The 70,292-nt window shown below is 48.3% G+C and overlaps 3 protein-coding genes across 4 annotated transcripts in view; all 3 read right to left on the reverse strand.

Annotated features, from left to right (window-relative positions):
- dnaaf9 (dynein axonemal assembly factor 9) overlaps nt 1-14,478 on the reverse strand; it is a 21,580-nt gene extending 7,102 nt beyond the window's left edge. For both annotated transcript variants that reach the window (XM_047018309.1, XM_047018310.1), the window contains exons 1-28: nt 14,312-14,478; nt 13,799-13,878; nt 13,550-13,675; nt 13,337-13,461; nt 13,100-13,196; nt 12,688-12,794; nt 11,866-11,943; nt 11,513-11,614; nt 11,142-11,197; nt 10,387-10,522; nt 10,214-10,295; nt 10,077-10,113; nt 9,849-9,933; nt 9,246-9,322; nt 6,839-6,883; nt 6,667-6,712; nt 6,371-6,482; nt 5,992-6,062; nt 5,787-5,834; nt 5,549-5,639; nt 5,311-5,414; nt 5,043-5,186; nt 4,164-4,249; nt 3,438-3,539; nt 3,206-3,323; nt 2,005-2,093; nt 1,360-1,494; nt 973-1,098 (exon numbers count right to left, since the gene is read on the reverse strand). In XM_047018309.1, the coding sequence (XP_046874265.1) occupies nt 973-1,098; nt 1,360-1,494; nt 2,005-2,093; nt 3,206-3,323; nt 3,438-3,539; nt 4,164-4,249; nt 5,043-5,186; nt 5,311-5,414; nt 5,549-5,639; nt 5,787-5,834; nt 5,992-6,062; nt 6,371-6,482; nt 6,667-6,712; nt 6,839-6,883; nt 9,246-9,322; nt 9,849-9,933; nt 10,077-10,113; nt 10,214-10,295; nt 10,387-10,522; nt 11,142-11,197; nt 11,513-11,614; nt 11,866-11,943; nt 12,688-12,794; nt 13,100-13,196; nt 13,337-13,461; nt 13,550-13,675; nt 13,799-13,878; nt 14,312-14,367 (2,561 nt within the window). In that variant the 5' untranslated portion in view covers nt 14,368-14,478. The remainder of the gene's footprint in view (nt 1-972; nt 1,099-1,359; nt 1,495-2,004; nt 2,094-3,205; nt 3,324-3,437; nt 3,540-4,163; nt 4,250-5,042; nt 5,187-5,310; nt 5,415-5,548; nt 5,640-5,786; nt 5,835-5,991; nt 6,063-6,370; nt 6,483-6,666; nt 6,713-6,838; nt 6,884-9,245; nt 9,323-9,848; nt 9,934-10,076; nt 10,114-10,213; nt 10,296-10,386; nt 10,523-11,141; nt 11,198-11,512; nt 11,615-11,865; nt 11,944-12,687; nt 12,795-13,099; nt 13,197-13,336; nt 13,462-13,549; nt 13,676-13,798; nt 13,879-14,311) is intronic.
- Nucleotides 14,479-19,018: 4,540 nt separating this feature from the next.
- cfd (complement factor D (adipsin)) lies at nt 19,019-21,034 on the reverse strand. Its single transcript, XM_047015279.1, has 5 exons — nt 20,927-21,034; nt 20,569-20,725; nt 19,949-20,090; nt 19,470-19,730; nt 19,019-19,241 (listed from the first exon to the last, which is right to left on the reverse strand). Exons 1-5 carry the CDS (start codon nt 20,982-20,984, stop codon nt 19,092-19,094), a joined length of 768 nt encoding a protein of 255 aa, XP_046871235.1. The 5' UTR covers nt 20,985-21,034; the 3' UTR covers nt 19,019-19,091.
- Nucleotides 21,035-38,135: 17,101 nt separating this feature from the next.
- On the reverse strand, nt 38,136-40,809 carry foxi2 (forkhead box I2). The gene is made up of 2 exons (XM_047016553.1): nt 40,153-40,809; nt 38,136-39,566 (listed from the first exon to the last, which is right to left on the reverse strand). The coding sequence occupies exons 1-2, from the start codon at nt 40,736-40,738 to the stop codon at nt 39,031-39,033; spliced, it is 1,122 nt and encodes a 373-aa protein (XP_046872509.1). The 5' UTR covers nt 40,739-40,809; the 3' UTR covers nt 38,136-39,030.
- Nucleotides 40,810-70,292: the final 29,483 nt, after the last annotated feature.

Raw genomic sequence — 70,292 nt, forward strand, 5'->3', positions numbered from 1 at the left:
GATCACGTTCATATTATTTCTGGTCTAGCTAAAACTTTACGGAATGTTTTCCTTCTCCAGAGGAGAGACGCTGTCTAAATCGAATGCAAAGGTTTTCGCTATGTAGCCTAACCTAAACCAACTAACTCGACTTCGCACTACGTTACCCATGATTTTTCGTATTCCAAGACAACAGCTCTTGGATCTCATAAAAATAGCAAGTGAAAGCAGAGACGCAGGCTCAGTGACAACATCTGATGCACCTTATTATTTTTTGATGGTTTTTTTGCACACCGTAAACGCACACCTTAAAACTATGAAATGAACTGAACGAGCTCAGAATTTAAATAGTGAACTATGAAAGTCGTGAACAATTCATGTTTGATTGTATGAACTGAACTTTGAACGATTTCATGAGAGGTATGAACGTGCACAACACTGTCCACAGCAGACGGGCGCACAGAGGCCAGACGACTGGGGGCACAAACCTCCGTGCTTTCATGATTCTTGGCCAGCACCACACCACCATCCATCATCCTTCTCTGGGACTTCCTCCAAACCACCCAGGTCACCTAATCATTTGATCATTGTTGATGATATGGCTGTTTTCTAGCGCCAGGGAACCCTGACTCATCTTAGGTGAGGAAGCAGGTGGAGGAGAGAAGAGGAGAGAGAGAGAAGAGAGATGGACAAAGGAGGCAGGTGGAAGAGAGAGAGAAAAGAGGGCAGACGAGGCAGGTGGATGAGAGGAGGAGAGACAGAAAAGAGGAAGACAGACGAGGCAGGTGGATGAGAGGAGGAGAGACAGAAAAGAGGAAGACAGACGAGGCAGGTGGAGGAGAGGAGAGACAGAAAAGAGGAAGACAGACGAGGCAGGTGGAGGAGAGAGAGAGAAGAGAGGAGGACAGAGGAGGCAGGTGGAGGAGAGAGAGAGAAGAGAGGAGGACAGAGGAGGCAGGTGGAGGACAGTACAAGGAGAGAAAGGAGGCTCACCTGTGCTCCATGAAGGAACTGAGGGGGTCAACGCAGGCTGTAACCGCCCCGATGGAGAAGCATGCCCGGACCACGGGGTCGGGATGAGAGAGAACGGCCTGGACCACCTCCAAAACATCTGTGTATCTGGAGAGACAGCAGGACAGGGACCATCATCTCCATGGCACCATGTTAGCTAGAGACACAGCATCCAACAGGCTAACACTGCTAGTTAGACACAGCATCCAACAGGCTAACACTGCTAGTTAGACAGAGCATCCAACAGGCTAACACCGCTAGTTAGACAGAGCATCCAACAGGCTAACACCGCTAGTTAGACAGAGCATCCTACTGCCTGCTAGAGACAGAGCTGCTGGTTTGTATGATAAGGTGGGGGGGTGGTCTTACCCCGGGGTGAGCAGCAGTAGGCGGGGCTTGCCCCCAGACCCTCTCTGGCTCTGCAGGAGGTTGGACAGGAAGCTGTGGAGGTGCGGAGCGGAGAAGGACTCACTGCTGTCTGGGCCTGGTTGGTACAACACCCACCTGGTGACACAACACACCAGCCGTCACAACCCGTTACTGCTGCTGCACTATGCCAGGTAACTGAGATGGGTTACTGATAACTGTAGCTGAGATGGGTTACTGATAACTGTAGCTGAGATGGGTTACTGATAACTGTAGCTGAGATGGGTTACTGATAACTGTAGCTGAGATGGGTTACTGATAACTGTAGCTGAAATGGGTTACTGATAACTGTAGCTGAAATGGGTTACTGATAACTGTAGCTGAGATGGGTTACTGATAACTGTAGCTGAAATGGGTTACTGATAACTGTAGCTGAGATGGGTTTCTTTTGCACTGCGTCACAAATACAGATCATTCCTTGACTGAAACCACCAAAATTGTTATTGAAAAATTCAGTGTATTATATATTATTATAACTTTTTTTTTACTATTTCTATTTTGCAATAAAAGCGTGTGCTACATGACTTAAGTGTTGGTGTGGTGTAGTGTTCCCTGCAGGAGCTGTGGAACAGGCAGGGGGCCTCCTACCTCCCACACTCCTGGCTCAGGTGGACCAGGTAGTTGCTCAGACGGTTCTTGTGGCTGCCTGGGAGTCCAGTTAGAATGGTTATGACCACCTAGGGACAGAGACCCCCACTGGTCAGACATGGATTCCTTTCCCAGCCCTAGTTTAGACTGGTCAGACTCCAGTCATGTTTAAACAGGTCAGACTCCAGTCATGTTTAAACTAGTCAGACTCCAGTCATTTTTAAACTGGTCAGACTCCAGTCATGTTTAAACTGGTCAGACTCCAGTCATGTTTAAACTGGTCAGACTCCAGTCATGTTTAAACTGGTCAAACTCCAGTCATGTTAAGACTGGTCAGACTCCAGTCATGTTAAGACTAGGGCTGGGAATCGATTTAAAAAAATTAACAAATTAATCGCACAATATGCTGTGATTATTCGCAATTAATCACATTTTCCCCAAGCTTGTTATCATCATGTAAAACACTAAATTAAATAAATTAACACAATTAAGTATACTTTAAATAAAACATTTTATGACATCTCGTGAACTGTAAATAGTCTCTCCTGGGAACTACAGAATAGTCATTCCCATCAAAAATATGCAGCAACTTTATAAACAACAAAGTGTTTAAGTGCACATTGAATATTTCAAGTTTAAACCCTGAAGGTTATCAAAAATACTGGATCAGCTTAGAACTTCAGGCAATGGTCCAAAAGAAGTAACGTAGATTGGCAAGGCCGTGCTGCAGCCTTGCTAGTAACGTCAATAATGTCCAGGTGTTTTGCTTTTATATGATAAACTAAAGACAAATTGCTTCTATGGTGTGTGAATTCGGCTTTGCAAATTGTACACACCACTTTACTTTTGTCCAAATTGCCATCCGGATACTTTTTAAATGTAAACTTTCCTCCTAAAACTCCACCGTTGTGTTTCTCCATCATGCAGGGTGACTTGGCTCCGGCACTCACAACAGCCACCATGACAGGAAGTGGTTAAAACTGAGGCGTATAGTGTTTGTAATAGACGCAAAAAAGGTATTTTGTTAATAGCGCTAAATAGTTTTTAATGCGTTAAACATTTTAAATTAATTGCTAAGATTAACGCGTTAACTTTCCCAGCCCTAGTTTAAACTGGTCAGACTCCAGTCATGTTTAAACTGGTCAGACTCCAGTTCAGTCTTGCATGGTTGTTTCTAGAAGGGAGGCTGGTGTGAGCTCACCTTGTCCCCCTGGCCAGTGAGTGAGTTCCGGGGCTCAGCCGTGGGGAACAGCGCCCCCAGATGGTCATTCTGTATGGGCTCCTGACCGACACTGCTCAGGGCAAAGTGCTGAAGGAACCTGAAGGGCAACGCAGGTCAGTCTACATTACCCACAACCAGCTAGGATCTGTAGTTTATTATGGAATCACCACTGATATCCTGTGAAAACAACCAGGTATGAATGGGTCCTCACATGTCCTGCTCTGGGGCTTCAGAGTGTGAGGTCTTGAGGCTTCCTCTGCGCTTGGCTACCGGGGGGGCGTGAGAGTTATGGAGCCTCTGCAGTCTGGAGTGCCTGCAACATGTGTGACCATAATTACACATGGCATTATGGAACTCTACTGGCACAGAATGTGTGTGTGTATCACACTGACAGAGTGTGTGTGTGTGTCAGACAGTGTGTGTGTGTCAGACAGTGTGTGTGTGTGAGATAGAGTGTGTGTGTGCGTGTGTCAGACAGTGTGTGTGTGTCAGACAGTGTGTGTGTGTCAGACAGTGTGTGTGTTTGTCAGACAGTGTGTGTGTGTGTGTGTCAGACAGTGTGTGTGTGCGTGTGTGTGTGTCAGACGGTGTGTGTGTGTCAGACAGTGTGTGTGTGTGTCAGACGGTGTGTGTGTGTCAGACAGTGTGTGTGTGTGTGTGTGTGTCAGACAGTGTGTGTGTGTGTGTCAGACAGTGTGTGTGTGTGTGTGTCAGACAGTGTGTGTGTGTGTCAGACGGTGTGTGTGTGTGTCAGACGGTGTGTGTGTGTGTGTGTGTGTCAGACAGTGTGTGTGTGTGTGTGTCAGACGGTGTGTGTGTGTGTCAGACAGTGTGTGTGTGTGTGTGTCAGACAGTGTGTGTGTGTGTGTGTGTGTGTGTGTGTCAGACGGTGTGTGTGTGTCAGACGGTGTGTGTGTGTGTCGGCCGGTCCTCTCACATGTTCCTCTCCTCACAGGTGAGCTGATCTCTCTCCACCTGCAGCAGCTTCAGAGCAGCGTCACAGCCCTGCCACACTGACAGCACCTGCAGCACAACACATCCGCTCAGACACCACCACATGTTTACAATGACTGGCTCACCTCCACACCTACGCTTCCATAGCGTCTACTCATTTTCTCCACACCCGAGCATGCTAACTAAGCTCCGATGTGTTACCTGTGTACATTTTATGACCACTAGCCCCCGCTTCAAAACAATGCGAGCATGATGTTAGAGAAACACTTGCCTTAAATTTGTGTTCATAGGTATGATGGATTTGTTTATGGAATTTTGAGACAAATATTGTTTCTAACAAAACATATTGTTTCAAAGCTGTTTCTGCTGCCAATTCACTTATGTGCTAAGCTAGTTAGCTGGCTAGTGCTGTAGCATGAAACTGCCGGACCTGAAATGTGCCAAAACACAAGAATTCAAGTGGACTAACCAACGTTTAGGCTAGGGTTGAAAGGGTTGTCGTTTCTAATATTTATAGTATGTTAAAAGCAAGTTTAACAAGGCATATCAATTCAGCACCTTAATGTACAACAGGGCCCAGTTTGAAGCAGAAGGTGAAGCACTGAGAAGCAGCCCAGCAGGGCACTTTGAGCTGGGCATGGACTCAGATGATAGTGAACATGAACATGCAAAACACTGGCTTTAGAATGTGCCAGAAGCCCCCACATTTGGGCTTGTACGGACAAACTTTTTCTCCAGGGTGGCATGTCCCTGCATCCCCCTGGCTGGCTAGTTTCCCATTGGCTGCATATCCCTGAGGAAAGCCCTCCTCCAGCCCATACATGTAGGGGACCCAGACAGGAGGCCTGACAGCGGCCCTCACCTTGGAGTAGAAGTCCTTGTGGCCCTTGGTCCTGGGCTCCAGGGAGAGCACCAGACAGCAGTCGTCACTGTGCAGAGGGAAGGGAAGGTGAGGCAGCAGAGCGCTCTCGTACTCCACAAAGAGAGAGGCCACCGTGCTCGAGTCCTGCAACACACACACACACACACAGCAGCATTACACACACAACACCATTACACACACACATCACAAACATTAAAGACACACCATGGTAGAAAAGACCACGTTCCAGCATGACAGCAAAGCGTACCACATGGTAGAACTTGATGGTGCTGATGAAGGTCTTGGCCAGGGTGATGCTGCCGTACTGAGGATGGACGAAGAGAAGGCCCTCAGAGAAGAAGCTGATCTTTCCTACAAACAAAACATTGTCCACACACAGCTGAATAACATGTATATAACATAACTGGTGCCTTCCTCAGGGCTGGACAGCTGGCTGATATTAAAGTAGTATAACATGTATAACACAAGTATAACATGACTGGTACCTTCCTCAGGGCTGGACAGCTGGCTGCAGGAGAACACATATGCTGGATCTGCTCCGGTTAGACGACTACCCAGACAGGTGCTCTCCTCTCCCTGGGTCACAAACACGCACGCACACACACACGCACACACACACACAAATATTAAGAGACACAACATTCGGGAATAACATCCACACACAGCCAGACCCCCCCATGCTGGGTAGCCATAACACATGCACGGTGCCAGAGCAGAGCAGACCTGCAGCAGGAGCTGGGCTTGTTCAGAGTGCTTCACATCCGACTCCACCTGAGGACCACAACAACACTGTCAAACACGGGGTGTGCACACACCATTATACATGATTGGACATCATTCAATATGAATCAGGCAATAATTAGACAAGTGCAAAGGGGTTTACAGTCAGCTTAGTTCTTTTATATTTGCAACACATTAAGCCTCTCACCAGCCAGCAGTTGTAGCGAGGCACCGTGGTCGTCAGGATGCTGTAGCAGCTGTCTGAGCACACACTGCCATCTACAGAAGAACACAATAATTACTGCTATCTACAGGAGAACACAAGGATTATCTACACAAGAGTAACAGGACACTAGAGTAACAGGACACTAGAGTAACAGGACACTAGAGTAACAGGACACTGGAGTAACAGGACACTAGAGTAACAAGACACTGGAGTAACAGGACACTAGAGTAACAGGACACTAGAGTAACAGGACACTAGAGTAACAGAACACTAGAGTACCAGGACAATGGAGTAACAGGACACTAGAGAAACAGGACACTGAAGCTATGACCAGGGTTACAGGGAGAGAGGGATGTCTTGCCTTTCTCCTGGATGTTGATGCGAGAGTCCAGGAAGGACTCAGAGAAGACTACAGATCCCAGGTTTCCTCCGCCGCATTGCAGGTCTGGGATGTCGTACACCGTCATGGAAGCCTGGCAGGAGACAGCATGGGGTCACTGGGATCTCTCAGAACTCTCACGCGTTTCAAAAATGGACCCATACCCAAATGTACCTCAATACCAACCCCCTGATTCACGTTCAACACAGTGTTCAACACACTGCTCCACAGTCAGTACGCTCAGACAGTACGGATGCAGTCCGATCTAAAGAACTTACAGTTTTGATCAGGAACCGGCTTTCTCCGTCACTCAGAGGGACAGGTCTGAAAGGAGAAGACGTGACCTTCAGTACTCGTGGCTGGACATCCAGTACCTGCGGTCAGTCTAAACACACCACGACACTTCCATGCAGTCCAGACGGCTGGGCTCAGGCATGAGCCAGGACTCACCTGCCTTCGTTGTTCACAGCCTGGATGCTAAACACCCTTCTGGATCTGAGGAAGTCAAACAAGACATCCAGTTATCTCTTAGGAAATCAGGGATTTCTCATGAGCTTATGTTCATCACAATCAGTAGATCAGCTATTCTATTTATACCTGCTTATGTGTTGCATGTGAAGAGGTCTGTCCTTAACCACAGATCAGTTAACAATAATTAAAGATAATAATGACTTTATTACTTTTTATACAGTTTGAAATGTTCTGAATATGATAAACAATGTTTGATCTATACCTTGCTATATTAAGCTCATGAGCACACAACCCTTGGTTATGTCCAGGAGACAAATATGCCCATATATTAATGATGTTTCTTGAATTATTAATAAACTGTCATTATGCTGGTTTCTTATGCCTGCATAGCCATAAGTTAGTTATTTGTAAGATGTGACTAGGAAAGGCCTGTGTCACTAACGTAAGTCAGAGGTCACAACATTACCAAAGTGTATAATGCCATGCAACTTTGAATGAGGAAAATAGAAGGAACGTCAAGGGCATTTCTAGGAGCCCTTTATCTAAAGACTTCAACAAAAGCTATCAAGCACACATTGTTGTTTTTCAGTGCCTGAAAAGGCTATGCTAATCGTGTTGTATCCTCCCACATTGTGATACCATTTAACTCCCTTGATTTCCTGAATTCATTGTCCAGTCTTCTGTGATACTCAACTTGAGTGTATCAGACACCTGCACCTTACATATGTAATAAATACGTTGATTTTGTCGTTGAACTTGTCTTAACTATTCCCTTCAGTGACTTGGTACTTTCAGAGCAATTGGTTATTATCTAATATGTCTTTATATGCAATTAATCATTCACATATAGAGGTTTTCACGTGATGAGGCTGTGTTGTCTGAGAGACAGAGAGGTGATGAGGCTGTGTTGCCTGAGAGACAGAGAGGGGATGAGGCTGTGTTGTCTGAGAGACAGAGAGAGGTGATGAGGCTGTGTTGTCTGAGAGACAGAGAGGTGATGAGGCTGTGTTGTCTGAGAGACAGAGAGGTGATGAGGCTGTGTTGTCTGAGAGACAGAGAGAGGTGATGAGGCTGTGTTGTCTGAGAGACAGAGAGGTGATGAGGCTGTGTTGTCTGAGAGACAGTGAGGTGATGAGGCTGTGTTGTCTGAGAGACAGAGAGGTGATGAGGCTGTGTTGCCTGAGAGACAGAGAGGGGATGAGGCTGTGTTGTCTGAGAGACAGAGAGGTGATTAGGCTGTGTTGTCTGAGAGACAGTGAGGTGATGAGGCTGTGTTGCCTGAGAGACAGTGAGGTGATGAGGCTGTGTTGTCTGAGAGACAGAGGTGATGAGGCTGTGTTGTCTGAGAGACAGTGAGGTGATGAGGCTGTGTTGTCTGAGAGACAGAGAGGTGATGAGGCTGTGTTGTCTGAGAGACAGAGAGGTGATGAGGCTGTGTTGTCTGAGAGACAGTGAGGTGATGAGGCTGTGTTGTCTGAGAGACAGAGAGGTGATGAGGCTGTGTTGTCTGAGAGACAGTGAGGTGATGAGGCTGTGTTGTCTGAGAGACAGTGAGGTGATGAGGCTGTGTTGTCTGAGAGACAGAGAGGTGATGAGGCTGTGTTGTCTGAGAGACAGAGAGGTGATGAGGCTGTGTTGTCTGAGAGACAGAGAGGTGATGAGGCTGTGTTGTCTGAGAGACAGAGAGGTGATGAGGCTGTGTTGTCTGAGAGACAGTGAGGTGATGAGGCTGTGTTGCCTGAGAGACAGTGAGGTGATGAGGCTGTGTTGTCTGAGAGACAGAGGTGATGAGGCTGTGTTGTCTGAGAGACAGTGAGGTGATGAGGCTGTGTTGTCTGAGAGACAGAGAGGTGATGAGGCTGTGTTGTCTGAGAGACAGAGAGGTGATGAGGCTGTGTTGTCTGAGAGACAGTGAGGTGATGAGGCTGTGTTGTCTGAGAGACAGTGAGGTGATGAGGATGTGTTGTCTGAGAGACAGTGAGGTGATGAGGATGTGTTGTCTGAGAGACAGAGAGGTGATGAGGCTGTGTTGTCTGAGAGACAGAGAGGTGATGAGGCTGTGTTGTCTGAGAGACAGTGAGGTGATGAGGATGTGTTGTCTGAGAGACAGTGAGGTGATGAGGATGTGTTGTCTGAGAGACAGTGAGGTGATGAGGATGTGTTGTCTGAGAGACAGTGAGGTGATGAGGATGTGTTGTCTGAGAGACAGAGAGGTGATGAGGCTATGTTGTCTGAGAGACAGAGAGGTGATGAGGCTGTGTTGTCTGAGAGACAGTGAGGTGATGAGGATGTGTTGTCTGAGAGACAGTGAGGTGATGAGGATGTGTTGTCTGAGAGACAGTGAGGTGATGAGGATGTGTTGTCTGAGAGACAGCAAGGAGGAGACCTGAGAGAGCTTCTGTACTGGGGTATGTTCAGGGAGTCCAGGGCCTGGAGGAAGGCTTGCTCTGCCACAACCTGCGCCTGGAAACAACACGTGTGTTTCAGTTAGCACGCTAACGGCAACAGTGACTGTACCAGCAAACATGTATTGTATTTAAGATCCCATTGTTCTACCCACAATATGTGTTTATTGCACTTAAGATCAGAAGTTTTTACTGCACTAAATGAAGACATGTTATTGTTGCCCTGTGGATGAAATGTCATTATTGTTTCAGTGTACCTGGTAGAGGATGTATGGTTACTTTGTACTGTGTCTGGGAAATCCTATGCACTTCTGGTCCTTGATTGCTGTGCTTTTCTATATGCTCTATGCGTGTGCTGGTCTCGATACATTTTACATTTAGTGACTTACAGTAAGTACAGGGACATTCTCCCCGAGGCAAGTAGGGTGAAGTGCCTTGCCCAAGGACACGACCTCATTTGGCACGGCCGGGGAATAAAACCAACAACCTTCTGACTAATAGCCCGACTCCCTAACCGCTCAGCCATCTGACCCCCAGAGAGACGCATGTGCTCAGTGAATTACAGTGTGAGTGTGTGTGGCCACCTTGTCAGTGCTGGAGGAGCAGCAGTACGTCCTGATGGCGGCCAGGACGGCGCGGACCGCGGCACAGTAGATCTGGGACAGAAGCCTGGAGCAAACAAACACATCACATCTGCTGCACGTGCAGCACCAAACAATGCATTTCAAATCCACCTGGCTCTGCCGTGGCAGACCGGATCCTAGGGGGGCTCTCCTCGGCCTCCACGGCCCTCCCACAGATGGAGTACTTACAGCAGCTCCGCCTTGGGCTGCTGCGTGCCGTCCTTCCCTGCAGGAGACGGCACGTTAACACAGGGAGGCCCGGAAGCGCACTGTTTGCACGAACGCAATTGTGAGAGAAAAAAAATGGCAAGCAAAAGAGGGTTTACCCAGGTATGGCGTGTGTGTGGAGCCAAAGAAGTAGGTGCGTGAGCAGGCGAGGGGGGCCCTGGGAGCCACGCACTGCAGGACCTGGGGGGGGGGGGACAGAGAGGGGTAAACCAGACAGCCTCAGAGTGAGCGTGGGTTGGCCAGGCCGCTGGCGGGATGGCGTGCTGCTCACCATGTGGCGCGCCGTGGAGCCCGCGGGGCCCGTGTTGCGGACCTGGTGGCCGTCTGACGGGAAGCTGAAGCAGTAGCTCTCCAGACTCTCCCTGGAGGAGTGGCCTCCGAACAACACCAGGGGCTGCCGGCTGTGGCTGGAACACACACACACAGGCATAACACCATGATATACACAGGCATTACACCATGATACACACAGGCATAACACCATGACATACACACAGGCATAACACCATGATATACACAGGCATTACACCATGATACACACAGGCATAACACCATGACATACACACAGGCATAACCCCATGACATACACACAGGCATAACACCATGACATACACACAGGCATAACACCATGACATACACACAGGCATAACACCATGACATACACACAGGCATAACCCCATGACATACACACAGGCATAACACCATGATATACACAGGCATAACACCATGATATACACACAGGCATAACACCATGACATACACACAGGCATAACACCATGACATACACACAGGCATAACACCATGATATACACACAGGCATAACACCATGATATACACACAGGCATAACACCATGATATACACACAGGCATAACACCATGACATACACACAGGCATAACACCATGATATACACACAGGCATAACACCATGAAATACACACAGGCATAACACCATGATATACACACAGGCATAACACCATGAGGAGAACAGCATGTCTGCTATGTTGCTGGAGATAGAGGAGCCCTACCTGGTGTCTGCTATGTTGCTGGAGATCAGGCCATGGGAGAAGTAGCTGCGGAACGCCTGGGGATCAGAGAGGAGACATTGTGAGTGTTCTGGAAGTTGTGGGTCTGTCACATTAACACTCCCCTGCCCCCAACAAACTCCCTTCCCCCACAGGTACTCAGAGTTGTCACATGACCCCTCTGGTCCACAGGCACACTGTAGAGTTGTCCCATAACCCCTCTCGTCCACAGGTACTCTGTAGTGGTCACATGACCCCTCGCGTCCACAGGTACACTGTAGAGTTGTCACATGACCCCTCCACTCCCACAAGTACTCTGGGGTCACATGTCATCCTCAGGGTGGACCTGGTGTGGGTGTGTGGAGGTGTGGTACCTCCCCGGCCTGGGACTCAGACAGCTCCAGGATGGACAGGTGGCTCTCCACATCCAAGCTGGAGAAGAAGCTGCTCCACTGTTTCTCAAAGTTGACCAGGTCCTGCCAAAACACAGAGCACACGCTATCTTATTTCTGGCCACATCCTATCTCAACCTAAACCAAAAAAAAGTGTCGGCAATCTTCAAAGTGCACTAGGACTCAAAAACGTTATGTTTTTTAAAAAAATGTTATAACGTCACAGTAACAGAACTGAAACTGAAACGTTTCAAATGCGTGAATTACTGACTTTGGTGTTTGTTTGTACTCGTTTCCTCGCAAGAGAAACCCGAGAGAAGTGTGTGTGGTGTCACCTCTGTCAGGAGGGTCTCCAGGGAGACTGCATCCAGCCTGGTGTAGATCTGCCACAATTTCTCACTCATGTCCATGAGCTGGGTGACAGGAGAATCCACAGACACAGTCAGCTGAAACTGCAAGCACAGAAACCTCCAGGACCATGCACTACTTCTAGCTGTCTACAGGGGGGGCTCTTTCTAACCGAGACGCACGAGTCAGGAGATAATGTACCACTCTACGACAGAGCTATGCCCATCCCCATGCTCTACCACTAAACTACAGTAATGGCTGGACGATGGAGAAATGAACATGATTGAGACACTGACTGTCTCTCCACCTTCAACAAAAGGCTCAAGACGCACTTGTTCCGGGAGTACAACGGTACTTAGGAATGGTTTGCTTGACCCAATGTTAGTTTCCTCAAGGATCACAATAACTCTTGCTTAGAGACTTGTTGCTCTTGTGGTTAGTGGTAACTGAGTTAAATTGTTGTACTCGCTGTGATATATAGTTTTTATTGTTGCTTGTTTTTCAACAGGTACACTTGCACTTATAGCGGTTCATGTTGTTTAATTGTAACTTGTTTAACTGCATGCTCTTATGGTTCTTCCCTTTGGCACTTATTTTGGTTGTTCACAATATGTGCTTCATGTTTTGGGCTACTCGCAATTTTGGGACTATCTTTTTGTTATTATCAGTGACCCATGCACTTTGTAAAGCTCTCTCTTGGATGTCGCTTTGGATAAAAGCGTCTGCTAAATGAATAAATGTCATGTAAATGTCATGATTGGTCCACAACCCGGACCACTGCTACCCCTGTCTCTGTGTACACCCTGTACCTTATATTTCATGGTGAAAAAGCTTCCGCCTCCAATCCCATCCAGAGCAAAGGCCTGTATGATGGGCCACTTCTCCATCATGAACATGTCAAACTTCTGGATGTGTCCTGCAACAAAACCAGGGCCAAGTCAGCTACCAGGCAGTTGTCACGGTAATGACACTGTAAATACAGTTCAGGGGTCAATCAGAATGAACATAACCAAAAGTAAAAACACCAGTAATAATTATAACACCAGGTATGGTAATAACACCAGTTGTACAGTTGGCGAATAAACACCAATTCTGATTCTGATTCTGTAGCTTTAACACCAGGAAGTTATAAAACAGGTATGAACAGTCATGGCACCAGTAATAACACCAGTAATAACACCAGTAATAACACCAGTAATAACACCAGTAACTCCAGCCTACCCCGGGAACTGTACGGCACTCCGATCCGGCTGCAGTCCTGCACCATGCTCACAAAGCTGGAGATCTTGAACTCCTCAGCGGCCTCCTCATCCTCATACTGCACAGGGAGGGGGGGGGGGGGGGGGGGGTCAGGTCAGACTCCACACCACACAACACCCAATGCACTGCTAACTATTAACACTATATACATTTGTGTATTGGCGTGTAAGAGTGCCAGGAAGTGAGAGGGTTGGTGACCTCTGCCTCCGTCATGCAGTAGAGATGGAGGTTCCTCCAGTGGGAGATGTAGGCCAGCAGGTAGCTGTAGTTCACAGGGTTGCAGTACAGGTGAACACTGTCAGCCTTGATCAGTACTATCACGTCTGGGAACCAAGCACAGATTCAATTACCTTGTGTACAAGTTAACTGATTTCAATGTATACAAAAATGTCAAAAGGCTTAGCAACGCACCATCGAGAATTTCTTCTGGAAACTCTTCCAGAATATTTTCCATGTTTAGGTGGTTCTTCTTATATAGTCCGTAGAATAGATAGTTGGCCAGTTCACTACACCCTCCATTATACCTGCTATCAATACCTGCAAAACGAAGAACATTGTCATTGCAATAGGATAATCACGGGTCTTTTACATGTGAGACCCTACCACTTCTGCTGGTCTAAGCCTGACCAGCAGTATGTCAAGTTAGTTAACGTTGTTTACCCAAAGAGCACAGGATACCGTCTGGCGTGACATTACTTCCATCACTAAGAAGAGCCTGCACTTGCCGAAGACGAGAGCAGCTGGGGACAGGGAAAACACATTACACTGTATCCAGCTGTACCGAGTTAGCTGTCGCTACCTGATTCCACCAACCCTCGGTGATTTGCTTATTGTAGAGTACAATCCGCATTGAAATGATTCTTGTAGAACGAATTTGAATAATTCCCAACCGTTTTTTAATCGGTCGTTTTAACCAGATATTGATACAAAAATATCTGCATTGAAGATAGCTAAAATTAAACGTACAGTGGTCCAGCTCTTTCTGTGTAGCTCGTACAAGCTCATTGCTAGCCAGTAGCTAGGCTTGGTCAACAACCATCAACACAGACCGCATCATCAAACTGAACAATTGCACTAGCTTAGCTCTACTAGTCTGCTAGCACGTTAGCTACTGTAGCTAGCTAAGGTTAATACTGCATCGTATTCTTTTACAGTACAATACATCGATGTTACCTAACAGCAGGGCTCATGGATGGATATTTTCCGTTTATCCTTCGTATACCAGACATTTTAATTGTCGTCGGGAGGTAAGGAAATGTTTTTTTCGAATCTATTTGTATTTTTCAGGCCGTTAACATTTTCCCTATCATTCTTCAGCTGCACGGTCAGCCTGGGAATTTAGTAACACAGCATAGCAACCGACCAGCCCATTCCATATTTAGGTGGTTTAAATATTGCCATAGTTACATGTTAAGAAGAATCTGATATAAATTAGCAGTTATTCAAATTATTAAAATATATATGAAGTTATGTGTATATCAACGTTTAATGGGAAGACTCATTTTTTGAATCAAGAACATACAACATCCATTACAATACAGGAACCTCCTTTCTTTCTAATAGTAGCACAGTCTAATGTTTGGCTCTCTTGACAGCTGTAAAGCAGCGGTACATGGTGCAATCCCAAGCAATTCATCAGCCAGCACTGCTTGGTTGAATGCGTCGCACTTGTTTTATTGGCGTATTCGAATACTAATATGCAAATCAAGTTCAAAAACGTAAACTAACATGTTGAAAAATAATGTACGATATTATTTAGATTAATAATAACCATTGTACCATCGTCTGTAATAGGGCGCACTGTTCATTGGTGAAGTCAGTCAAGAATGTTTACAGTTAGCTACTACTGCACACCACGATATGCAACATTGACCAACAACAGTTTTTAAGACAGGATGTCAAATTGACCCTTTGATTTAGAGTGACTACTGGAATCTATTACTACATGACATGTTTAGGATATTGAGAGTTGTTATGGGTTCAGGGGAGCCCCTGCGCGTGCGCGTACACACACGCACATTAAGAACCCACCGGAGTCTGCTTAGTAATTGTTTCTTCGTGTGGAGCATTTTCAGAACTTATTGATTAACTAAATGGCCAGTCTTTGGGGAGGAGAAGTACAGAGAGAATGATTATAAACCATGCCCTGCTAAACCTCAGCTAGGAAAAGGTCATAGATGTATTCCCTACGTTTGGAATGCACCTCCTTGACAATAAGTGGGTTAGTGTACCATGCTACGCGTGCACAAAAGGCTTTAAAAGCAATGTGTGTAACTCCTCCTGATTTACAAGTCAGAGTCAAACCCTGTGTGGAGTTAATGTCAACATTCTTGCTCGCTACAAGCAACAGGGGGCAGTAAATGTGTCTTTCTCTCCATCTCTTTTTTCTCTCTATCTCTCTCAGTCCATCTCTATCTCTCCATAATTTCTCTCTCCATTTCTATTTCTCCATCTTTTTCTCTCCATCTCTATTCATGACTCTCCACTTCTCACTTTCTTTTTAATTCTCTCTGTCTCTCCATATCTCTTTCTCTATCTTTCTCTCTTCATCTCTCTCTCCAGATCTTTTATTTTCTCTGTACGTCTCTCCATCTTTCTCTCCATTTTCTCTCTTCATATAAACTGTTTCTTTTCCCAATGTGTCCAAACTTTTGACTGGTACTGTATGCATGTATGTACACCGTATATTACATACTTATGCATAGATTACAGTGGGTTTATATGGTCAGGCAATCTATTCTCTATTTCACAGTTATTGAGTTGGTCTTTCAAGTAATCTTGTGTTGCCTTCTCCCATGTGGAGTCAACAAACAACTTCAAATGACGTTGTTCATGGTAATGGAGGAGTGAAATACAGGAGGGAAGCAGCTGAAGAGAGACTATGAAGTCGGCACAGAAAGTTGTGACGAGGCTATGACAAGCCTCAAAGCAATGTTGCATATTCAAATGAATTATGTGAACTGTTAACACAAACGATCCCTCAACTCCCACCCACCACTAGAGGGAGTTACTGATTCTCTTTTCAGTGTTGAGCATGCATCACTGTAACACCTATTGGCCGGGTTTGAGAGGCAGCTAAATCTTTTTTTGCGTTTTGGACGTCCATATGGACGTCCATAGACTGACGGCGATGGCTGCTGATCTTTGCATGGATGGACGGACGGCGATGCTGTTCAGAGTGCCGTCCATAGAGGGAGCATATATTTTGGACGGCGTCATAGCCGTCCATATGGACGGCGATGCTGTTCAGAGTGCCGTCCATAGAGGAAGCAGATATTTTGGACGGCGATGGATTAGCAGGGACGTCCCTCGTGCCGTCCATAGAGGGAGCAGATATTTTGGACGGCATCATAGCCGTCCATATGGACGGCGATGCTGTTCAGAGTGCCGTCCATAGAGGGAGCATATATTTTGGACGGCGATGGATTGAATGTTTAGCAGGCTGTTGAGCTAACAGAACTGCCGAAGGCTACCATAGCATGTAGCTAGCTACATTAACTTTGGATGACTCAATCTTTTGTCAAGTTAATTTGTATGAATTGCATGTTAGTGCAATATTTACGCCTTTATTCTGTTTTTTTTTACATAATCAGCAGTATGATCTCATGACAATATAGACTTGAAAAACAATATGTTATGGTTTGGGTTTGCCTATAGGCTACATATATTTTAATTATTTCGAGAATTGTTAATAAAGACTCATTTAAAATTTTAAAATTTGGAGTGTTAGGCCCATAGGCTATTACGTTTTGCATTTGTCTCCGCTCAAAGTGGTTCGTGCGCAACATTGGAGCTACTGACTAGTGGCTCCAAATCCACCCATAAAACACTTTAAACTGACGGCTTCAAAGACCTAAAGGGCAATGTATTTCATAGGGTCATAACACAATGTTAAAATCTTAATTGAGTCTTTATTAACAATTCTCGAAATATTTAAAATATATGTAGCCTATATCTAGGCAAACCCTAACCATAACATATTGTTTTTCAAGTCTGTATTGTCATGAGATTATATTGTTGATTGGCCTACTTTTGTATGTTAAAAATAAAATAAAGGCGTAAATATATAGCCTTCACTTAAATGCAATTAATACAAAATAACGTGACAAAACTTATTGAGTCATCCACGGTTGCTGTAGCTACATTCATGGTAGCCTTTGACGGCTTTGGTTTGGCTCAACACATCGTATTGTGTTTTGCATTGGTCTCCGCTCCAAGCGAGTGTTTGTTGTTTTGCGTTTGTCTCCGTGCGCAAAGTTCGTGCGCAAGATTGGAGCTACTGACTGGTGGCTTCAAATCCACCCATAAAACACTTTAAACTGACGGTTTAAAAGACCTAAATGGCAATGTATTTCATAGGGTCATAACACAATGTTAACATTTTAAATGAGTCTTTATTAACAATTCTCGAAATAATTAAAATAAATGTAGCCTATAGGCAAACCCAAACCATAACATATTGTTTTTCAAGTCTATATTGTCATGAGATCATACTGCTGATTATGTAAAAAAAAACAGAATAAAGGCGTAAATATTGCACTAACATGCAATTCATACAAATTAACTTGACAAAAGATTGAGTCATCCAAAGTTAATGTAGCTAGCTACATGCTATGGTAGCCTTCGGCAGTTCTGTTAGCTCAACAGCCTGCTAAACATTCAATCCATCGCCGTCCAAAATATATGCTCCCTCTATGGACAGCACTCTGAACAGCATCGCCGTCCATATGGACGGCTATGATGCCGTCCAAAATATCTGCTCCCTCTATGGACGGCACGAGGGACGTCCCTGCTAATCCATCGCCGTCCAAAATATCTGCTCCCTCTATGGACGGCACTCTGAACAGCATCGCCGTCCATATGGACGGCTATGACGCCGTCCAAAATATATGCTCCCTCTATGGACGGCACTCTGAACAGCATCGCCGTCCGTCCATCCATGCAAAGATCAGCAGCCATCGCCGTCAGTCTATGGACGTCCATATGGACGTCCAAAACGCAAAAAAAGATTTAGCTCCTACTGCCGGGTTTCCCAGATTCGTTAAGAAGCTCTTAACGCCAAGAGCGTCTTAAGAACGTTCTAAGAGCGCTCTAGAACGCTCTTAGAACGTTCTTAAGAAGATCTTAGCATTAAGAGCTTCTTAACGAATCTGGGAAACCCGGCCATTGTCTTTTAGTAATAGTGCAAGACACCGAAACTCTTACATTTTAGAGAAAGTAATAGTAAGAGGGCCCAATTTCTGGAGAAATTGTGAGGTGTGCTTGCATGCGTTGCAGATGTTTTTTTTGCTGAGAATTTACAACTACTGCTTCTGTAAATTCTGTATATCAGATCTGTTAAGAAGTCATGTTTTAAGGATCATCAGCCTAACTGCATCCATAAACCAACTTGGCCGGTACGCAGCGGTTGTCTTTATCCATTTTGAACACTGCGATGCACCAGCAAAATATCTAAAATACAGGGGCTGAAGGACAGAGAAAACCAGTGGGGGAAAACTAGACTTGTTTAGCGCCCTTTGTGTTTATACTCTAGGCCTATTCTAACAGAGATGGAAGGGAAAAAAAGCCATTCAATTTGTCTTTCTCCCTCCAAGAGTATGGTTTTAAATGACATGTTTATTAAGAGAGTTTATGTAACTCCCTTATCTTCCATTCACCTCTCCCACGATGCCCCGGGCAGAAACAACAGACTAACTGCATTGCATCACAAGATGATTGATCGCTTGTTTAAAGGCAGGCAGGGCAGGTCATGTTGTTGAGAATCACTTTTTGTCATATTTGCTGAAATAAACTTCGCATCCTGATCGCAACCAATAAATCAAAAAGTTTGGCAGTAAAATGAAACCATGCACAGACCACAAACCAGACTTCTCAGACTTATTTGAATGCAAAAGTGTGATTTATTGTTGTACTAGTGTTCCCCAGACTTGGCCGTGGGGGCTATCCCCTGGGCTCACTGGGCCATACTGGAGTCGATCCACTCTGTGTAGCGGGAGATGATGGTGTAGAGGCCTGGCTTCTTAAGGCCTCCACACTTCCTCCCTCCGTTAGAGGTGATGCCCACCACCACGCCCTGGAACAGCAGAGGACCTCCCGAGTCCCCCTGCAAAACACACACACACAGATCAGTTGAAGATCAGGTCTCTGTCTCGCAGCTCGTGTCTGTCACAACCCGTATACGAGTGGAGAGTCACTTATGATGCAGGCTCCTGCTGAATACAACAAGGAAACATACAACCATCGTCTCTCAGTATACCTTTAATCAGTCATTATGTTTGTGACATAATAGACGTGTGAATTCTACATTGGAGTGAGTCTTGAGCAGTCTTACTTTACAGGAGTCCTTATGGGACCCGGCAGCACACATCATGTTTTCAGTGAAATCATCTCCATAGCGATCGTTTTTGAAACAGATGGACCGTGCGATGATCTTGATGTCCACCTCCATGAGCTTGTCAGGGTACGATCCAAAGTTGCCGAGCGCCCCCCAGCCGGCCGTGCTCACATCGTCGTTGGTGTCGGGGTTGGACCCGCCCGCACGAAGGTACTTCACCGTCTTCACCGCTTCTGTTTGCTCGACAGCACGGTCCAACTGGAAACCAGACCACAAAGATCACAGAGCTCAGAGTCTAACATGAACAGTCAGACTGTCTGCATGGTCAGGAACTTGTTCTCATACACTAGATACAGTACAGGGTCTGAAAATCCCACTAGAAATATGTTTGTCTTAACCCTGATTAAGAAATGCGTTAGAGTGAAGACCACAGAGTGGAAAGTCATCGGTGGAAAGAGCTGTGCCTAGAAACCGACCTTGATCAGAGTGATGTCGTTATCGTAGTTGACAGAGTTGTAATTTGGATGACTATAAAGGTTCTGAATCTCAAATCGTTGCTTGGTGTTCTCGTCGGCAGTCTTGGAATGTGCCCCGAGGATGACGATCATGCCTGCAGTTCTGTGGATGAGACCCATGTTATAGACCACAACCTCACTTTGTCCTGTCGTACCCAGAAACTGGCAGGAAGTTTTTGATGGAGACCAGCAGAGCTGTACAGATAACAGTAGCTCTTCAGAGACCAGCAGAGCTGTTTTAGAGATTAACACAGCGGTACAGAGACCAGCAGCTGTATAGAGAGACCAGAAGAACTAGAAACCAGCAGAGCTGTTAATCAGATAACTTTAAGACCCCTGGTTGTAAAATTACAACGTTAGTTTTAGCTTAATTTAAGACCACATTTATCCATGGCATTGCAAGGCAAGACAATAGGACCCATTGGCTATGTAAATGTAGTCTTTCAAAAAAAAAAAAAAGATCAAATTATTTTTTTGGAGAGCTAAAAGTGACGTTGTAATTTTACAACCGGATCTTACAGGGTTAAGCTATATAGAAACCAGCAGCCCTATAGTGACTAGAGGAGCTGGTGTGAACTGACCCAGATGTGAAGCAGTGAGCTGCAGTCATCACCCATTGGTCCGCTACCAAAAACCCTCCACACAAATGAGCAAATCCACCGTCCTTTGGCTCCTGAATAGACGCCATGTAGGGACGGGAGTGTGGGCTCGCCTCCCGCCCATCGAGGATGCCCTCACCTGGGAAGAGGAACACACAGGGACAACACGCTAGACACAACATATCCGCAATATGAACCCACAAAGATGTCAATACAAACACACAAACGTCAATATAAACACACAAACATGTCAAGGCAAACACATCACGAACATGTCAGTTCAACACGTCGACACATTTGTTGGAGTGACAGAGATGCAGGGAGCACAGCAGGAACTCACTGTGTGTTGCGAGGGTGAGCAGAGCAGCAGCTAGCTGCACCATCCTTCTGGCTTCCATGTCTGGGTCTGGGGAGCGGGAGAGGAGGACAGCTTTATAGTTTTGGAAGGAAAAGCAGTCCCTGATTGTGCAAGACAAGAGGCCACTCACTTTCTCCACCCCCAAATTCCAAACCATTTGGGGAGTTTACAGACTGTACTTTCTTTCACTTTCCTGACTAGTTGTTACTTTATTGCTCAATAAGTGCTTTCTGTGGGCAGGGACACAGCTGCTACTAAACTCAGCTGGCTTCTGATACCAGAACACCACAAGATGTTGTGTAAGACAAGGAGATTCCAGAAATTTCAGAGCAAAAAAAACAGGTTGTTTTTAAAAGCATCAATAACCAAGTAAACAGTACATTTGGTTGGTTGTTCAGTGGATTGTGAGCCCCAACCACAGTATCCAGAGCACACACAGACCCCTAACCCTGAACTCTGGAAGTAGTATTCACACAGACTCCCAGCCTTAATCTCTGTTCCATACTGTGTGCTCGCTCTGAGTGACATGAAGATCAGAGGTAGACCTGGTGACCTGGTACAGGGTGTTTGAAGAGGGGAGAGGGGACATGGGATAGCCCTCAGTGAGAGAGGAGGGGGGGATATCTGGAAGATCTGAAGAATGACATCACCTTTTACCTCTGCTCTGTTCTACCATCTGGTGGGCTTTCAGCAGCACTGTGTGTGTATGTGTGTGTGTGTGTGTATGTGTTTGTACTGGCTACTATACATCCTGCAATGGGCCAAAAATCCCCTCAAGAATAGTAAACTAAAGAAAAATGGCACTTTGCTGGACAAAAACTAAAATTGAACAAAGTTGCCAATTTTCTTGGTCCAAGTTCAACTGTTATTTGTAAGGGAGCTTTGGAGGTTTAGTGTTAGGGGTTTGTAGACAACTAGAAGGGGAGGGGCGAACCATCTGGTGCTGTGCAATGTTGGAGCAAGCAGCCGTCAAGAATCTGCAGCCTGATTCTAAGTTCTGATTCTCGATCTAAACTCTTGCGTGTGTACCTCTACAAATAAGACACAAAGACCTAAACAGATCCATGTTTGCCTCAGCTGAGCTCTCCTCAGTGAAAGCAGTTCTCCTGGGTGGCTGGGCGGAAGGCTTGAAGAGATATCCAATCCCAAAGTATTTTCTCACAACTACTTTGTTAGGCCCATTATCTCTACTGAGTGGATGAGCATAATAGTGTTGGACGTTCTGTCAGGCTTGGCTTGGCACCTGTGGTAGTCGCAGCCTGTGGTGGTCCCAGCCCGGAGCCCAGCGTCAATACCCCTTTGTGTATCTCCTCGGTGAGGGCTATTTGCTCACTGTATGAACCATGACTTGGTGCTTGATGGGACAGAATTGGACATATGTTGCATGCAGAACATGTCCAACTTAGATGTGTAAAACAACACATTAATACCATCTAAGGAGTCCACACCAACAACTACAAACGTTTAGCAGTTGTAAACTAAGAGATTATCGGAATGAATGAATGAGTGCCAGCTAACAGAAAGGCCGTCCTAATTACTGTGAATAATTAGCTTCTCCATCCCCAACCTGGCCAGGGCCAGTCGTGACTATGACCCAGCATGGCCCTGTTGTAAAGGGTCAGGGGGCCCACCACCCCTCCGGACTAATTGAGGGTGTATCCTGAACCAGCCTGTTCCTGTAACGGTCTGTTCTCTGTCAGGTTTGGCCCTCCCCCTGCCCTAGTGGGAGGGTGGGGGGAAGCGGGAGGTGGGTGTGTGTGTGGGGGGGGGAGGGGAAGTTATTTTGAAAATGTATTCCACATCTCGAACAACGTTAGGCTTTGAACCACCAAGGCAGAGTGGCTGTGTTGCTGGTCCTCTACAGGCCTGTACTGCCTCCTGCTGGCGCTGCACATCCACTGCAGACACACACAGATCACAAAGACAACATCATCAAGAAAGAATAATACAAATGATAATAAAGATTCATATAGCAGCCGCTTTTATCCCAAACAACATACAGGGAGAGATAGAGAGAGCGTGTCTGTGTCTGCTTGTATATGTGACAGTGTGTCTGTGTGTGTGTTTTTGAAGCGAGAGAGAGAGAGAGAGAGAAAGAGAGAGAGAGTTTGTGTGCGCGCGTGTGTGTGTGTGTGTGAGAGAGAGAGTGTGTGTGTGTGCTTGAAGCCAAGCCCACCCAGGAACACTCCCAGGTGTACGAGTCGCTGTGTGGTCGAGCCAAGGTGGCGTAACACTTCATGGCAACAAAAAAAGGACATACATTAGTGTCAGAACTTTCTTACTCTCCACTTTTCCCTCAAATGAACCTTTGCTTCTGTCCCTTATGGACACCTATTCATAGCTTAACCAGACAAAATCTCCCTCGGTCATGTTTATATCCACAATGATCACATCACAAATAAAGTCATTTAGCTGACGCTCTTATCCAGACTAATGTTTACAAACATTTGGTTGATATAACTTCCCTCGTCGTCAGTGAATATTATAGACCAGGTCCTCAGACACCCACTATGTTCTGCGTTCAAATGAAATGTTTCATACTTGTCTTTGCATCAGTCGTCTGTCTAAAGTAGCAACTGTCTGCCTCCTCCCCCTCTTTCTCTCTCTTTCTCTCTCACACCCCCTCTCACTCTCTCTCGCTTTCCGTCTTTACCTGACTATCTGTCTCGCACTCTTATACAATTTTTATCTCACACAAACCTTCTCTCCCTCCTCCCTCTCCCTTCCTCCCCCATCCTGTCCCTGTCGTGGTGTAGAGGTCCAGTGTTGAGTGCTGGAAAGGATCCAGTCAGAGGATTACCGTTAAACTCATCTAATCTCTGTTGTTTCCCTTCCCCAGTCTGGCTGTGTGATGGGAGGTGGAGTCCAGCATGATGGCTCTCCCACAGACACAACCACCAGCGTGACTACCCAACACAGCATGGAAATGTTAAACACTCATTGATGCCTTTCAGATGATCCTGCTCATCAGATTTCTCTGTTTAGAGTGGTGTTAGAACAGTTTAACTTATCAAGGGAATGGTACAGTCATAGAGAGTGTGTTCCCCGCTGGCCTCCTCCTTCCCAGAATGCCTTTCTGTGCTTCCTTGTGTGCCCTGTTCTCACAGTCCAGTGTTTACACACCGCTGCGCTCCCAGGAGACTGGGGATCCTGTCTAAGTCTGGCATTGTCAGCTTCTCAGCCTGGCAGTCTGGGAGCATGGAGGGGGATTCCACCGTTCCCAGATCAACACCTGCCCAACCCAGCACCTCCTCACCACAACCCAGCACCTCCTCAACACAACTCAGCACCTCCTCACCACAACTCAGCACCTCCTCAACACAACCCAGCACCTCCTCACCACAACCCAGCTCCTCCTCACCACAACCCAGCTCCTCCTCAACACAACCCAGCACCTCCTCAACACAACTCAGCACCTCCTCACCACAACTCAGCACCTCCTCAACACAACCCAGCACCTCCTCACCACAACCCAGCTCCTCCTCACCACAACCCAGCTCCTCCTCAACACAACCCAGCACCTCCTCAACACAACTCAGCACCTCCTCACCACAACTCAGCACCTCCTCACCACAACTCAGAACCTCCTCAACACAACCCAGCACCTCCTCACCACTCACAAGCCTGTCTGTCCTGGTGTGCTGGCAAATTGGCTATGAGTGCATGTGTGTGCGCGAGGCTGTAAGTGTGTGTGAGGCTACGTGTGTTTGTAAGGCTGTGAGTGTGTGTGTGTGTGAGAAACACACACAAAAGAGTCAGACAGAGCCTTCACCCAGCCTGGCTCTGAGGGGTGGAGTCATCTCACCTGACTGAGACTGTTTGATCTTGGGGCTGGGGGGGGGGGTAGTTGGGGATGGGAGGGGGGATAGGGGGTTAATAGGAGGGTGTGAGTGGGTGAGGGGGAGTGTGAGGGGCTTCAGGGTGAATGAGGACAGGTGAGGGGATGAGGGGATGAGGGGGTGAGGAGAGAGGCCCTCCCTCTGTCGGCATCCAGAGGACCAGGGGAAAGCTGGGCAGCACTCAAGCCCTCATCTTTATCTCTGTCTCAGCCTGAGGAGAGAACACCCTGATCTCTGATCCTGCCTCACTATACACACACATACACACACACACACACATCACAGTGATTGGGCCTATAATCTTGGGTGTAAAAATGGCGTATGAAGAATAGGAGACAGACGTCACTCGCATTCAGAATCAGAGCAATGAAAACAGACCATGAATATGAAGGATTTCTCCTGTCAGTCAGGCCAAAGACGCTCTTTCATGTCAACAAGCGTAAACACCTGAGGTTTCTCTGACTAATTTGTTGAACATAGTTACAGTTGTTAGGGTGAAAGCCATGCTGTGTGCTGTGTCTCGACTGCAGTGTTTGGGTTGGACGGGAGGCTTCCTGTGCCCTGGGCCTGTTATGGCTGGGCCAGGCCGCCTGTCAATAACTGTCACCCGTGGAAGAGACAGGTCTGCCTGGGCCTGCTGTGTCGTTAACAAACGTGAGTGTGTGTATGTGTTCTGAGGTAGACTGAGATGGAACGCAAAGATTCCGAGATGGGCACCTACCTCTGCCAAGCACACACGCTCACACAAACACACACGCACAAACAGACGCACACAAAGCATCGCGTGCCCAGAGACCACAGCTATGGGTGGCGCAGAACATAATCACCTTTCTGACTGATGAAGTATGCAAATGACTCACACAAAGACAAAGGAACCATTACTGGCTAATTGAAGAGAGCCCTCCTGAGGAGGTGTGTGTGTGTGTGTGTGAGCTGTGTGTGTGTGTGTGAGCTGTGTGTGTGTGAGCTGTGTGTTTCAGAGGAGGCACCTGCTCCCTGGGGCTGCCCTGGCGGAAGGCCTCACTCTCTCCACACTGCTGACAGATATACCGAGATAACAGAGCATACAGCCTCATCATGCTCCTCAGCCCTCTGCTTGATACAACAATTGCTCCATTGTGTGGCGAACCCAACTGTGTTTTCCTCTGTGGTGGAGCTAGCAGCCCAGAGATACAAAGCCTTCTGAGTGGCTTCCCTCTCGATCTGTCAGGATAAGGCCTCGTCAGGCTTGGATTTAAGAGGGTTTGGAAAGAGCAGGAACCAGGCTCGGCACCATCCGACTCCGGTCCATCCCAGGACCGGTCCAGCCGGACAGTATGAAGCTTGCCGACTCCCCCCAGGTCCTCCATGTGTTCAGGGGTCGCTTCAGGCTGCCTGACTGGGACCTGCTGGCCCACCCCACGATTCCAGGCTGCATCAAGGAGAATGAACTTGAACCAATGAATGAATGAACACGAACGAATGACACAACACAGCCCAGGCTGCTTACCAACTGAATCCCAGACCAGCTACATTTGAGGATAGGATGCAATGTTTTCACTTTTCGTCAGGAAACTGGGGTGTTGGGAAAGATATAGACGTTTTCTTAATGTCATGATTTGCTATGAGTTTGAATCAGTGTGGGCCGCTGGCCTCACACTCCTGAACAGTAGGTGGAGGTAATGCATCTCTTACACTCATGTTGGTTCCAATCTGCCATCAAAACAGAAAGCAGAAGAAGATAGGAGGAGATGATGTTGCCACAAACTCACTGACTCATTTAACCAGAGCAAACGACATTAATATGCTAATTAAGAGGTAGCATAGCAGAGCACTGGGATTTCTAGCAGTTGGCTTCATTCAGTTTACATGAATAAAGAGGTAATAGATTGCGACAAAAATGTCATCAGTGAATGTGTGCACAGTCCCCTGATAAAACCATAAAGTTTCTAAGCTTTAATGTCAGTAGCCCAGCCTGCTACAATACTAGTATCCCAGCCTGCTAATAGACCAGCCTGCTTCTAAGGTGTTTTAGTGGCTCCAGGGTTGCTTCTCCCGATAAATAAGCACAGGAACCACACACACACACACACAATTGCTCCCACACACTTCTTACCCGCCTCCTTTGGCCACCCACCTCTTCTCTGCTCTCTTTGCCTACACCTCCTCTCTGCCCCCCCCCCCCCCCCCCCCCCCCCACCACCTGATCACCCCCCCCCTCCCCCCTCCCCCTATGATTTATAGCCTCCTGGCTGCAGTGGCAGGTTATTTCCATTACAACACTGTACCTATCAGTGGGATCAGATCCAAGAGCTGAAGCACACCGTCTGTCTTGTCCCAAAATAGTAGGAGTATTTGTTCAGGTGAATTCATACCATTTTATTTATTTTTTAAATCATTTAATGTCCTTCAAATGTAATGTAACAACAGCTTTGCTCCAGACGACTCCGAGCTGATCTGAATATATGTTTGATAACTGTTTTCTTTTTTTTGTCGCTACAAACTTGCTTTTGGCGTCAGGAGAGCCAAAGAGTCTTCCTCTCCAACTGTCGTGCGTGTCTTTCAGCGCGGTAGCGCGGCTATGTCTGAGCCCTTGAAGTCGGCTCTGTTGTTTTCGAGCCGTCGGCTCGGGGTTTCATCACTTCCCCCTTCCCGAAACACTCAGACAAAAGTGTCACTGAGGTGTCATTATCGCTGCGCGAGCGAAAGAGTGAAGTTGCTTGATTGTTTAAAAACATATTATCCTTCAGACGCTGCCTGAAAGAATACACGCTCATTTATATCAAATCATCTGGCTTATGATGCATTAAGAGGTGGGGTTTTATGGTAAAACATTATTAAACTAACGCTTCTGAAGCTGTAGTAGGCTAATTTGAAATGACCAGTAAATCAGAAATCAACCCATGACACCAGCACTCATCGTGCAGTTGATAAAATCCAGACAACATAAACCGTGAATATTTAGAGGTGTAAGGTGAATTGACAGGTGTTTGGCCATGGCAACCAGCCCAACACGTTCAGTTCCTAAAGTTATTGAGAAGCACATGCGTCAAACTATTTGCCTGCGACCGCAAGCAACAATGAATCAGAACGCGCATTAATTAGGGGTATGTTTTGATGGAGGGCTAAAGAGAGATAAAGTATCTTTGGAATCTGGGCATTGACAGATTTATCTGTTGTTGTAATGCGGTGGTGAAACTGCTGCCATGTACGCAGTACTCATATGCTAATCATGGGTAACCATATAGCCTACTTTCATATGTTTACATGTTAAGTATGTTGGTGTATGTTAATTCGTTGTTTTGTGGTAGACATGTTTATTCCTCAACAAATAAAATGGCAAGGTGGGTCAGGCTGGCCACAGTGTGCTTGTGTGTGTGTGTGTGTTCTCGTGGGTGTGGGTTGGCCCTGTGTTGTGTAACCCACTCTGTGGTTCAGCAGACAGCTTCATGGTGTAGAAGTGGGGGAACAACAGAACCAGAATTATTGCAATTAATTTACAGGAGGACAAGCTTTAAGAACAACATGAAATCGATTTTATTGTTATCAACAGACAAATGAATCTTTGGAAAATGTTGATGTTGATGATCCCATTCTCTTATAAAGATGAATAACAAACTACCAATAGAAATATGATTACATAGATTTTCAGATACAGACAGAAAGACAGACCAAAAGACAGACAGACAAACAGACTGACAAAAACACATAAACACACACACATACACACAAGTTGTGTGAGGGGAGGGAGACAGGGGGTAATTTAAAGCTGCATTAGGAGCTTTTATACTGCTGCCATACAGTCAACATTGCCTGTAAAACCTCCTCCTCCACTCCCCCTTCACTCTGTCATTCCTCTCATCTTCCTTTTTATCTGGTCTAATTCCAGGGCTGGCTCAGTCATGCCTGGATCAGGAGAGTGCTTGGTTTCAAAGGGTAATTGACACCTTACCTGTAATTTCATGGTTTCACTCCACCTGCCTTTGATGTCTGAGACTTGGTTGAGTTTGGTCGTGGAGAGGAGCGTTGGTGTGTGGATCTGTGAGGGTTTGACAGTGTGGGTTTCCCTACGTGGTAATTTCATGGGACTGGGCTTCTTCAACAGGTTTTCCATGAGCCACTGGAGAGCTTCCCAGGGGTAACATCTGAGACCATCAGAGCAGGGTCCTGGGTGTTCACGAAGGCTCCCACAGGCACAGCCCACCTTGGAAATCCGAGGTTGTTATCACCTCTCAGGCTGGCTGTGACTGAAGGTGAGGCCAGGCAGCACTGGGAGTGTGCTTGTTGCTGACATGCTTCGACACGCACTCAGATTCCCCCTACGTCCAGACTGCGTCTAATGTACGCTCTACTCTGCTCTGATAGCTCAGTAGCAGTCATGTCTCTAGCAGTCCTATCTTCCACACAGCATGTTTGTTCCTGGGTGCTGTGTGTTCCTGGGTGCTGTGTGTGTTCCAAGGTGCTGTGTTCCAGGGTGCTGTGTTTGTTCCAGGGTGCTGTGTGTTCCAGGGTGCTGTGTGTGTTCCAGGGTGCTGTGTGTTCCATGGTGCTGTATTCCAGGTTGCTCTGTGTGTTCCAGGGTGCTGTGTGTTCCAGGTTGCTCTGTGTGTTCCAGGGTGCTGTGTGTTCCAGGGTGCTGTGTTCCAGGGGGCTGTGTGTGTTCCAGGGTGCTGTGTGTTCCAGGTTGCTCTGTGTGTTCCAGGGTGCTGTGTGTTCCAGGGTGCTGTGTTCTAGGGGGCTGTGTGTGTTCCAGGGTGCTGTGTGTTCCAAGGTGTTCCGTGTGTTCCAAGGTGCTGTGTTCCAGGGTGCTGTGTGTGTTCAAAGATGCTGTGTTCCAGGGTAGTGTGTTCCAGGGTGCTGTGTGTGTTCCAGGTTGCTGTGTGTATTCCAGGGTGCTGTGTGTGTTCCAGGGTGCTGTGTGTGTTCCAGGGTGCTGTGTGTTCCGGAGTGCTGTGTGTTCCAGGGTGCTGTCTATGTGAACACTGCTGGCAGCCACAACACAGCTCCCCTCGCACACCCAGGAAGGCTGTGAGTGATGAGGGGGGGAGTGACAGGAAAATTACATTTGTGCAACCATGAATCATTACAAACATCTCTTTAAAAGGCCCTCCACTGTAATTACCTCCTCAGCGTCGCCCTATTACGGAGCATTCTATTACAGCGTATTAGTGAGCCTTGGCAGACCTCACACTGATCCACAGATCTGGCTGGGGATGTGTGAAGTTGGGTCGTCGGTTGACCAGCAGTAGAAGTCAGATAGTGGAAAAAAAGCTTGTTTCCGACTGAGAGGTGTCTCTTGAGTTGGAACAGACTGACAAAGGGAGCAGTGAGGCTGTGTGGAGAGGATGAGGCCAGGAGCAAGGCTGAGTGGCGCTGTGCCGTGGGGAACTGTGTACTGGAGGGAACCATGAATTCATTTAAACGTAGCCATCCCCAATTTCAGCCCCTTTCTTGGTCCTGGGTCCTTGGTTCTGGGTCCTGGTCCTGGGTCCTGGTTCCTGGTTCTGGGCACAGCTCCACATTTCTGTCCAATTTACCAACTCCGCTCCACAGAAGACGCCCCCCCCCCCCTGCTCCCCCCCCCCCCCCCCCCTTCGTTGCTCACACCCCCTCGTTGCCCTGGCTCAGAGCTGCCAGAGCGTCTCGGATGGCCCTGGGCTGCACCTGGTTCTGCCCCCCCTACCCCCCCCCCCCCCGCCGCCCTCTGACCACCCTCCCCAGTTCACACACAAGCCCCCCTGTGGAGACTGGGGGTGTTACAGACAGCATGGGTCCCACCCCAGATCTCAGCTGGTCTACAAATCAGAACACATTCCCAGAACAGCTCAGGGGACTGCTCCAAGGGTGCTTAAACTGGGGCACGCTGTCCTCTCTCCTCCTCCATCTTCTCCCCACTCCTTCTCGCTCGTCTCCCCTTTCTTCCTTCTCTCTCCTCCTCTCCCCTCTCTCCTCATCCCTCTCCTCCTCTCTCCTCCTCCTTCCTCCCTCTCTCTCTCTCCTCCTCTCTCCTCCTCCCCCTCTCTGTCCCTGGCCCCTCTCCAGAGCTAGCTCTTAGTCTATGAGTCCCTCCCCTCCAGATGTGCCTGTGTCCAGGGTCTGTCTGGTCCAATCAGCCGTCATGACCAATGGTTGAGCAGAGGTTCTGGGGTTATCCTTGTGTGTGCGCTGATCCCAGAGTGATGTGGGTGAGTACCTAATGCCCAGTGATGGGGAACCCCCAAAACCCCCCCCCGTCCCCCCAAAGCCCCCCCCCCCCCATACCCCCTCCCCCCCCCTCCCCCTCACCCACCACTGTTCCACCTCCCTCCACCCCCCCCTCATTTGGTGAGATGGGCTTTCCTGGAAGCAGGCTGTCAGGTCTGATGCTCCCTCCCTCCACTCCCCCTCATGGCCATGCAGGCTGATTCCGCCCTCTGGGTGAACCTGCCCTGGGACCCTGAGCTCCAAGCTGCCTGGATTAAAGACAACAGCCCTGGATGTGGGGCAAGCGCCGCAGAACCGACCCTTAATGAGTGTCTCTATCTGGGGCCCAGGCTGTCTTGATGGGCCTTATGTGGATGGGATACGCTACGGAAGGGGTAGGAGGGGGGGGGGTGAAAGGGGGGCTGGGGAGAGAAGAGACGGGAGGGACAGGGTGGGGGGAGAGGGAGAGGAAAGATGGGAGGGAGGAGGGAGGCGAGAGGAAGGAGGGGGAGAGAAGAAAAGAGAGACAGGAGGGGGAGCAGGGAGAGGGGAGAGGAAAGACAGGAGGGGTGCAATGGGGGGGCGTGTGATTGTATAGAAATTTCCGGATGTGGAAATCATTTGACAATGGTTGTCATTACATGGTTTAACACACACAAGACATTTAACATTCTGAACCTTGAACTAACACTAAAAGTAGGATATGCTTTGTGTTGGGTGTGGTTACTAGAAAGGGGGAGAGAGAAGGCAGGAAGCAAGAGAGGAGGAGAGAGCAGAGAGGAAGAGAGAGAGAGAGAGAGAGCAGAGAGCAAGAGAGGAGGAGAGAGAGCAGAGAGGAAGAGAGGAGGAGAGAGAGAGAGCAGAGAGGAAGAGAGGAGGAGAGAGAGAGAGCAGAGAGGAAGAGAGGAGGAGAGAGAAGGAGAGGAGGAGAGGAGGAGAGAGGAGAGGAGGAGAGAGAAGAAAGGCTGTGAGCTGGGTGTTATGTGGTGGAAGGTGAGAGGGGAGGCAGACATCCCTGGCTGTCCCCCTCCCCCACCGTGCAAGCACCCCCCAGACCCCCCACCTCATGCACCTGTTCCCCAGCCCTGTTCCAGCCTGCCCTCTGCTCTCTGCAGCATTCCTGTCAGGATGGAGCTATCTCTCTCTCTCTCTCACACACACACGCACACACACACACATACCTACACCCACAGTTACACACACACACACACCCACACACATACACATACACACACACACGCATACACACACATACCTACACCCACAGTTACACACACACACACACACATGCATAACTCTCTGGGGATTCACGGTATTGTTGTTTGGAACAGTCATCAGTGGTTTGTGTACTAATAAGCACAAATCAATCCTAAAATCCCCCCCCCCCCCCCCCCCCCCCCCCACACACACACACACCTCTACCCCCACCCCGCGACTCTGATAGATTGACATACAGAGGTTGGCATGTAGCCTATAATGTTGCAATCATGAAACTGGGGTCTGTCTGCCAGGCTGCCAGGCCGTGTGCAGGTACTCCCCAGACAGCCTTCCCCAGCCGTGCCTCACTCTTGTCTGTCCCAGCACGCACAGGCAGGGATCCACTCTCCCTCCACCGTCCCAGCATGCGTTGCAGCGCTCTTTCGCTTTGCTGCTCCGGAGTCAGTTTCCGTTTTTTGCGCCGTGTTTGTTATTTTCCGGAGGACTGTTTCGGCAGCGAGGCGGCCCTGAGAACAGCTGCCCCTCTGTTTCTCAAAAGCACAAAGTCATATTTATCCCAAGCGACATCACTGAGAGAAAGGTGTTTCAGTTTGTTTTGTTATTCTTAGGGGGTGGTGGGATTGAGTTCAACCCTCCTTGATTCCCCTGGCCCCCCCGCTGCCCCTGCCCCCTCGGGGTGTCCTGGGACTGGGGTCCAGCACAATAGTAGCCTGTACTCTCCAGTCCCACCCTGCACAATGAGCTGTCCATGCTGATTAGCAGGGCGCGACGTGGCCCTGCAGTGGCGGGGCTAATAGCTTATTACACAGCGCAAGTGACAGGGTGATCTGGAGAGGTGCCAAGAGCAGCAGGCCCAATTAAAGAAGAACAGAGGAGGGGGGGGGTCTGAGCCGTGTGGAGGGAGAGGGGTGATGGCGGGGGATAGGCCGGGGTAGGGAGGGAGGGGGGTGAGCGTGGTGCTTTTCTCAACCTTTCGGTTTAATTCCCACTCGGGGGTTGAATACCCTCCAGTTCTAACATGGGAGTACCCCCACAAGTCTTCCAACAGCACCCAAGCACCACAACATGCCCCCAACCAACTCTCACTGACCCATCTCACAGTCCAGTGCTGGCTGCCTTGAATTACTGAGGGCCTGTCTGCCGACTGTCATATCTCGGGGAAATCTCAAAATTTGAATGAAATGATTTTACACTCACCCTGTCTTCATAAACCCTTTCTGTGAAAGAGGTGTGTTGTAAGTTTAGTTCCCAGGCAAGGATGGGAAGATATGAGAGTAGGATAGGAGATTGGGATCGTAGATGAGGATAGGAACCAGAATAGGAGATGAGAATAGGAGATGAGGATAGGAACCGACAGAGACACAGACAGACAGAGAGTGCTGTCCTGACAGACAGACAGACAGACAGACAGACAGACAGACAGACAGACAGACAGACAGACAGACAGACAGACAGACAGAGAGTGCTGTCCTGACAGACAGACAGACAGACAGACAGACAGACAGACAGACAGACAGACAGACAGACAGACAGACAGACAGACAGATAGACAGATAGACAGATAGACAGATAGACAGAGAGTGCTGTCCTGACAGACAGACAGACAGACAGACAGACAGACACACAGACACACAGACAGACAGCAGGTGAATGCAGCATCTTCCATAAGACCAGCACAAGGGGTTAATGTAATCCATTTCAGAGCAGTGGGCTTCCCTAGCCAGTCTCCCTGCCTCTCCGCCGGTCCGCAGAGTTTCCATTGTGGTCGGTGCAGGTGTGGGACATGCTTTGTTGGTCTTAATCCCTAGGCAGGGAGAGGCTGAGTGTGTTTGCCGTTCCTCTCCAGCAGGCCCCTGCCTGGCCACGGGCGCAGCCGCCACCCGGAGACGCTCACAGGGTCCGACAGGCGGAAAAATAATGAACAACACCTCAACCTAGGGCTGACCTGGCTCCACATGAGGGGTAAACGAACCACTTCATTGAACCTCGCAGGATCAAAAAATACTGGAGACCACCCCTCCACCCTTCCACCCTTCCACCCCTCGACCCAGACCCCCAGATCCCCTCTACCCCAGACCACCAGACCCCCAGATCCCCTCTACCCCAGACCACCAGACCCCCAGATCCCCTCTACCCCAGACCACCAGACCCCCAGATCCCCTCTACCCCAGACCACCAGACCCCCAGATCCCCTCCACCCCAGACCACCAGACCCCCAGATCCCCTCTACCCCAGACCACCAGACCCCCAGATCCCCTCTACCCCAGACCACCAGACCCCCAGATCCCCTCTACCCCAGACCACCAGACCCCCAGATCCCCTCTACCCCAGACCACCAGACCCCCAGATCCCCTCTACCCCAGACCACCAGACCCCCAGATCCCCTCTACCCCAGACCACCAGACCCCCAGATCCCCTCTACCTCAGACCACCAGACCCCCAGATCCCCTCTACCTCAGACCCCTGTACCCCAGACCACCAGACCCAGATCCCCTAACAACAGTATTGTAATCAAATTCCTTTATTTCGAACAGCAGCTGGAATTTTCCTTTATGGCATACAAACAAAAGCCTGGATGAATGAATGAAAAGTTTGTTTTGATTATATAAAAAATATCTAGTTACTATATGATTAACATCATTGTGTTGATGATACGTTATTTCAATGTAATGAATACAAACAGTTTAAATCTTTCACTTTTCACTCTGAAGAGAGATTCTCACATTTTTCATCAACATCGTGAAATGTTTTAAAACTATAAACTGGTAGTGCAAACTTGTAAATTTAAGGTTCAGAAACTAAAACAGAACAATATCTTATCATCTCAATATTATTGGACGACATTCCTACCTCAGACCCCTCTACTCCAGACCACCAGACCCCGATCCCCTCTACCTCAGACCCCTCTACCTCAGACCACCACACCCCGATCCCCTCTACCCCAGATCAAAGATCCCCTTAACCCCTAAACCCCAGTACCCCAGACCCACAAACCAAAGATCCCCTCAACCCCAGACCCCAGATCAATGGCTCCACTGCACTCTTCTTTCAACTCTTGACGTTCTTCATACCCTGTGTTCTCCTCTACTTCCATCTCTATATTCCACATGTTCATGATGAGTTATCATCCTCAATCATAGAGACTCAAAGTGGTCCATACTGAGTCATTATGTTTCAGAACTGGATTTTTCTTTTTCTAGATGTGTTAAAACTTTTCCTGGGTGTGTTTCAAATTGTAAATAATACGTTTCCTGTCAGGAAACTTCAAACAAAAGTCTTCCATTCTAAACCAGTAAAGTGCTTGACAAAGCATTCATCCTTTGAAGTACGGAAGGGTAACATAGTAACTGACTATTTAAAACTGAGTATGAGGTCGTTGTAGAGATTGTATTTTCTTCACGGTCACTAGATTACAATTTTTCAAGTATGATCAATATATAATATACTGTAAATACAGTCAAATTAAGATGTTTTAAACAGCCACCAAAATAGCATGCAGTTCTCCGTGTGACAAAGCATGTCTCACAGGTCTTCATGTGAAAAATTGTTGAGTGAAACCATTCTGCATCATAAAATGAAATGTGTGGGTGAGTGAGAGGTTTAAAGAATAGGAGAGTGAAGATGTGAAGGGGTTCGGCTCCAAATGGGTTATTCCAGGACATCTTGAGGGGGGGGGGGGGGCGGAGGGGGGAAGTTTATTAATGAATAAACTCCTGGCAGCGAGGGGCTGCGAGGTTCTTCTTGACTGAACTTGGGTACAGTCGATGAAGCACCAGGCGTTGTGACGAGCTCTGCAGATGGCACCTGCCTCCTCCCTCTGCAAGCCCCGTCATGACCCCCGGGCCAGAACTGGGTCGTCAGATTGTTGTGTAGATTAGTAGTCTTCCTCTTGTGACACAAAGGCCAGTGTGACAGAGCGACCTACAGGCCCCTTCCAGATGGAGAACCATCAAGGGTAAAAAGAACAGAGAGGCTCTCAATGTGCTAATTGATCCATTTTCAGATCAATGGATTCCGGTGTTCATGCTAATTAGGGCACAATGGTGTGAATTTTATGGAGTGCACAATTACTGGCTAAAGGTTGTAACTACTGAAGCTTAATTAAGCACTGGTCAGACAAGCTAAAGATATCGAGGAGAAAAAAATCAATTAATTATTTTTCAAAGCAGAGAGAGAGAGATGTTATAAAAATAAATAAAAGAATAAATCACATTCACTGTTTCTTTCTGAAGTAATTTCCATGCCTCGTGCTTCAGAGTGCAGAATACAGTGAAACACTGTAATGATGGGAATCACTGTGTTTTGTGCAAAACACCGTCAGGACCCCACGGAAAAGGGAACTATCTCATGGTAATAAAGACCCTGATTATACACAACCAAATTCTCCCATCGGTTTTACTAATCCACAACATGGGTGGCAAACATTTTGAAGACGAGGCAATCTCTAGTTGCATCTCCTCTGAAGGTTTGGCTTGGCTAGGATCTGGGCCACAGCATCTGAAGAGCCCAGACAATGAGGAGGGATGAGCACGGTTGTCAGGGCCGTCCTATCACAGCTTCGTACACAGGGACAGACTGCAGCACAATACAACTATTGTTTCATTTTTTTGGGTCACAAGACAGTTCTGTGTTTTCATCTTGAGACTTGGCCCTCCCCCAAAGTCTCCACCACTCTGCCATGGTTCTACTCTACCTTAGACCTTTACATCCTGTCACTAACCCTACTAGTATTCTACCTTAGACCTTTACATCCTGACACTAACCCTACTAGTATTCAACTGGTCCTCCTGTCTCCAGTCCTGTAACTAACCCTACTAGTATTCAACTGGTCCTGTCTCCAGTCCTGTCACTAACCCTACTAGTATTCTACCTAGTCCTGTCTCTAGCCCTGTAGCTAACCTTACTAGTATTCTACCTACATTTAGTCTTTTTTTACATTTATTTTTAAATTTAATCATTTTAGTCATTTTAGCAGATGCTCTTATCCATACCTAGTCCTGTCTCTAGTCCTGTAACTAACCCTACTAGTATTTTACCTAGTCCTATCTCCAGTCCTGTAACTAACCCTACTAGTATTCTACCTAGTCCTATCTCCAGTCCTGTAACTAACCCTACTAGTATTCTACCTAGTCCTATCTCCAGTCCTGTAACTAACCCTACTAGTATTCTACCTAGTCCTATCTCCAGTCCTGTAACTAACCCTACTAGTATTCTACCTAGTCCTATCTCCAGTCCTGTAACTAACCCTACTAGTATTCTACCTAGTCCTATCTCCAGTCCTGTAACTAACCCTACTAGTATTCTACCTAGTCCTATCTCCAGTCCTGTAACTAACCCTACTAGTATTCTACCTAGTCCTATCTCCAGTCCTGTAACTAGCACTATCCCTGGTCTGGTCTCTGGTTTTTACATATCCCGTGTTTTCAGGAAGACCCACCAGAGCTGAACACCAGAGGGTCCAGGGAGACGCCCCCACCCCCTCCCAAATAGAAGTAACAGCAGAGCCGGGTCTACGGTGCTTGTCACTGACATAGTTCTACACACATCTCAACCAGCTCGATGAATCTGCTCCATGAAGGTTTTGATCACCCATGTCGCTTCTCTCTCAGAGGTACTGAGAACTTCTTCTCTGAGGGTTGAGGTCGGTTGTAAGTGTTGATCTGTTGGCATCTGGGAAGCCCTCGATACATTGCTTGTAAAAAGGGCGCCAGATATACAATTTGAATTATTATAATTATAATGTTATAATTTGGTTTGATATAGTTTACGGCAGTATTCTCTCATGTCACAGCATTTGCATATACTTTGTATGACATGAAATGTCTACATTTAAATAATTATTTTGACCTTAGAAAATATATTTTCATATATTATTGTTTTTTTCAACACTAGGGAGTACAGAAAAATACATCCTGGGCATTTTATTCTGAAAATAAACACCTTCAAATACAGTAGAACCACATCGTTTATTAATTATGACAGACACATTTGATGTCATATTTTATAAGATAAAACTATAAAATTATAAATATACACAAAATGTGCAATGGTTGTCACATGAAACCCTACCATCTGTGATTGTCTTTATAAAGGCTGTGCACATGATACTGGTGATCGTGCTCGGCCGTGGGGCTCTCTTTACCACTGGGATATGTATGTTAATCTATGCAGAGAAAATGTTGGTTAGCATAAATAGCATAAATAGTTGCAAACTAATGTTTATAATTTACAAATGACAAAGATTTGTAAGTGCATTTACACACATTTGGACCTCAATGGTTTCAGTCAAAATGTTTTTAGAATAAAGATAAAGCCAGAAAACCTATAAATCTAACAATGTTTTGATGTTTGAACAGAGCTCTCTGTTGGCAGTATGGTCTGTGGAGTCCAGGCAGGACCAGAGATTCTATCAACAAATACTCTTTCAAGATGAGTTTTAAATGTATTTAGAGACAGACAGTTCGGCCTCTGAATAGGTCAAACATGATTTTCTAATTGTTGGGAAAGATATTCCGCAGTGTTCTCTGAACAATCTGGACTGTTTGACAGTTCATGTCCAACTACTCTGTTATGGGGGGGGGGGGGGGTCTCCAACAACGAATATCTGTCCAAAATATTTTCTATCACATAAAGCCTTTTTTTCACTGTAAAAAACAAATAACAAAAAAAAACAACACACTTTCCTGTTGTGTCAACAATATTTTAGAAAAGGATTTGTAGGAAACAATATTTGGTGCTTGGATGGACATCCAGTTTACTGAAAGCTTGTAAGCATATGAGGTGAATAATGAGAGTCACCTCTGTGTGGCCAGTCTGTGAGGATCAGGAGTCCTTCTCCACCGCCCCCAGACCTGGCTGCGTCCACACCTACACGTCCGTCCCGTCTCTGGGGTAAATCAAACTGTTCACGCTGAAACTGTTGTAGAAATGGCTGTTGAACTGTCCGCTCTGCCCCCCCCCAAACGTGTTGTAGTAGACTCCTCTGTTGAAGTGCAAGCTGTCCACATGCTCTGGGGGTGTGCTGTCCTGGCCGGGGCTGGCCTGGTAGGGGCTGAGGGCGGTAATGTTCCTGCTGGAGAGCTCGTTGACGAGCCCCAGGGAGCCCTGTCTGCTGGGGGCGGCCGAGCCCAGCGCGGACATGCTGCTGAAGAAGCTGTTGAAGCAGGGAGCCATCCCAGGGGGAGAGGAGCCCTTGTGTCCCTCGCTCAGCCCCTCCATCTCTGGGGAGGGCGGCCCCTGCAGCTGGGGACTGTCCGAAGGCTTGATGCCGCCGGTCGAATGGCCGTCCTCCATCTTTGCTGCGCCGCTGCTGGAGTCTGACCGCCGTTTCCTCTTCCTGCGGAAGTTGCCGTTGTCGAACATCTTTTCACAGTTGGGGTCCAGCGTCCAGTAGTTGCCCTTTCCTTGAAGGGAGACATGGAAACAGTGAATGTTTCAGGAGTCGGAACTTACTGTATGTGCATCTCAGAGAATATTATATATAACATAAAAATGATGGCCAATGTCATTTTGATTTCACGGTGTTTGTTCATGATGTTTTGGATATGTAAAAAAATAGATGGAACAATATCTCATTGTTCATCGTTTATTCATTGTTAAAGTGATCAAAACTGTTCCAAGACTTAATGTAAAATCAAACTGGTTCTGAAATAGAATAACTGAACCTCGAACCAAGGCCCGAGAACTCCATAGGAACCTAGAGCTCAGGCTCAGGTTCAAGCAGGAACAAAGTGACACTCTGCAATTATACCTGAGGCCAGTGTTTCTGTCATATATCCAGTTCTAGTTTAGCTCAGGGACATATATATAGTAATTTATCATTTTATCATGTATTCCCCAACAGCTCAAATCAGAAGGTGAAAAGTAACTTGCGCATGCGGATTTCATATGAAGTTTTCATGAAAAAACGCTTTTTATTGACTTTTCTAGCCTATCCGTCCAAAGCTTCAACCACTTTTTGATTCAACCAACGGCATCACACAGGCCTACCTGGGTCGTCCTCGTCTCTTGGCATCTTTTTAAAGCAGTCGTTGAGAGAGAGGTTGTGCCGGATGGAGTTTTGCCACCCAGCCTTGCTCTTCTTATAGAAAGGGAAATTATCAGCGACGTACTGATAAATCTGACTCAGGGTCAGCTTCTTTTCATGTGCATTTTGTATAGCCATGGCGATGAGAGCGGAGTAGGAGTAAGGAGGACGCACCAGCTTCAACAACTCCTCCTGGCTTGCTATCGACAACCATCCTAAATCTGGCCCGGCAAATCCAGGTGAATTACTTAGAAATTGTCTCTGGGATCCGTATGACGGCGGGATGAAAGGTGCCGCATTGTTCCCGTGTAGGTAGGACGTTGAGGAGTTCACTCCGGGGCTGTTCAACCAGAGATATGGGTTAGGAGAGGAGGAGTAGTCTCCCAGGCCGTAGCCGGCAGGTCGCTGCGTGCTCTGGAGGCTCTGCTGGTGGTACATGCTGAAGTTGTCGCAGTAGACAGCCATCTCCGGGGCCTCCTGCGCGCCCTTGGAGTGGATAGCGCCTGCGGTTGGGGAGGTATGGTGCGCCTGCGGATCAATAGAGTGCATTATCCACACGGGGAAACGTCCAGAGGGGTGACACGCTCGCAACAGCAGCAACAAGCAACAAGTGCCAAGGAACAAAGTTGGAGTTTTAATTTTATGAGTCAAAACTTGACAGTCTTACACCCAGGAGGTTGATTTCTATCAGCCAATAAACAGACACGCACTATGAGGAGGTGTGGTCATAACCAAACTTCATTCACGCTCACACGGCTGGACTTTTCCCAGGGATGTGAGAAATAGACGAGGCACCGCATGTAATAGTTTTGATTAACTATTAGTCAAGTCATTGGTCAATAGCTTACATTATTGAAACTTCTGCTGTTTAAAAACATATTTAAAGCGTTATGGTCATGCAATTTAAATGCGTGATCAAATGCAGTTTGAACATGTGCTCAAAATATATATATACTTCCGAGACAGCCTACTTGTACATATATGTCTGCCGGCCCATTTGTGTAAAATTATGTTATCATAATTTGCAGGCCACAATACAATTCACTACAAAAGGACCACAATAATAGGCCTATCAACAAAAAAGATTGCAGGCCTAATAATGGCACATACTCTTTAACATCTGTCTTACTACCAGCCTACCTGCTCGTCTGAATGTATTAATGTATCCAAGCTTCTAACACTATTTTGGTTCAGTCGTTTTTGCATACATATTTACACATCGCAATACACAATATTTGCTTTCTTAAGATTGCAAGTAAGCCTATTTGCATGAATCTCGTATGCATGGTACCATCCAGTGTTACGTTTTAATTATGAAAAGTAAAACACCTGTTCAGCAATCATGCTTACTGTGTGCAAAAATAATTTATGGGCCCTCCTAGATATAAATAAATAAATCATCGAATAAAAGCATGACCTCCTTCACTTTTGTCACCAAATTTTCGAACAAGTCCTGCCTACGTCTATTATCTTCCGATAATAAATGAGAGAAACTCGACAAGGTTACTCTTGGTGTCCTGTTGAAATTTGACATTACAAAAACATTCATTATGTCAAATCTCATATGAATCGCCCATTAAAAGTCTACATTCAAAACCTTTGAACAGGTCTATTTTAACTCAGTGGTTGTGTCGATGTAGGCCGCGGTCGTTCTCTGCCCTGGTCGTGAGGGACCCCCTGTCCTGGATGTTTCAGATGTTTCCCTGCTCCAACACTCCTGAGTCTAATGAATGGTCTTTACCAGGCTTCTGCAGAGCTAGATTACCACTCAATCATCTGAATCAGATGTGTTGGAGCAGGGAAACCACTCTAAAACATGCAGGGCAGTCGGCCCTGAGGACCAGGGCTGACCACTGGTGTAGGCTAGGACTCATTTAACTCATCGTTTTAGAGGGCCTCGTTGAAACGAAGCAATACCACAAGGCACCATGTTTCTGATTGTGTCTCGTGACAGCAGGACAGGTAGACTTGTGCAGGTGTGTTGGGTGCTCACGTGTGGTACCATAGCGCCACCACGCGGGTGCCTGCTCATGACAAGGGCATCGCCACCCGACCAACCGTAGTGTACAACATTTACCACATGGTGGCGCCAACACCACATATTCTTCTGTCTTATCCTGTACTGTCAACGGTCTCAACTCACTGCCCTGAAGGTTGAAGTAAAAATGCTCTCCAGTATATTCCATTTATAATTTGAAGAACATATTATATCCATATCCAATCCATTTATATGTAGAGAAATGAATGAATTGAGTCCTTAAAATGTTTATAAAACGATTTATAAGGCATTAAATCTTGCTCCCAAATATCTGAGTCTTGGGATGGAAGGAGGAAGAGGATATCGTTAAGCAGGACTGCTGGGCTAGAATGACCCCTAGATTGGAGGGTTAGGGATAAGGGTTCAAACTAGCCCTAGATAGATGGGGTTAGCGCTAGTGCTAGAGAGACGGGTTAGGGCTAGACCCAGAAGAATGGGTTAGGGTTGGGACTAGATAGATGGGCTAGGGCTAGAATGACCCCTGTGATCGATGGGTTAGGGATTAGGGTTCGAACTAGCCCCAGATAGCTGGGTTCGGCGTAGAACGAGTCCTACAAAAGGCCATGGTCTTATCTGACTCTGGCCTCCGTCTGTCTCCAGCCCTCAGGGGGAGCGTCGACAGCCCGAGGAGTCTCTCTGTCTGACTATAATTCTTTAATATGAGGGCTGGCTGGAACAGTAATCCGGCCCTCCATCTTGTACGGCCTGGTTCTGGTTCTGCAGCTGGGTCAGAGAGAAAAGCCTCTCGCTGCACAGAAACATCTCCACAGACTGGAACGAAACATTCGGGAGGGATGAACAGATATTTCAGCGGTAGGTAAATAATGGGAGGCATTAAGTAGGCCGGCTTCTATGGGCATACCGATGATAATCATCGCTTTATTTATGGACTTTGTTTCTCCATTCATGCACTTTAGAAGACGAACGTTGCGTTTGGATCCATCTCCCAGGGATTTCCTGACTCGGTGTGTGAAGCTGATGCTCCAGTCTGGGAGCCGGGAGTGTCTTTGTCTACAGGGAGATCAAAACAAAGAGGATGGATTATTCATCTGAGGAACGAGAGATCCCTATCTGGTTCTGTTCCTTCTCACCCTCACCCTCACCCTCGCCCTCGCCTGGCATCTGGTGTCACTCCGACAGTCACAACCTCGCTTTCCTACCTGAGCATGCCCTCACTCTGACAGCACACCTAGTGTGTGTGTGTGTGTGTGTGTGTGTGTGTGTGTGTAGGAAACGGAGTACAAAGGGGATATCCTTGAACCTTAATAGGACTTGGCCTCGGGTGTTTCTGTCTGTGAAATACAGAGAAAAGAGCACGGCAGGGGAGAGAGAGAGAGAGACAGAGTGAGAGAGAGAGAGAGAGAGAGAGAGAGAGAGAGAGAGAGAGAGAGAGAGAGAGAGAGAGGGAAGGAAAGACAGAGAGACAGAGAGACAGAGAGACAGAGAGACAAATAGACAGAAAGAGGGATTAGAAGGAAGGAAGGAGAGGGAGAAAGGCTGAGAGGGAGAAAGGAGGGATATCTCAGGTATTTTTCTTTAAAGCCTCCTTCAGGCAGAAATACAGGCAAGCAATTTCAAATGCTCAAATGAAATGAAACCTTGAAAAATCACAGAAGCGAGCATTGAAAAAACCACCTTCTCCGACGCCTCCTCGTGATGAACAGTGTATGAAGAAGGTGTATGAAGGGAAGAGGAAACACAGAGACGTGTTCTAAATAGTTTCTAACCTGGTGACACGCAGGCAATCAGACTGACGTCACATCATGCATGTGCTGCGTATTCTGTGGTCGAGACACTCATGCACACACAGACACAGCCCACACACACACACAGCCCACACACACACACACACACACACACTCCGTTGCCATTTCTGAGGTGGTGCTGTTGTGTGGCAGGGTGTGTGTGAAAGAGGCTGATTTACTGCAGAGACAGTTTGTCCCAGACACACACAGAGCCATTCAACCTGGGACGCTTTTAGATACATATTTACACCAGCCCTCAGAAAGCAGCTATGTTTGACTGGATGCTTTATGCAGGAAATACACACATTTACAAACACGCACACACACACACTCATAAACATACACAACACATACCTACACACACATACCTACACACACACACACACACACAAACACACACACACACAAACATAGAATTCCTTTATCCAAGCCACTACTGAAGCTGTATGACAGGGCAGCCTGGGCAAGGAGGGGGGCAAGGCGGCCAGGGGGGCATCAGAGGAGTGGAGAGGGAGGCAAAGAGGAAAGAGAGGGCCCAGGTTGGGAGGGGGGGGCAGGGTGAGGGGTTCCAGGGGCAGCTGTGCCATGGAAAATAAGATGGGCAGCATTGGCCACAGGCATTTCCTAAGAAGCTATGACATGGTTCTCCTCTTCTGTTCTCCTCAGAACATGGTTCTGATCCTCTGTTCTCTTCAGACCATGGTTCTCGTCAGAACATGGTTCTCTGCGCTGCACACACATGCAACTAAAATTAGGAGAGTACAGGGAATGATTTGCTAAATGACTCATTACATTGTTTTAAAAACATTAAAGCCAGCTGGTTGGAATTGCATTAGAATCCTGCTACAAAGACGACATTGAGCCTGGCTGTTGTGTACTCCGGCCATTGTTGTGTTTACAATTGTGCATGGGTAATCACATTCTAAACAAGCCCTGTTATTCTCTCCCTGACTTCCCTGCCTAATGGCTTTTTTACTAACGACTTAGTTTCTTTAGTGGCACAAACATCATTAACCCGGGGCATTGTTATTCAAATCTGCCTCCGTCAGTCTGGCTGAAGGTAGACACGAGCTGCAGCAAACACTTCCCTATTGTGTTCCTGGAGCGGAGAGAGGGAGAGAAGGAGAGAGTCAGGGAGAGAGAGAGAGAGTGAGGGAGGGTGGAGAAGGGGTGGGGAGGGTCCCAGGGAAGCAGTGGGGAGGGTGGTGCTGCCACCTGAAGGGAGGGTATGGCTGCCCAAAGGACCTGGCAAAGAGGGAGCTGCCCCTGCAGATCTCCCCCACCCTTTCACCCTCCCTCCCTAACTGTGCCCCCCCTCCCTGCACACACCCTCACTCTCCCCCACCCACTGTGCCCCCCTCCCGCCACACACCCTCACACAGACAAAGCCCCACACAGGCCAAACAAAGTTGCAGTATTTGTTGACTTCTCTGGCTCAACGTTGGAGCTGGTTTGGTGCTTAGCGGCTGCAGAAGTGTGTGTTGTGAAGAGAGAGGAGGAGGAGAGGAAGAGGGGAGGAGAAGGGAGGAAAAGGTGGTGAAGTGAACGAAGGAGAAGTAGGGAAGAAGACAGTTAGAGGAGGGAGGAGAGGAAGAGGAAAGAGGTGGGAGGAGGGAGGAAGTAGGAGGGAGGTGAAGGACAGAGGAGGAGGGCTGCTGTACAGTCCACAGGAGGTAGCCTCTGCCATCTCCTTCTGAGCCAGGCAGGTGCTCAGACAAGCCTGAAAAAACACAACAACGAGGAGCTGTTAAATCTGCTCCCTTCTCTCCCTTCCCCCCTGGCCCCCTGGCCCCCCAGGCCCCCTGGTCCCCTGTCCCCCCGCCCCCTGTCCCCCCCCCCCCCCTCCCTTGGCCAAGCTCCCTCAGAGCTGCAAACAGGAAGCCCTACATCATCTGAATGGGACTCTCGCTGGTGTGTCCTGCTCTCGACCGCCCCCCCCCCCCCCTCCTCCCCCTCCCCCCTCTCCGTCTCCCCACTCTCTGTCTATCCTGTATTAATCTCATATTAGTCTCAGTCCTGGTCAGTACACAGGGTCTCAGAGCAGTCCCATGCTAGGAGCGAGACAGAGCCAGGGCCTGTTTGCTCAGTACAGAAAGGCCTTGCCACTCATACGAGAGCGGCAGAGCTAGCCTCGCAGGCTCTCTGGCACAGAATGAAAGAGGGGCTTCACAGCATATACAGCAAATACAACTGGTCACATCTTTTTGTTTCAAAGGCATTGCCAAATGTCAATAAAATGAGTTTGATGCCCAGTTACTACGGCAACTGGTCAGTGGTCGGCAGTTGGGGGAGGATGGGGGGCAGGTGGGGGGGGGTTGGTGGAGATTGGCGGAGGATGAGGGGTGTTGGGTGAGGATATGGGTTTTTTGGGGGTGAGGTTGGGTGGGGTTGGAGGAGGAAGTGGGAGGCTGTGGGAGATAGGGTGAGGCTGGGGCAGGGGGGTTGGGGGCATGTTGGAGGAGATTGACAGGCCCTTTGGTTCCCCCTCCAGACTTCCTGCCCTGAACCAGTTAGCCAAGACAGCCCCCCCCCCCCCCCCCCCCGGACTGATGCAGTCCAGCCTCCAGCTCCGGGTCACTACCACACAGCAGATGGACTGGGAACAACAACAAGCCTTTTTCTTCCAACTCACATACTTCGTTGTTACCCCCTGGTTTCCTTGGTATTTAATTGCCTCGTAAGCGCATATTATGTTCAGAGTCTATATACATTTTAGGGGCAAAAGTATTTTATCCACTTTCACTTTCCAAACTCTCACTGAATCAACAAGTCAACTGCGTTTTCATAGCATGATACAAGCTAGTGAGGGCCATCAATCAGAGTGTGTTACAGTAACATGACTATAGTGTTAGCATGATCAGTGTTAGCAGGACCAGTGTTAGGAGGACCAGTGTTAGTAGGACCAGTGTTAGCAGGACCAGTGTTAGTAGGACCAGTGTTAGTAGGACCAGTGTTAGCAGGACCAGTGTTAGTAGGACCAGTGTTAGCAGGACCAGTGTTAGCAGGACCAGTGTTAGCAGGACCAGTGTTAGTGGACCATGATTGTGGAGCTCTTCTTTGGCAAAGCTGTCTCTCCACAGAGCAGAGTCTCAGCCCTGCTGGGCGACACCCTGGGCAGCTCTCCCTCTCTGTCCCCCTCAGCTGCACAGAAAGGCTGCTGTCTGGAGCAGAGCTGGTGGAGGGTGTGCTTTTGTTGGCGTGACGGATAGCCGGACTTGTTGACGGGGGTGAGATAGAGGAGGGGAGGGAGGACATGGGGGAGGACGGAGGAGGTGCGAGGGAGGACTTGGGGCCTCCCCTGCCAACCCAGACAGCTGGCCAGAGCCATGAATCTATCCAACACCACACTGCCCTGGTAGCTCACATCACCCTCCGGGGAGGAGGGAGGCTGGAGGATGAGGGGGAGGGGGGTGGATGAGGAAGGAGGTGGGTGGGTGGGAGGAGAGGGGGCCCCCATTTTAATTGTCTCTTGTTTCCTGGAGACAGCATAGATGATGTGGTACAATAGGGCTCTGTTTGGGTTTAGGGTTAGCCCTCCGGTAGGACTTTATCTCCCAGAAACACACATCACTGCTCTGGATCACGGCAACTGTTGCGATTGAAGGTCACTGCACTCACCTCCCACATCCTCCAGAGGTTCCACCTCCAGCTATCTAACACTTCCTTCTCTCATCCCCTCCACTTATTTCCCGAGGCCTCCATTACAACAGGCATACTCTAATCTGTTATCTTGAGTTTTTCACAACACAAGCCGGATAAATAATTAAAAGCTTTGGGTGAAGACCTCGTTCTGTTTACCAGAACACTGATTTAAATGTACGATATTATCCTCTAACTGTCTTTGATCATCATCAGACACGGTGGAGAGAGGAGAGATGAGAAGAGGAGATGAGAGGAGAGAGGAAAGGGGAGGAGAGATGAGAAGAGGAGATGAGAGGAGAAAGGGGAGAGGAGAAGAGAGGAGAGAGAGGGAGGAGAAGGGAGAAATTAAAGTGTAGAAAGGACAGAGTTGAGAGAGAGAGAAGAGAGAGGGGAAAGAGAGAGGAGGGTAGAGAGGAGAAGCGGAGGACATCTAAAGGGTTGTGCGGCTGATAGTCCCACCTACTGTAGGGCATGAACCTGTGGGTTCCCAGTTTTCAGCTCAGCCCCCCAGTTCTTGTATCCCCAATCCACACACACAAATCCAGCCGGATACAAGAAGCGTTCGTAGCAGGACAGAAGAGCGATCTGAGAAGGACGGCCACCATCATCGCCTCAGAGAACTCCCCTCGCCCAACCCCACCACCTGTCCCCCCCCAACAGCATGAAGCCCCCCAGGCCCTGTCCTCGGGGCTGTACTTCTCCATGACTACATTGTGTGCTTCCTAGTAAACACAGCACTGGTTGCCAGCCAGCTACCATCCTGCAGCATGCCGTAAACAAGCTATGTGCATGGCGGGTATCTGGTTGACAGTATGCTGCAGGATGGTAGCTAGCTTACAGCATGCAGCAGGCAGGATGATAGCTGGCACACAACCAACGTTGTTGGCAGCTGAACTTAACAGGCCAGAACAGAGACCTTAGAAGTCCCTGTTTCCCTGTTCTTCAGTTCTTTTGTCCCCCACCATCCCTCCACCCTGTCCCCTTGTCCCCTAGTCCCCCCCTCCCATCGCACTGTCCTCCAGTCTCCCTGTAGTCCTGACTTACAGACTACTGTCTTCCAGTCCTCTTGTCCTACACCCTCCCTCCACCCTGTCTTCTTGTCACCCTGTACTCCTGCTATCCCCCCCCCCCCACACACACACACACACACCACCCCCAGCCTCACTGACACAGCTGACTGGTGTATTCCAGACACCCCTCCTGCTCTGTCTCTCCTGTCCTCAACTCACAGGAAAGAATTAGAAATGACCTTTAGTAGTATTCTCTCCATGCCCTGAATTGTATAGATAATAATATAGATTTACTAGGCAGGAAGAGGGGGTTTGTGAGGCAGTGGAGAGGACGTGAATGTCCCCTCCAAGCCCAAACAGAGTCTGGCCTGGGCACCAGGCGAGAGGGCTCCCTCCAGGAATAGCCTGGTTCTGGTCTAGCTCAGGGCCTTATAAAGTCAGGTAGAGAGGCCAGGCTGGCAGCAGGGGAACAAGCTGTCTGGGAGTGTCATGGCTGAGTGTGGAGGTGAGACAGAGCAGACAGGCGATCCTCTCTCCTCTCAGGTCGTATCTCTCTCCACCCGCACACCGCTGACAGGAAACTGTGCACACTGCTGACAGGAAGCTGTCTGGATGCTAAATCACTGCTTGTCTCCGGTGCTTTACTGCCTAGTGTACCTTAAATGCTCGCACGATGAACGAAAGGAATTTATTATAAACTGTAGAGTGTACTAAATGAATGTGGTCCAATGGGAGAGACAGCAGGTGAGAATCATCTTCTGCGGTTCTTCCCTCCATCCGGGACTGATGCTGTGTCCTGTTGTTGTTCTGCAAGCCACTTCTCCTGCCTGAGGACCTTTTCTAACCTGGTGGAAGCTGCTGGCGGGCTTAGAGGCAGGGGGGCTGAGAGGCTGGGGGCCTGTGGTTACTAAGTAACCAGGGGTACAGGTGAGGTCACTGTCGGTAGAGTTCTACCATAGAGCTCTGACCACCTGGTAGAAACACAACTTTGACCACTAGGATCTCTCCCTCCTCCCATCCCACTGCTGTTTACTTATAGTACTTATATTATCCTTATACTGGCTGTTACAAAGCACCATGTCCAGCCTACTGCTGTTGGGCTCATCGACTGTGTCTTGTGTTTGTTTGTCTGTGAGCAGAGAGTACCAGGAAGATAGGACAACCTTTATCTTGGTCTGCGAGCGCTAATTACAGCTTTGTCAGAAAGCTAAACTGGGTGTTGACACTGGTAAATTACATTTTAATAGCACAGAGAGGTGCTTAGTGATTTTTAATCATTTGTGGCGGCGGTCTGTGTAATTCCGCTTCTTAATCAGATCTCGTTAGTGGGTCTCGTTAGTGCGCCTCGTTAGCGCCTCGTCAGCCTGTGATTAGTATTGATCACCAGTCCCCTGGCTCCAGAGCTTCTGCTTAACTAAGGGATGAACTGAGAGAAAGAACACTAGAACGTACAACCACAACCATCCTACACAGATACCCTGTCCCCATCCCTCCCTCTCACACACACACTCACACACACACCCATAACCATCCCTTACAGATACCTCCCGCCCACACACACACACACACACTTGCAAACACAAGAACACCGACAAACACATGCCTAAAAACACACACTTACACACACACACACATACACACAAACATTAACACACACTTCACCTGATCGTGTACATGGTCATGCATGACCGCTCAGCACAGCTGTACTAATGCACCGCAAAACATTTATTGCCTCTAAAGTTGAGATTCTGTTCCAAAGTTAAATGTTCTGAATGGGAGGATTTTCCACTCATGAGTCTATGATGTCAGGTTTCACCAGAGGGAAGTTCATAAATGATTTAGACGCTCTTATTCAAGGGAGAATATTAATGCTGCGAGGACGTAAAGCTTCCTGGGTCCTGACACTCACGCTCTGACAGGAAACAGGGAGAGGAAGAAAGGAGAGGAAAGGAAAAATGAGAAAAAAGAAGAGAGAGAGAGAGCGATAGGGAGACAGAGAGAAGGGAGAGAGAGGGGTGAGAGAGAGAGAGAGTGAAAGAGGGAGACAGAGGCAGGGGAGTTAGAGAGAAAAAGAAAAGGGAGAGAGAGAGGAGTGTGTCTCGAGCTAAGAGTACTGATCTTACTGGCAGAGTCAGCAGCATGGAGTGTCTCTGAGTTTCAAATAAACAAGATCACCTCACTGAGGTGCAATCTGTACAGTACATTTATTTACATTTATTCATTTAACAGACGCTTTTATCCAAAGCGACTTCCAAGAAAGAGCTTTACAAAAAGTGCATAGGTCAATGATCATAAACAGCGAGACATTGCGGGTGGCCAAAAGATTAGGCATACAGTCGTGGCCATAAGTTTTGGAATTGACAAATGTTATGTTTTGCAAAGTATGCTGGTTCAGTATTTGAGGAAACATTTTCACGTTTCTATAGAATACTGGAATACAATAAGTATGGTTTAATAATTTGTAAAGCATTTTTGGGGCAAAATATTCAATATATGCAAATAGTCCCCTCTTTTCCAATCAGAATGATAGAGTGATTTCACCTGGCTAAAACTAGTTCACACTAGATCACACCCTGTGCTGATGATATGACTTACTGAAATTATGTTAGCAGTCATGTTATGCAGCAAGCTTTGTAAACACAAAATGTGTGTCGCTCCCAATACATTGGCCAAAGTGCCAATGGGTAGAACCAGAAGAGCATGAAGTGAAACAGATTACAATTAAACAACATGATCCTCGAGAGGGTACCTGGAGAAAAGCAAGCAACAATAATATAATTCACAGCAATTACAAGTAGTTAAATCAGTTACAACTAACCAACAAGTGCAGCGAGTCCCTCAATAAGTGTCTTGTGTTCCTGGTGGAAATAAACAAACATCTGATCCAACAAATCTTTCCTAAGTACCGCTGTACTCCCGGAACAAGTGCGTATTTAGCCTTTTCTTAAAGGTGGAGAGACAGTCAGAGGTGGGGAGATAATTCCACTATTGAGGGGCCAGACAGGAGAAGAGCTTGGGTTGGGAGCGGGCGCTCTTGAGAGGTGGGACCACCAGACGGTGGTCAGAAGAAGATCGTAGGTGGCGGGTGGGGGTGCAAGGCTGGAGTGGAGACTGGATGTAGTCAGGTGCAGTCCCGTTCAACGCTCGGAAGGTCAGCACCAGAATCTGATGCGGTCTGTGATGGGTAGCCAGTGGAGGGAGATGAAGAGTGGGTGATATGGGAGCGTCTGGGTAGGTTGAAGACCAGGTGGACTGCTGTGTTCTGCATCCTCTGCAGAGGGCGGGTTGCGCATGCTGGGAGAGCAGCGAGCAGCGAGTTGCAGTAGTCCAACTTGGAGTGCTTGGACTATCAGCTGGGTGGAATGCTTAGTCAGGAATCTCCCGATCTTCCGGATGTTGTAGAGGGTAAATCGACACGACCGGGAGACCGCAGCAATGTGGGCCGTGAAGGTGAGCTAGTCATCCATGGTCAACCCGAGGTTCCTGGCAGAGGATGAAGGGGTCGACGTCGCAGATCCCAGGGTGATTGAGAGATCGTGGGTGTTGAGTTCACATCCCATCGTAGTTTACAGGTGTGAGAAAGTCGATCTGAGAGGGTCAATGTGAGAGGATGTGAGAGGGTGGACGTGAGAGGGGAGAGGGAGCGAGCAGAGCTTCTGGTCTCTACGACAGGGAGCTCTCTCCCTGTCAATCTGAAACGTTTCATGAGCTAAGTTCACTTTGGATACCAGTCACGTAGCTGGTCAAAACCGTTTTCCTGAACGCAGCCATGATTTACGTAAATCCTTCAGCTGAATCAACATTCTTTGTGAGAAAGTAAATTCTTCCAAAGGAACGTTTGATGAACTTAACTACTAGCTCAATGCCAGAGCACAGCAAGACCATCAACCTAACCAGAAATCAGGCTTCAGGAAGGGATTCTGTGTGAACATAGTGAGGAGCACAGGCTTTAAACAAGGTGGGAACAATCAGTCCTGAAGAACACAGTCCAGGAAGGATAATTGAATTTTTATCTATTTCTCAGCATAATGAGTTCCACAGCATTAGTGTGTCTGGAGCACAGAGGAATTAGAAGCTCATGGGTAATTAGTTAGTGGAGGCTGGATGTATGGGCCAGTCAGTGTGTGTGTGTGTGTGTGTGTGTGGGCATAGCTTCACCATGATTTGAGCACAGACCGGGGGGGGGGGGGGGGCGGGGGGCAGTCACTGCTGTCATGTTCATTCATCTGGCTAGAGCCTAGTGAAGATCCAAGCCATTATGGTCGAAGTGTGTGTTTGTGTCTGAGTGTGTCCGTGTGTGTTTGTGTGTGTGTCGGAGTGAGTGTGTGTGCGGGTGAGGGGTGTTAGTCTATTGTGAGACATGAAAGGGAAGTTTCCCCACTTGCTTTCACCGGCCCGACCCAGCACAGAGGAGCATGTCCAGCAGAGGAACGCTCCCCATCACAGTCGCCTGTCCCTCCTGCTCGTTCGACCACAGCTTATCATCAAATCATCACGCCAATCTCCATATACACAACTGTTGTCAATAGACTCGCCACCACCCCCCCCCCCCCCCCCCCCCCCCCACCCCTGTTCCAGAAGAAAAGACGTGGTCTTAAGCCCCCCCGCCCCCCCGCCCCGCCCTCCCCCCCCGCCTCTGAGAGCGGAGGATTGTGACGGAGGTCTGCTGAGCCCTGCGTGGTCATGAAGCGTCTATTTCACACATGAGTGTGCCTCCATGCGGCCTCCAGCTCTGCTGCCGGACCCTCTCTGAATGGAGGGGGGGGGGGGGGGGGGGGTGCTCCAATGGGTCTGTCTAAGCTGGCGGCTTACTTAACTCATCTGGGGGCAGTGTTCTGGGGACGGTCTTGGCCGAGGAGCACTTTGCATGAGAAAACCAGGATTAATCCAAATATTTATCCGTGCTGAGAGAGATGTTTTCCCAGTCTTCACATCCCCCAGAAGGACCGTTTTTCCATTCCCGGAGATCCCTACGTTGGCTCTGCTCGTCTGAAGCCCGGTGTTCACAGCCCTGTGTCCTGGACGACAGTGCGGCAAAGCAGAAGGGGTGGATGAGAGTCGGTGTGTAGATACTGAAGGCTTCTGCCGTGGCTGAAAAGTCTGAACAACATGAAATAATCAAAGCAATAGTCGGTGAAAACTGTTGTGAATTGTTTTTTTCCCCGTCCTCGCTCTCCTCACCCGGAGCTGGGGGCGGAGGTGTCGACTCCCTGGCAGACAGTGTTCAAGGTGAACTAGATCTAACAGTTAGCTCCATGCATCGGATGTCTGGCTCGTCGCCACGGTTACACCCTGCAAAAGCACAATTTGACAATTCTCTCAGCGCGCGCTGACAAACTCCCCTCGAAGCCACCCTCCGGTGTCCATGGCAACCGCAACTTGAGCAAACTGTAATTCAATTGATATCTCACACTCTGCAGGCAACCAATCTCCCTCCTCTCTCCCAGTCGCTGTACAAGGCCTTGGCTTGGGAACCATGGTGTGTGTGAACTGTAGAATCCCAGTGTTTGTAGTGAGCTGGCTGTCAGTGGAGGCTAGCGATGGCTCGTCCCGCTTGGCTTTGTCTCTCCAGTCAGGGTGTAGCTCCCTCCTCCTGCTCCAGTCCAGCGTGGCCTGGTCTGGTCTGGTCTGTTCTATACTAGTCTAGCCTGGTCTGGTCTACACTAATCTGGTATCATCTGGTGTGGTCTGATCTGGTCTGTCTGGCCTAGTCTGGGTCTAGGTTTGGGTCTGGTCTAGACTGGTCTGTTCAGGTGTGACCAGTCTGGAGGCAGGGGGAGGAAGAGTGCATGGGAGGAGGGGGGGGGGGGTGATAGGGCAGGAGGGGGAGGGCAAGGCAGGGGGAGGAGGGGAGGGGAGGGGAGTAGAGGGAAGGGAGGGGAGGAAGAGGGCAGGCCACAATGTCATGGGAAAGATAAGCAGAGGAGAGCTGGAGGGAGAGGTGGGAGACAACTTCATTAACTGGTGCCCACTGCACAGTGGAGACGTGCACTAAGATTCTAGGCTGCACTGTGGATGTACACGTACACCAAGATTGAATCCTGACAAAAAAAAACACACAACCCAAACTCAATTTCACAGAATTACAACATTCTGCTCACATTCTCTCCTCCACCTCTGAGCAGTTTGTCCTTAGTGATTCAGTCTAGTAGCTACAACTGGGGTGGAGGAGAAGCAGTCACGCATAGTTCCTACACACAGAGCAGTTCCTGCCTCACCCTGTAGGGGGCGCTGGGGTCACACCTCCCTCCATGGACACACTGATGCAGATGTCAAACTCACCACACCCAACTCACTCTGAAATCAGACATGCCGACACATGCACATACATATCAAAACAAAATCACATAGGAGTGGTGATTAGCTTGTTTAGAACATGATTACGTAAATACAGAAAACAATTATTTTCTTTTTTTTGGTCATAATTCATTTTCAAAAGTATCATTTAAATCCAGAACCTGAATGTAAATGTGATTATGGTCAAGAGATTTCACATCCACGCACAAATGACATTATTTTACAGCCACATTCCCTCGGCTTGGATGGATAAAGTAGCAATGTAACAAAATAGGTCATTAAGAGAATGTCAGGTGCCATGAACAAAACCCTGTGCTATGACAGGCTTCTATAGAGAAGACGGGGGAGGGAGAAAATGTGTGAGTGAAAGGGAGGGGGGATGGTTGAGTGTGTCTGTGTGTATGAGAGTGTGAGGGTTTCAGTGTTTCTTTGTGTCACGTTCCTGTTGGTGGGAATGTCTTCATTTGCAGGGAGAAGAAAGCTGCTTCCCAGCAGGTCGTTTCAGCCCAGCCTCAATGAGACAAGCTCCACAGCAGACGTGATCAGGCAGCACAAAGGGAGGAGGAGGAGCAGGATGATCAACAAGCCCAGTTGCACCGTTTACAGTTATAGAACAGGACCCAGACCCAGACCTAGGACCAGCCCTAAGACCAGACCCAGACCCAGACCCAGACCCAGACCCAGACCTAGGACCAGACCTAAGACCAAACCCAGACCCAGACCCAGACCCAGACCCAGACCCAGACCCAGACCCAGACCCAGACCCAGACCCAGACCCAGACCTAAGACCAGCCCTAAGACCAGACCCAGACCCAGACCCAGGACCAGAGCTAAGACCAGACCCAGACCCAGACCCAGACCCAGACCCAGACCCAGACCCAGACCCAGACCTAAGACCAGCCCTAAGACCAGACCCAGACCCAGGACCAGAGCTAAGACCAGACCCAGACCCAGACCCAGGACCAGAGCTAAGACCAGACCCAGACCCAGACCCAGTCCCAGACCTAGGACCAGAGCTAAGACCAGACCCAGACCCAGTCCCAGACCCAGGACCAGAGCTAAGACCAGACCCAGACCCAGACCCAGTCCCAGACCTAGGACCAGACCTAAGACCAGACCCAGACCCAGACCCAGACCCAGACCCAGACCCAGACCCAGACCCAGACCCAGACCCAGTCCCAGACCTATGACCAGACCCAGACCCAGACCCAGACCCAGACCCAGACCCAGACCCAGACCCAGACCCAGACCCAGACCCAGACCCAGACCTAGGACCAGACCTAAGACCAGAGCCAGGACCAGGACCAGACCAGAGCCAGGACCAGACCCAGAACCAAACAAAGCCAACATTAACACACTGGGTTGAATGTAATCTACCACTGGATGAAGTGGCAATGTTGTCAATAATGTTGTCACCACACACCAGTTGAATCAAGTCTGCTACAAGGCTAGTCCTTGTTGACAGAGCTCAGAGCTGATCTGGCCTGTTTCTGCAACCCTGACCCCTCCCCAGTCACCAGACTGTCAGAGAACTCCTGCACAAACCCCTGTGATGCCTTACGCAAACACTGCATCACAGGCTTCCGTCGGCTCTGAGCTTGCTGCTCTGTAGTCGTCCATCAAGCCGCTCTGAAGTCATCCATCAAGCCGCTCTGAAGTCATCCATCAAGCATCAACATGTCAACCCCAGGAGAGGAACCTGAACCAGCCTCAGGTGTCTTAACAAAGCTAATTCATCAGCTGAGCTTGAAGCTTCTTGAAGATTTGTGTGGTAGAGTTGTGTGGTAGAGTTGTGTGGTAGAGTTGTGTGGTAGAGTTGTGTGGTAGAGTTGTATGGTAGAGTTGTGTGGTAGAATTGTGTGGTAGAGTTGTATGGTAGAGTTGTGTGGTAGAATTGTGTGGTAGAGTTGAGTGGTAGACGTGTGTTAGAACTGTGGGGGAGTTGTTGATAATAGCTCCATCCTGTCCATCATCTAATCTCCCAAAACATTCCAGACCATCTGAAATGTGGTCAACCCAAACATAACTCTAACCTTAACAAGGTCAACATCAACATATCTCTAACCTTAACCATAACACAAACTTTCTTTCACCAGATAATCGTTGCATTTCTCTGTGTAAAAGCTACAGCCTTGTACATAAACTGTGATTTCACTTCCTTTTTTAATTTGAGAGATTGTCAGAGATTCTCTGACAGATTCACTGACGGCAAGAATATGTTGGTGATCCCATGAATCGGTTCCTTTGCTTTCTGAGCAGACCTCCACACTGTGCTCTTCTCTCCTTAATCATCCCTAGCTGCTATTCCTAATTACCCCTATCCGTCTTTCTGGACCATGTATGGGCCTACAGACATTTTTTTCAAAGCTTTTCAGTGAACCTCGTGCATCGTCTGAACACTCCACAGGTTTGAGTTCAACTCTACAGCTCTCCTGTCCACGACAACACTGACCCATTCTATTCATAAAAACATCTAGATTGTACTGATGCCGGTGAATGCTGCCGAAATCTTGAGTCAATACTAGCCACACTTTACCAGTATTTCCTTGTGCTCTGTCTGTGAAAGCGTGATATGAATTATAGACTGCTTTTATCCCTGCTTGCGTTTTTTAATTCAGAAACCAATTCAGATGTTCCACTTCGGGGAAGAGTAAGAGACACGTGTGTAAGTGAGGGAGAGAAATAGGAGGAAAAGAGAGACAGAAAAAAAGAATGAGAGGGAGAGAGAGAGAGAGAGAGAGAGAGAGAGAGAGAGAGAGAGAGAGAGAGAGAGAGAGAGAGAGAGAGAGAGAGAGAGAGAGAGAGAGACAAAGCAGAATGTTTGAACAGGTTGCATGTGCAGATGCAGATGAAAGCAGCAGGAATGGAACCTCCAGCAAACACCCGCTGACCACCCAACCTCATGATAACCAACGCAACACGTCCAACAAGTCGTTTGAAAACCGCTCTACTCTGTTCATATACCAACTTCTCCATCATGTCATGAAAAGAAAATGATTTTCTTTTCTTTCTTTTTTTTACAATAGGGATACAGTGTAGCACAAGACAGAGATTATAGCAACACCATCTAGAGGTCCTCGTATCTACAGCATGGGCAGCAGTGAAGGAAAATACATGAAGTTTTCAATTCATTTGAATACAATTTGCTTAATTGATATGAGGAAAGCATTCAGGTTTGTGAGCATGCATCCAGACCACTACACCACCAGTAGGATTCACACCAACCTCATGCACAGCCATACCTACACACAACCATATCTACTGACTCCTGTAGGTCTCTCCTAGAGTATAGTAGGTCTCTCCTAGAGTAGATCTCTTCCAGAGAACAGTAGATCTCTTCTGGAGTAGGTTTTTCCCAGAGTACAGTAGGTCTCTCCTAGAGTAGGTTTTTCCCAGAGTACAGTAGGTCTTTCCTAGAGTAGATCTCTTCCAGAGTACAGTAGGTCTCTCCTAGAGTAGGTCTTTCCCAGAGTACAGTAGGTCTCTCCCAGAGTATGTCTTGGGTACATTAAAACAAAGTAAAGGCCTTTTGGACTGGATTTATGACCAGGATGGGGTCTGTCGAGGGTCAGAGAGCCGGATGGTGGAATGAGAGTGCAGGCGTGATCCTGGTAGCTTCAGAGGTGAGGGGTTTGGTCTGGGCCGTAAACCAGGGATGCAGTCTAAGATAAGAGGACCCCTGACCTTTACCCTCTCACCTCTGAACCGTAAACCCTCACCCTCGCCTCCTCTGACATTCACAATGTGGGATCAGATATGTTCAGGACATTCTGGGGGGAGGGGGCTGCTGAGCTGGGTACTCTATTAATAGTCGTTTTATTATTTGACGGTTAATATGTGTGTACCAGTCGGTACCAGGCTGTCTGAGAGATCCTGACAGCAATGAGCAGTGTTTTGAACAAAGATAAATAATTATAAAGTGGCATGAGACTTACTTGGACTGTAAAATAATTACCAACAAGTACACAGCAATTAGACTGAGTTAGAGTCCAACTATTGTATTTTTGTAGCATGAGGCGAAATTGCCACCCTCGTTAGAAATGATGGAGTCTTGGGCGTTTATCAGAATGAGTCCAACTCCAAGAATGTGGCAAACACAAATCCACTAACAGGGCTCAGATGGTAAACACACAGAACAACTAAAACCACAAGGAATCCATGAGTCCATCGAGTGATTCGGTCTCCAGAGTCAAGGCCAGTAAATTGGTGTGAGAGCGACATGTTGGACAACCACAAACTGCTGGAATGTAATTACAAATTACAGCGTTGGGGTGATTAAATGAGAGTCTGACCAAATGAGGAATCTACTTTCAGGATAATATGCATTCTTCAACATCTGTAATTGTCAGTAAAAATGATTTGTTCGAAGTAAAGGGCATGATGAATTCAGAGTCTTCCCAACGATCTGGGTTAGACAATAGACACAGATGTCTGGACGATGGCGCCAATCTCCATAAAGATCCCACGTTTTGATGAAAGTTTCAAATGTTAGTCTGATGCCACATATCCAATGTTCACGGCTATCTTGTCCCTTAAGCCTAGTTTATACTTTTGTTGCCGACACTTTTGAAATGGTCGCCGACGAAAAAAAAAAAGTGTTGCTCAGGCTGCTGCATTTATACTTCGGCAAACAGTCGCCTGTGCTCAAGGTTCGCGTCATCATTTTACCATTACATTCATAGCTATGGTTACATTGTTTACGCTTTGTAGCCTAGGTGATCGATCGGAGAAAATGGCTGTAGCTAATTTTGAGAGGCATTATAAAGGTGTGGATATGTTCTAACTTGCTCTGCCAATCTCTCCTTTATTCCTTCCATCTTAAACAGCTGTTGAGCGTTCACTGAAAATGTAAAACAAAGCAGTCAACGACGCGTGCCGTCTATCTAGCCAATCAAACTTGCGCGACACAATATGACGACATCAGCGCCAGTAGAAATTTCTACTGGTAGGCGACACTTTCAAGCGACGGTTAAAAGTGTCAACCGTGAAGCCATTTCTGTCGGCGACCTTTTCAAAAGTGTCTGCGACCTAAGTATAAATTGGGCTTTACTGTAGCTCTCGTTTGTAGGCCCATGTACACCCATCAACTCACCATCAAACATCTGTCACTTCCTGTGTACTTCCTGGTTTCTGTTCTCTTCTGGTACGAACCCCACTGTAACCTGCCTGGAAGGAGAGGAACATCTGACGAGCACACATTTACAACGTGAAATGAAACGGACAGCTCGGATATCAACAGTGCAGGAGCCAGAGCCTTCATCTCAGGACTGAAGGCTCTCAGTAGAAGCTGAGTTTTAGAACCTAAAAATAGACAGAGAGGTTCTGGATGAAGCGTGCACACAGGAGACGGAAACGTCTAATACTCAGAACTGATGTCCAGAGAGAAGAGGAAGATTGTTTTGGACCATCATCAGAGCCTCCCTTTGGATCCTAACCCACCAGAGAGAGAGAGAGAGAGAGAGAGAGAGAGAGAGAGAGCGAGAGAGAGAGAGAGAGAGAGAGAGAGAAAGAGAGAGAGAGAGAGTAAGAGAGAGGGAGGGAGGAAAAAGAGAGAGGGTCCATCCATGTGTTCTCCACATGTCCTACCAGAAACACGGACTTCCGCTACGATTCATCAAACAAGCACTTCTCCCCCCATCATTCTTTCCCCCGTCCTCCCCTCCTCCCCTCCTCCCCTCCTCCCAGCTCAAACCCTCTTCAACAGAAAGGAAGGAGAGAGCAGAGAAGAGAAGGGTGAAGCCCCTGATCTCATCAGTAGAGCCGTCTTATCTGAGGGCTCCCTGGCCTGAGCTGTGGGATCAGGGGGCTCGTTCAGAGGGGCCAGCGTGGGAGACATGTGGGCCCCAGCCCCGGATCGCGCTCACCACCGGCCGGTTTGTCTCATCGGTGTTCAACACGACAGGCACTGCAAGACGGCTCCCAGAGACGTGCGAGGTGCCGCACACGGGCAACATGTGAATCCAGAACGCTTTGAAGGGAACACCGTGGTAGAAGTACAGATATAGCCCAGGGTGTACTGCCGAACAAAGGCACTGTGCTGTCATGGCTTTATAAAAGTGAAATATGTCAGAGACACTATGAATACTCTGGGTTTTAAAGGATCACAAACACCATCAGTCCAGAGTGTTGCTGTAGAGCAGGGGTGTCGAACTCCGGTCCTCGAGGGCCGCTGTCCTGCATGTTTTAGATTTTTCCCTGCTCCAACACACCTGATTCAATTAAATGGTTTGTTATAACGACCCTTCATTCAAATCAGGTGAGCTGGATCAGGGAAACATCTAAAACATGCAGGACAGCGGCCCTCGAGGACCGGACTTCGACACCCCTGCTGTAGAGGAAGGGATCCCAGTTTTGACTCCCTCCAGCAGAAACAGCATGTGTGGTGAATGCCTTCATTAATTATTGATCTGATCTGAAATCAGGGAAGACTCACAGCATGAACTAACCTGGGGCTGGAGGAGCACCAATCACAGCAACACAGGGCTGGCGGAGCACCAATCACAGCAACACAGGGCTGGCGGAGCACCAATCACAGCAACACAGGGCTGGAGGAGCACCAATCACAGCAACACAGGGCTGGAGGAGCACCAATCACAGTTCATGAATGTACAAATACTCTCCCATTCCTCTAATTGATCCACCCAGAGCTTTGGTAGCTGTACAGGACTGGTTAAATGTGCAGACTGGCTCTATACATGCAGTTATCTGTATAAACTGGAGGTTCATTAATACGGATCTGCTATGAACCTTCACACATACCATCTAGTCATATACTGTTTCTGTTCTCTGGAGCAATCCTGTTTTAGTTGACACCTGTCAACACATTGACCTACTCTCTGCTCCTCCTGTCCCACTTGCAGATGTAGAACGATCGGAAGACGGACGGACGACGGAGTTCAGATGTCATCTCATGAAGAGGATGAGGGGAGGAGTGAACAATATCATGCCCAGTCACATGCAGAACAGACACCACGAGGAGAGGGACAATACCGTGTTCACAGTTGTGTCCTCTTGTGAATGCAAACTCAATTTAGCGCGTTGCGCCTGACTGTCTCGAGCACACAATATGGAAGACAATACACGGAGAGAAGGTAATCTCACTGCCAGAGAAGACAATGCAGTCGAAACACCCTGGAACGCAGGGCTGCCATTTAGACATTTGGGCGAGAAACAAAACAGGAGATCGGAGGGGGAAGGAGAGAGAAGCCCGGAGGAGGAGAAAGAAAGAAGAGAGAGGAGGGGAAAGGAGGAGAGAGGAGGGCGAGAGAGGATGAGGAAGGAGGATAAAGGAGGAGGAGAGGAGGGTGAAGGAGAAGAGAGGAGCATAGAAGAAACCATGTCACAATTTGCACACACACTCACTCACTCACTCATTCACACATACACACATACACACACAAAACACACACACACACTCACTCAGTCACTCACTCACACATACACACACACACGCACACAAACACACACACACACACACACACACAAATGCACATGACACCACTCAACTCAGTTGGACTGAGAGACCAGCCTGACTCTTTGCCTTTAGTATGTTATTTGTAATATGATCCAACATTTTGCGGAAGATGAAAATTAAACCAGGAAAGAAAACACTTTTATGACCACACAACGGCTGACTTTTATGGGAAAATATTTTTGCAAACTCCAAACTTCATTTCATCCTCTTTTCCCTCCCTCTCGTGTCTCGGGGAGTGAATGTCGTGTGATGCGTAGAATGACCACTAATGATGTCTAATCATGCTGCGCCAGAAGTGACAGCAATCTGAAACATCACCATCATATTCATCCCTTTCCTAGCAGTGGATTTGACTGGGGGGGAGTGTTTGGTTGGTGTGTGCGGGCTGTGTGTGTGTGGAGTGACTGTGGTGTGTGTGTGTGTGTGTGTGGTGACTGTGGTGTGTGTGTGTGTGGAGTGACTGTGGTGTGTGTGTGTGTGTGTGTGTGGAGTGACTGTGGTGTGTGTGTGTGTGTGTGTGTGGTGACTGTGGTGTGTGTGTGTGTGTGTGGAGTGACTGTGGTGTGTGTGTGTGTGGAGTGACTGTGGTGTGTGTGCGTGTGTGTGTGCAGCTTCATCTGTCGGGTCTCAGACTGGAGGATGTGGAGTGTGTATGTGAGAGCGAGAGAGTGCGTGTGAGAGTGTGTGTGTGAGAACATATTTTGTAAATGAGTGAGTGTTTGTGTGTGTGTGTGAGAGTAAGTGAGTGAGTGAGTGTGTGTGTGTGTGTGTGTGTGTGTGTATGTGTGAATGTATGAATGAATGCCTGTTTGAGTGTGTAAATGAGTAAGTGAGTCAATGAGTGAGTGAGTGAAATGCATGGTAGCTGTCTGTGTGGCTCAAAGGGAGAAGGCAGAGAGAAGGGAGCGAGGAATGGAGAGCGAAGGGAAGGAAGGACTAGAGACAGGGAGGAGGAAAAGACGATTCAGTCTAGCGGGAGGACGGAGGGAAGGCAAAGAGGAGGACGAGGTAGAGAGTGGGGAAAGAGGAGAGGGAGGGACGCAGGGAGGAGAGAGGGGAGGAGAGAGTAGAGGAGAGAGGGGAGGAGAGAGGGGAGGAGAGAGGGGAGGAGAGAGTAGCAGGGAGGCCCGCGGGCCAGTGTGGTTTTAATTAGGCGTCTGCAGCGTTGTGGTTGTGACTGCGTGCCAGGCTGTCCCGGGAGGAACAGAGCCGACGCCTCCCAGCCCTGCCAAGCCCACCACAGATATCCCACAATGCCTCTGTCACCGTGGGGAACTGTGGCCCACAGAACATCTGAGAAAACAATCACGTCGCTACGGAAACTGTCCCAGTCTGCCTCGACGGCCAGGATGAAAGGGCTTGTCGTGGGTGAAGGTGAAGGGGCCTCATCAGGAGGCCCAGAATAGGACACCCCCTGTCCACCAGGACACGGCAACACACGGTGGACACACGTTACATCACATCCTGTTCACTGTCCCGCATCCCAAAGCCTTCCGACAGGCTGCTAACACCTCAGCTCCCAGAAGCTCCCTGCCTCATGAGGCTCCCTGATCACACAGCTGCGGTGGCTCAAAACTCCCAGCTCGGTGAAAGCGGCGCATCACTGACTGACGCGTGTCATAAGACGAGTGCCGTCGCTGACGTCATCTCTCTGGCTGCCTGTCTTCAAAGCCAATGAAGACAACCGCACATGTGAAGGAGATCTTTGGAGAAATCTGTTTTCATCCAGCAGATCAAAACACGTCGTGAATCAGCGAGAGTTCCCATGCTCGACCCCAGCCTCGGCACTAAGTCTAATGTTCCCCGCTGCCGCAGAGGGGAATCGCTTTCCCATTATTGTCCAAAAGGCGGTTTCATTGGTATCATTTGAGTCTGTCATCTCTCACGTGGATAATAGCGAGAGGACCAACTGACAAGCCGTCCTCAATATGGAGGCCAAAGTGGAGACATTTGCAGAGCCCCGCAATTATGTGAGTAGCAGAGGACTGGCAGGGAGGGAGGGAGAGGGGGGGGGGTTATGGGGGGGGGGGGGGGGTGTCTGTGGCTGCACTAATGAATACCCCTGAGATGGTCTCTCGTGGCAGGGAAGAACACAACGATGATGGTGTGAATGGCATTCAGACATCCCTTTATGAGCAAGCGTTCCCTGTCTTAGTGCGGGCTGCACGCAGGCACAAATGCGGCCCTTGACTTTGATTGTGCGCCAAGCAAATTGGAACCTAAGTACAAAGGGAAAATTCACTTTGTTGAGGAACGCTAATAGATTCTTCGTGGACGCGTGCATGCTTGTATATGCACGCTTTGGTGTGTGTTTGTTTTTCTGTAGGTACGTGTGCGTTTGAGCGTGTGTGTATGTGTGCATGTGTGCTTGTGTGTTTGAGTACATCTATTAAGTCTCCAGTATAAACTTAGCAATTACACATTTAACCATAATTGCTCTTAAAATAGACGTGACGTGTGCTCTGGTGTTTGTAAACAGACATGCTGCTGTGCAGGAGATCAGTGCTGAATCCCTCTAGAGTACAAACGTGGGTAGGATGTGAAGCCAACACAAGACTCAACACGTGCGCACAAACACACATCAGTCCAACACCTGACATATAGAGCTCCAATATCACTGGTATTTCGTTTATGGTATTGTTATCCGACACGTTCCCTCGGTTTTCACGATCAAACTGTCAGTAACACAATGCTAGCCTGCTATCTCTTCAATACTGTTAGCAGCACAATGCCTGCTTTCTATCTTTTCAGCGCAGTCAGCAGGAGAATGATGAAAGAACATAACCACGAGGGATTAACCAGCTGAACTCATTTGCTGCTAGAGAACTCCCTAATTATCTCTCCATGTGGACCCCTCAGCATAAAGCAGGACCCTTGTTCTTGTTAACGCTAGCACCTGTTAGCACTGGCCTAGGTGAGTGGTAGCCCCTGTTAGCCCTAGCCCCTGTTAGCTCTAGACCCTGTTAGCCCTAGCCTCTGTTAGCCCTAGCTTCTGCTAGCCCTAGCCCCTGTTAGCCCTAGCCTCTGCTAGCCCTAGCCCCTGTTAGCCCTAGCCTCTGTTAGCCCTAGCCTCTTTTAGCCCCAGCCTCTGTTAGCCCTAGCCTCTTTTAGCCCCAGCCTCTGTTACCCCAAGCCTCTGTGAATGCTTGCGCTGGGTCTGGTCTGTGTTCAGCTAGCTCTGGTGGCTCTGGTGTTCGGTCACACCTGTTTACCAGAGGAAGTGATGATGTCATCCTCTTCACCAGGGACAATGGTGGCTGGGAGAAAGCAACAGGTCATGAGGGGTGGCGAGGGGAGGGGTGGAGGGGGAGGGTTTGGGGGCAGGAGGGGGCTCTCTGTTTTATTCCTCTTGTGTTTTTGCCTCTTGGTTGTCCACAACAACACTTCTGGGTTCTCCTGTCCTGTGTTTGTCCCTCGTCGCTCGAGCTGCCTGGCTCTCATACATCATCTGGTCTGGGCTCAAAGACATGAATTTCCCATCTATAGAAACTGCTCTGTAATTACCCGGGGGGGGGGGCAGGGACAAGGGGGGGGTACTTATTAAAAGTGCCTGAAAAAAAGAAATACTCTGCATTCTTCCACCACTCTTCACAAATGCAATAAAAGGAAGAGGAGGAGGAGGAGGAGGCATATAAAAATGGGGTTCATTCCAAGAGAGTAGGTTGGAGGGATGCGAATAAATTAATCTTGCCGATTGGATGCTGCCACCTGACTTGGTCTTGCAGCTGCAGAGGGCTGTGATTGGAGGAAGCTGGACCTTGCTGCAGAATGGGGCTGTGATTGGAGGAGAGGGAATGTGAGAACCTGGAGACCCGGGCCAGCCAGGCTGACAGGGGGCAGGAGGGGCGGGGGCTGGGGTGCAAGGGGGGGCAAGGGGGGCAGGGGGGGGGAGAGCCTACACCATTATACCGCTGCTAATGGAACCATGGATTTGGAGTGGGATCATTAAAACCAATGGGGGTGGGGGACGGGTGTGTTTTTGTGTGTTTGTATCTGGACGAGGATCTACATCCCTCTGAGCGTGTGTGTGTGTGTGTGTGTGTGTGTGTGTGTGTGTGTGAGAGGGACAAAAGCAGGGATTGCCCCCCCCCCCCCCCCCCTCCCAGACATCTGCCTCATTATGGCCTCCACTTCACCGCATGCTCTCCATTGTCCACTGCCTTTCTGTTTGGGCAGCATTCTGGACTGGCACGAATAGCTGCACAGCCTGTGGAAGACCTGTGTGGTTGTGTGTGTGTGTGTGGTTGAGTGTGTGTGTCTGTCAGCTCTTTGCTAGTCCCAGAGGATGTTATGTTTTAAACCATCGGGGATGAGCAAGGATAGAGGTGACAAGTGGAGCCTGGTTGTGTAGCTGGTCTGGGCTCATGACTGGAATACATGAGGATCAGAGGGTGTATCTGAATCACTGTTTCCAAATCTAGTTTCTAGGTGTGCTGCCCTCAGAACAGCACATCCTCAGAGGAACATCTACATACATAGAGCTGTGCGTGTTCATGTTTTGGGTTTGCGCGAGCACTTTGGCCTGTCTGGGTGTACGCTTACACACAAGCCCACCACATGTACACCCACGTGCACACACACTGACGCACGCACAAATGAAGTGCAGTCAGAGTACCACGGAAAGGTACGTTAAGGATAACAAGGTGTGTCGAGGATGACAAACAGGGTACTTTGGATCAATCACCACATCCAGCTAATTAGAGATGATGACTTGTGGTGTTTGAAAGTATACGTGCGTGTGGTTCATTCATCCCTGTCCCTCGTTGCTCCACAAACGTGTTTACTGTCGTGGAGAGAGGAGAGAATGTCATTTAACTAGAGGGTGTAGAATGGGGATGTCTGATGAATCAGTCCAGAGTAGAGCAGGATAGAGCAGAGTAGAGTAGAGTACAGCAGAGCAGAGCAGAGTAGAGCAGGCTAGAGCAGAGCAGAGCAGAGTAGAGCACAGCAGAGTAGAGCACAGCAGAGTAGAGCAGAGTAGAGCAGAGTAGAGCAGGATGGAGCACAGCAGAGCAGAGCAGAGTAGAGCACAGCAGAGAAGAGTAGAGAAGAGAACAGCAGAGTAGAGAACAGCAGAGCACAGCAGAGTAGAGAACAGCAGAGTCGATCATAGAGGAAAATTGTTGTGGCAGAATGAACTCTCTTCAGACAGATCGTTAAATATGTTAACTACAAAACATGCTGAAGGAGAGCCAGGGGGATGCTCACGTCTGACAGAGATTCATGAGACGGTCCTTCTGAAGTGCAATACACCAGGTTCCACAGTGACGCAGCCCAGAAACACAACCTTGTGACGTCCCTGAATGCCAGTTTCAGTTGTGTTTATGTTCTCAGCCACAGCCCTAACCCTCTCAGCTCTCACACATACCAGGAGCAGCTCACTAAAGTATACATCTCTCCTCTCTGTCTGAAGTGAACGTGGAAACTCTCTGCTCCTCTCCTCACCTCTCCTTGTTTCTCCTTTCTGTCTGAAGTTAATATGGACCCTTTCTCCCCTCCCCTCCCCTCCTCACCTCACCTCTCCCCTCTTCTACTCTCCTCTCTTCTACCCTCTTCTCCTTTCCTCTACTGGCAGGGCAAGAACAGTGAAAGTCCCCAGCAGCTCTCGGCTGGAAAAGAACATCTGAGCTGAGTGTCTGTCTGTGAAGCGAGGGCTGAGCCAACACCCTGGGAGGGGGCGTCGAGGGCAGGGGGGTTAGAGGCTGAGGGATTAGGGTGATGGGCTGAGTCAGGGCAGGGAGGAAGGGAAGGACAGAGGGAGGTTGAGAAAGAGAGATCGAGGGAGAGGCATGACACTTTGGTGAGGAACAGGGGCATGCGGGGAAGGAGCGAGAGGCAGAGAAAGATGTGGGCAGAGAAGGAGAGGGTGAGGCAGGGAGGGACAGAGAGAGGCAAGCAAATTGAAGGATAGGAAAGGAAAGCGAGAGAAAGAGGTAGGGATAGAAAGAGAGAGGTAGGGATAGAGAGGAAGGGATAGAGACAGAGGGGGACAGAAAGGGAGGAAAGGAAAGAGAGAGAGAGAGAGACAGAGAGAGAGAGAGAGAGAGAGAGAGAGAGAGAGAGAGAGAGAGAGAGAGAGAGAGAGAGAGAGAGAGAGAGAGAGAGAAAGGAAAAGAGAAGAGAGAGAGAGAGAGAGAGAGAGAGAGAGAGAGAGAGAAAGAGAGAGAGAGAGGGGGGGGGGGGAGAGATAGAGAGGGAGAAAGAGATAAAGGGGGGAGATTTACATGTATGCTTTTAGCAAACACTTTTATCCAAAGCGACTTCCAAGAGAGAGTTTTACAAAAGTGCATAGGTCACTGATCATAACAACGAGATAGCCCCAAACATTTCGGGTAGCCAAACATGAAGCATATATTGTGAAAACCAAAGGGAAGAACAATGAGAGCATGGAGTTAGACAAGTTACAATTAAACAGCAAGAACCTCAAAAGTGCAAGAGTATACCTGTGGAAAAAGCAAGCAACAATAATATATTTCACGGTAATTTTAAGACAGTTACGACAAACCAACAAGAGCAACAAGTGTCGCAATAAGAGTAATTGTGATCCTGGAGGAAACTAACATCAGGTCCAGCAAATCATTCCTAAGTGCCGTTGTACTCCCGAGAGATAAAGATAGATGAAGAGATAGAGAGAGGGGAAGACAGACGGGGAAAGAGATAAAGGCAGAGAGAGGGAGAGAGAGAGGGGGAAAGAGAAAGGGGGAGATAAAGATAGATGGAGAGTTAGAGAGAGGGGAAGACAGACAGGGAGGGAGAGAGATAAAAAGAGAGAGGGGAGAGAGAGATAGAGGAAGAGAGACAGTGGAGGTGGTGATGCTGTTTCCCACCGTCTTGTCTATAAACTGGAGAATGTGCCTAATCCCCGCCAGAGAGAGAAAGAGAGAGAGAGAGAGACAGAGCGAAAGAGAGAGAGAGAGAAAGAGAGAGAGAGAGAGAGAGAGAGAGAGAGAGAGAGAGAGAGAGAGAGAGAGAGACAAGAACTGTTGTCCGGTGTACAGAGAGCCAGATTACACATCTGGACATCCCACCCAGAGATCCCCCTCACCTCAGGGATCTCATCTCAGAGATCCACCTAACCCAGACATCCCAGCTCAAGGACCTGGGCCTGGGGCCCAGCCCCCCTCACCTCTGGAGGAGGAAGAAGGACCTGTGGAGACACTGAGGACAAGGGGCTGTGCTACCAGCCTGCCCAGCCTAGCTCCAGGAAAGAGGCAGCAGGCAGATGGAGGACAGCAGAGTCACTCAGAGCAGCCAGCAGTCCTCTGACCCTGGGCTCAGACACATAGTCATAGACTGTTTACGCCCTGACTCTCCCTCTCATACACCCACCATCCGGACAAGGCCCAACACACACACACACACAAATATACATATAGATATATAGATATAGACAGAAACATATTTGTGTGCATGTTTGTGTGTGTATATAGATATATAGATATATATATATATCTATATATCTATATACACAAAGTACACACAGCAACACTGTGTGTGTGACAACACACAAATATATTTCTCTCCATCTCTCTCCCTGTCTGTCTTTCTGCCTCTCTCTCTTCCTCACTGTCTGCTTGCCTGTCTGTCTCTCGATTTGTCTGCTATCCTGTCTGTCTGCTTGTCCATGTGTCTTACTCCTGCTAAACATGGTAGCTTGAGTCTAGTTAAAGTTAACAGCCTCTCCCAGCCTCGGACCCTGCAGTGCCAGCAGCTGTAAATGCAGCACATTACATCTCAGAGCATGAGGCACCAAGGAGCACTTTGTTTCAGGGTTTAACATTCCTTCATCTACAGGACACACACACGCCAGTGGACAGAAACTGACACACACCTCTCTGTACCAATGGTTTCAGCTACCGGGATGTGAGACGTCAGAGAGGTCATGAGGAACTCAAGT

Source organism: Hypomesus transpacificus, chromosome 3, assembly GCF_021917145.1.
Source record: "Hypomesus transpacificus isolate Combined female chromosome 3, fHypTra1, whole genome shotgun sequence".
NCBI lineage: Eukaryota > Metazoa > Chordata > Actinopteri > Osmeriformes > Osmeridae > Hypomesus > Hypomesus transpacificus.

What these genes read in the sequence shown, in the direction of transcription:
- cfd (XM_047015279.1), bottom strand. Translation starts at nt 20,984, where the DNA reads ATGGAAGCCAGAAGGATGGTGCAGCTAGCTGCTGCTCTGCTCACCCTC. An exon ending in GCTCACTGCTTCACATCTGG is followed by an intron (nt 20,091 to 20,568) that starts GTCAGTTCACAC and finishes TCTCATCCACAG; the next exon opens with AACTGCAGGCATGATCGTCA. An exon ending in CCCATAAGGACTCCTGTAAA is followed by an intron (nt 19,242 to 19,469) that starts GTAAGACTGCTC and finishes TGTGTTTTGCAG; the next exon opens with GGGGACTCGGGAGGTCCTCT.
- foxi2 (XM_047016553.1), bottom strand. Translation starts at nt 40,738, where the DNA reads ATGCACTCTATTGATCCGCAGGCGCACCATACCTCCCCAACCGCAGGC. An exon ending in AAGAGACGAGGACGACCCAG is followed by an intron (nt 39,567 to 40,152) that starts GTAGGCCTGTGT and finishes TCTCCCTTCAAG; the next exon opens with GAAAGGGCAACTACTGGACG.